Below are 70,578 nucleotides of genomic sequence, written 5' to 3'. Positions count from 1 at the left end.
CTATAGGGCACCATGACTGTACCAACATCACACAAGGCAAACAAGTCACGAGGGCAACTGCTTTCCTAACACACCCACTGGAGAGAATAGTATCAATTCCTCCCCTGACACAACCTTCTCCCTGGGAAAGCAGCTAAGGAGCTCTGGCCCAGCTCTGTGACTACAGGCAGCCAAGCTCAACAGGTAGCAAGTCTGCATCTTTTTCCTCAGAGACCAATTCCTCCATCGCCACCTTTATGGGGCCCTGTTAACCAAATGCTCCGAAACCATCACTCCATACCAGGAAGGAAACATTTCAACAGAGAGAAAAGCATAAAATCAGGTCTCTGCAAAGCCAAGGTGCTGCTCCCGAGGCATCTAATGGCAGCCCCTAGGAGGAGGAAATGGTCAGTAAGAAACATGCTGGACCAGATAGCAACACAGGGCTCCTTCTGCCACTCACATGGAGAAAGAAAAAAAAAAGTGTACTAGATCACCAGAAGGAATCCAGTCACTCCTTCAAGAGGAGCGCTTTTATATTAATGGTAGCAGATAATGAACTGTTCCTACTTTAAAAGATTTGAGATAATCATTTGTGAAGAGTTCCTATGCATTTAAGATGCTTATTTAGCAGTTTTTAAGAACTGAGGTTTTCATAATCAGTTAAGTTTCATTCTGGATGCTAACAAATCTCCATTGTTTTGATACCTTCTGCTCTTTCAGTGCAAAAAAGACACACAAAATCATAAAAGAAAAAATATGTCCCACGTGAAGACCTGAGTTACATGCCATAGTCCATCCCAGTTGGTGTCACACAGTACAGAACAGCTGCTAAGTCACGACAAGAAGGATCCTCCAGCAAATAAAACTACTGCCATAGAAGAAAGAGTCTCATATTTTTAAAGAGCCTTCCCATCCCTACCAACACAGAATAAAAGCTCTTGCTTTATCAGTTTTCAGTAGTGTCAGTGATTGCTACCATAACCACATATATTCTTTGCATCACCTTCAGGTGATAAGTACCCTTAAAGAACTGGGCAAGCCTAGTCACTAAACTTAAATTTGATGCCAGCATTTCATCTTACTCAATCTAAATAAATAGGATTGCACACAACTTTTTGTGCAGTGTGTCGTCATGCTTGTCATTCCTCCAAATCCTTGGAGGTCAGCCAGGCACACCCACAGGAGGCCCGAAGCTTGCACCTTCAAGGTCTTCAACAGCACACACCAAGGAAGGGTTATTCCAGCCAACAGGGACAGAAGACCAAGCTCTCACTGCAGGTTATTCCAACTGACAAGGACAGAAGAGCAAGTTCTCAGAGCACCTAAGGATTTTGATCTTTAAGTCCATATATGAGGATGGCCAGGATTGTGTTAAATTCTTTTCAGCAAAATTACTGGGGTGTTGCCTTTTTTTCGTAATAAAGTCATCTCTCATGGAAACTGTGACAAATCTTGGAGACGTTTTCATAGACCCTAGCGAGATCTATGCAAGCACTGAAAAAACAAAAACAAAATCCAGACCCACAATCAAAGCCTTGTTAGTTTGACATTCCACTGCCCTGATGATATTTTGTGTGCAAGTGGAAAGTAAGGCCACAGCATTTCAAGTTCTTTACCAATTAATCATAACAAGGAAAACATTCAGATTCAAAGAACTGCAAGCCTGTTTTCAAAAATTACCTCTTCGAAATAGCAGCTTTAAGAGTAACCTGTGAAACCCCTCAGAAAAGGCATTCTTGAGCTAAGTTTCACCTTGGAATGTCTGCTGAACGGACATTTATCTGCCATTTAAAATTTCCCTGCAATAGCCTCAAAGATCACAAGCTATAACTATTAGGAATCAGAACAATCACACATGCCTAGATTTCTTAAGCCCTCACAACTCTCCAGGAGAGGCAGGGAGACACAATCAACAACACACACAAAGAACCTCTTATACCCTGATAGATGTAAGTGAGCATTCTGAGTGGAAAAAAAAATTTAAATTAAAAAAAATGCAGGTTGTAGTATCAGGTCTTAAAGTTTTCTGGTCATGCAACTTTCCAGCAGCAAACCAGATGATCTACATCAATTTGGAGGCAGAAGAGCCATCCCCTGGATGCTCTGGCAAGTACCTGGCAAGTGCTGGAGCAGCTGATGGACAGCCCTTGGTCAACAGAACTAGACCTTCTGCCAGGCCCTGCCTCAGGTTTCCTTACATGCAGGTACACTGTGAGGGACGAGGTCTAGCGTAGCATAGACACACGATACAGGTATAGGCCACCTTGCCTTTTTTATTGCTATTAACAGCTGTAACAGTGTGCAGGCAACCCCTGAAGAGTTACACCTACCTAACAAGCCTGTCTGAAAGGGCTTTGCCCCTTCTCTAACTTACACTGTGGATGAAGTTACTGCAGCTTCAGTCTCAGCTATAATTAATCCCAAATTGCACCAATGCAAGAGGGAAACTGGCCATACTATCTTTAAAATAACCTTTACTAGTTGCTGATGCTGTCACCTTTAGCCTTGGCTTGTTCCCGAATACAACATGGCTCAGGATTTCATACAGAAACTCTGATCAGCTCACAGTATTTCATGCCTAGAGGGCTTGGAAAGGAGGGGAAGGTGCAGGGGCTTCCCCACACTTTTTCCTCTCCTTTAATTTTTAATAATTTCCTATAGCTTGGAAAAGCCACACTGCCTACATCAGAGTAACTGGTTTGAACCAGTCTTTCTTCTGCACTTGAGCAGTAACCTGTAGCCCAGAACTTACTACCTTCGTAGTTCTGGAGGCCACTTCTATGGGCATTTGAGTCCTGCGATAGAATTGACTGTCCTGACAGTTTCAGCATGCTCTAATGAAAAAAAGTGGGCAAAATCCAGTCTGTGCATACACCTCTAGCAGACTGCATTCAAGTATAATCACTAACACTACCCATAGACATAAGGAAATTAGCACAGTTTGTCTTCCAACTTAGGAGGGCTGAAACTAGAAGCCATGTTATTAATATGGGGGGAGGGAATGGCAATGACTTAAAGGCACACTTGCTTCCTTTTTAGGTCTCAAATTAATTAACAACCCTATACTGAGCTACAACATTTACTGTTCACTGACTCACATTTTCTACATTACAAAACGATGATGCACATGCATAAACTTTATCAAGTACCTGCCCTCTATAAAAGATTATGTTATGAAGAGCCTTTGTAAAGAATTAGCAAAAATAGTCTCAAAAGAAATAATCCACCGCAATAACAGTCACTTTCTCCATAACTTTAAGACAAGCACTTCATGCTGTTACAGCTATGCGTGTTTAATGAACAGATTACGTCTTCAACTCTCCTGACAAAGCAACTGAATAAGTGAAGGGAAAATGGTCAGAGTCTGAAGCTGTTCATTGAGACTAACTCTGGAGTTAGTTTGGATATGCTAGTTTAAAATAGGCAGTTAGAAATAAGGAGGAAAAATCTGGCTCTTTCAATAGAGGAACAATATTAACCTAGTTGATGCTTCATCATCTCTCTCATTCCCCAGTTAAATTCTTCTTTCAGTAGGTCAGCCTTTCTCCCTGGAAAGAGAAGTATGGCACACTAGGGTACAAACTGCACTTAACACACTTAAGTTAAAAAGATGCAAAGCTGCAAGCAGGTGAGCAAGGAGAATATGGAAGGCTAAGAGGACCCTTACCTTCCACGTGCTTGAGTAGTGCCCTGCTGCTGTTGCCATGAGCAGATATGAGGATCATTTTGCCACTTTTCAGTTCAGGCACTATCTTTTCATTCCAGTAGGGAAGAAGTCTATCAAGCACATCTTTTAAGCTTTCGGCCTTTGGGAGGTTATCCTGAGAGACATCACTGCATTTATACCTGCGATCATTGCAAATCTCTTCATAGTATGGATGAGATTCAGTTATGGGAGGCGGGGTAACATCATAGCTTCTCCTCCATATTTTCACTTGCTCTTCTCCATGATTCAGAGCCATTTCTGCTCTGTTGAGACCAATCAACGCACCGTAGTGACGTTCATTCAGTCGCCAGGAACTCTGAATGGGGACCCACTCTTGGCCCATCTCTTCCAGGATCAGCCATGCAGTCTGGATGGAACGGCTCAGGACAGAGGTAAAGACAAGGTCAAACTCAAAACCCAATGCTTTAAGGTGTTTGCCACAGTTCTTGGCTTCTTTTATCCCATCACTACTCAACTTCTGGTCCACCCAGCTGCAGAAGCGATTCTCCTTGTTCCAGGCTCCTTCTCCATGTCTTAGGAGAACAAGCTTGTACTTTGCCATTTTGGTTGCTGCTTGGCTCAGATGACAATGGGTCTGGCATCTAGTAATGATGCATCTGAAGAGAGACATGAGACAGCTATATCTATGACATCCCATATAAAATGGGTTGCAAGTAGTAATAAGGCAGCAGAGAACACTCAGCTATCAGGATTAATACAATCACAGAAACAAGTATTTACATGCTAAGATTTTACCTTTGAGGTCTCCCAGCTTTTCACCCTCAAGGGAGAAGGAAATCTCATCTACTACAGACTTCCCTCAAGTCTTCACAAAGGGTTCATAAGTCAACATCGGTGGCTCCCCACAAAGCAGACCCCACCAGTGACTCAATCTCATTAGAGGCAAGATGCTGAGCCCAGATTTGTAACATCTGCCAGACCTACATAGGCTCTGCAGGAGCCAGCACAGACTGCAGCAGTGATCCTGGGTCACAGCAATGGGGGAGAAGGACCACAAATTGGTGCTATACAGAACTCCATTAGTTCTCAAATGGAGTTTCACCACAGCTACACTCTGCATAACTTGTTTCCTCACATTCCCCCACCCTAACCTGCTAATTACACCAATCTCTGCTTCATTTTCCCCGCAGGCTTTTTCCTCCTCCACTAGATACCTCTCCCCACACTCATGGCATATTCTACTGCTATATCACAACTACTAGTTGTGTGTTGCGTCCTAGATTAAGTCCTCTTTTTATTCAGTGCAGAAGTGATCTTATGGAATACTCCATTCTCTTCTTGACTTTCAAATACATTTTCCCCCGCTCTGTGTCTCCTCCAAATTACAGTGCCAGATTCTGACACAGAATGATTAATGTTTTTGTTTTTTTGCTGTAGACACAAACAGCATATTTTCTGTCCTTAGGAAATAATGGACAGCTACACATTCCAAAGATCAAATACTACTATTTCCTCTGCTCCTGTTGTCTAAGCAACAGGAGACTCCATTTTTTCTTTAGTAGAAGTTGGACTGCGTCCTCCCTCCGCTCCATGTTCTCTTAGGGTGGCCAAAAATACTCTAGTTATTTGCGGGAGGCCTGAAAACTCCATCTAGCAGAGCATCACTACTCTCAAAAGAGCCACCTGATCACTCCAAACAGATATATCAGAGGAGACAGGGATGGAGTGAGCAGGGAAGAAGCTGCAACACTGCCCAGTACCAATGGTGTTGCTGTATGCACAGAGGAGAATTAGCAAGCAACACCACTCAGCCTTAGGTTAGCATAAAAGCTTTTTTTCTTGATCCATGACAGACTATCAGTTGACCCTTCTTCCCTCGCATGGCCCTAAAAATCACAGGCACCAGAAGGCTTAGGAATCTGAGGTCCAATTTCTGCATCTCCGCTTTAAAAATGAATTTCCCAAAGAAATCTCAAATCAGTTGGAGCTGCTTGGAATCACACAAGTGTCTCAAATCAAGAGTCCAAAAATCATGGCCCATTATGACCTTAAATTACATTTGGTAGCATGAATGAGGCTCATGAACCTCGGCTTCCGGAAGCAGCAAGGACAATGTCAGTATTCATTTTTACCAAACAAGCTTTTAACAGCTCTGTGTGGAAGCTCAGATAGCTTACAATGTCAGTAGTTTGATTCAACAGCAACTTAATTTTACTTTAGTCCCACAGAAGAGAGGCTACATCACACACAAACGCAATTCAACTTTGTAGTGCTAGGGTGCTCCCCAGCTCTAACTTCTGATTACTGGTACTGCTTTGATTACCTTGCTGATGTCCTGTAAAATCCATACCTCCCTGAAAGCTGTATTTTCCAACACAGAGCAGACAATCAGTAAATAGAGGGATGGCAGCAAATCTCTGGTGTCATTAAATAAATAAAAAGGAGGACAGAAATTTTTGGACAAGAAATTCCTCTCTATGCTCTTTTATTTATTTTTTTATTTATTATTCATGACGATCAGCTACATGTTATAGAAAGACTCCAGCTCTGTTAGGACAGAAGTTTGTGTTCCTACCAGTCCCATCAGATGGATAACTAAACTGCATCCTTTAAGGCCTCATTCTTACAACAAAGGAATATCAAATGGCATTCAGCCTGACGCCAAACTACTCTCTCCCCCTCCCTCCCTTGTGTTCCATGGAGACCATTAAAAATCGCATGGTGTATTCACAGCATGAACTACTAGACAAGATTCTTAACACCATAAAAAGCTCTGTCTCTTCAGATATTTTGTTCTTCAGACTACTCAACTGTATTACCCACAAAACAGATTAAGTGATTTACTTACCAAATTAAGGTATCTTCCCCAACGCCCAAAAATAAAAATACAGAACATGTACCTGCTCACATCTGTTCTGAGTTGGGTACACTCAGTCTGAAACAATAAGTAGCTAAAGGAATATATCAGAAGAGACTTATACAAACAACTAAATTCACCTGAGATCCATAAACTCCACTTCAGAGACACAAGTCACCATTTTTAAACATATCCATAGAAAGGACAAACAATGAGAGCATTCTTTAAATATCAGTCCGTCTATAAAAGCTAAATTCCTCCAAGTCTCAGAGAAACACACAAATATAATTCTACTCACCTAAGGCAACAAACAGCCTAAACAAATCCCAGCACAGACTCAAGAGTTGGTCTATACAGAGGCTCTTGGCTAGTTACCTGCAGAAAGGGAATAAACACTGAGTGCTCTCACAGAAAGAAACCACAGGTGCAAATGGTTATGTCTACTATCATTTGCTCTCACGGCTGGGAGAGTAAGTGAGCCTAAGCACCCCCCTGTACAGGCTGGGAAAGCGAGCAGTTTCTTCCACGCAAAAAGATGCAAAAATATAGCTCCTGCATTTCCAGTACAGGAAAGCTTCTTGCCTCCCAGATGCCCCAGGCCTTCATTTGCTTCCCACATCTTTAGACTGCAATTTCCTTCATCCTTATGCAGAGAGGTCTCCCTGAAGCCTTTAGGACTTTACAGAGAGTACAGATCTGGACAGCTCAGCATAAGCCAGCAACACTAGAAAGCCCTGGCTCCATGCAGCACAGCAAAGGCAGCTGCTCACAGCAGCAACCTCTTGCACTGATAAAGCGCTGCTGGACTGAAAAGTTTAAGGCCTGACTCCAAAAGACGGTGATTCCCCACTCCACCTGCCCAGCCCCTGCCTGGTGCATCCACGTCTCTCGGCCTTCCTGGGGTAGGCAGGGAGCCATGGGGCAGCCGGGGGGGGGATGCCCTGCCCTACACACACACAGAGCCTCCCCAGGGGGGCCCTGTCCCTTTAAGAGAGCCTCTCCCCCGCCCCTAAAGGGAACCTCTGTCCCCGGCATCTCCTCCCGCCCGCTCGGGGAGCCCCCTGCGGCCTCCCCTTCCCCCAGCACGACCGTTAACCGCCCGCCATCCCCCCCGCGGGGTGAGCCCCCCGCCTCAGGGCAGCGGCGGGTTAGAGCAAAGCCGCCTTACCCGGCGAGGGCGGCGCGCTGCACCCGGCCCGGGCGGCGCGGGAGCGACGGCCGCGGACCCCGGAGCGGACGAGCCCCCCGCGCCGCTGCCCTCGCCCGGGACACGCTGCGCAGAGCCGGCCCGGGAGCCCCCGGCGCCCCCGCGACGCTGTGGCAGCAGAGCGGGCGCCTCCCATTGGCTGAGCGGGCAGACGAGCACGGCTCCGAGCCAATGAGGCCGCGAGCGGGGGGCGGTGCCGCGTGGGGGCGGCCGTTGGCCGATGCGCGCGGCGGGAGCGGGGAGCGGGCGGGGGAGGGGAGCCGGGGATGGTGGGGGGGGGTCGCCCCGTTATGGGCGGCGAGGCCGGGCTGCGGTGAGCGGCTCCTCGCCGCTCCGCGCTGTCCGGGGGCTGACGGCGCTTGTGGGGCGATGAGAGGGCGCGCGGCCGTGGCTGGGGGCTCCCCGACGGGTGGGATGGCGCTTGCCTCAAGCCCCTGGCCATGGCGCAGCGGGAAAAGGCAACGGTCGTGAGGGGAGAGTGGGGGGCGCTGCCACCCCCTTCCCCTAGAGCTGGCGCCCACGGCCCGCTGGGCTCCCGGCTCAGCCCTCTGCGCCCAGCTCTTCAAGCAGTGCCCGGTTACAAATTCAGCCTTGGAAGCGCGACTTGTTTTTTCCCCTTGAAAGCGTGGAAGTGGAGATGCCGCTTGGCCCCGTGCTGAGGTTCCCAAGCTCACACTCCTTGCGCGTGCGGCACTGCCGCTCTGCCAAACCAAGGCCACAGCAATGGGCTCCTCCTGCCGCAGGGCTCACCAGGTCACCCCGATATGTCCGAGACACCCCAGGCACGGCCGAGCCTCTGCCAGGAACCTCCCGTCCCTCCATGTGCAGCAGCTGGGCCCTGCGCCATCAAACCTGCCTGTGCTGTGGGTCCCCTCTGCGCCATGAGCATCTCCAGGGCCTGTTCCCAGCTCCCGCCGCTGTGCGAGCCAGGCACTGCCGAAACAAGGGCCCTTCCTGCGCCCTCCTCTCCTGCCCAGGGCCCTCTCAGAGAATCACAGAGTCACAGAATGTTCAAGGTTGGAAGGGACCTCTAGAGATCATCTAGTCCAACCTTCCCGCTCAAGCAGGGACACCTAGAGCACGTGGCACAGGGTGGCATCCAGGCAGGTTTTGAAGATCTCCAGAGAAGGAGACTCCACAACCTCCCTGGACAGCCTGTTCTACTGCTCTGTCACCCTCACAGTGAAGAAGTTCCTCCTCACAGGGAGATGGAACTGCCTGTGTTTCAACTTACACCCATTACCCCTCGTCCTGTCAGTGGACAGGACAAGACAAGAAGTTGCTCTTCACCTGGAGATGGAACTTCCTGTGCTCCAGCTTATGGCGATTACCCCTCGTCCTACCCCTGGCGACCAGTGAAAACAGCTTGTCCCCTTCCTCCCTGCATTCTCCCTTCATGAACTTATACACATTAATCAGATCCCCTCTCAGCCTTCTCTTCCCCAGGCTAAACAGGCCCAGCTCACTCAGTCTCTCCTCATATGAGAGATGTTCCATTCCCTTAATCATCTTAGTTGCTCTTCTCTGGACCCTCTCGAGAAGCTCCACGTCCCTCTCATACTGGGGAGCCCAGAACTGCACACAATACTCCAGGTGAGGCCTCACCAGAGCAGTGTAGAGGGGCAGAATCACCTCCCTTGACCTGCTGGCAACACTCCTCCTGATGCAGGCCAGGATCCCATTGGCCTTCTTTCCAGGAGAAGGAAGGTGGGAAGTGGCCTCACATCCAAGGGTGCCTCACGCCTTCCCAGGAGGAAACGAAATAGGGCACAGGCACGTGGGGTTTTCCCCAGGCAGAGCTGAAATACTTTTTTGGTTTTAGAGCCTTCTGGTTTTGGTGAGGCTGACTCCACCAGAGGTCCACAAGCTCATTACTCTCGATGAAATCACTGGATTTGTCTGGGAGCTTACAAATAATCGTAGCTATTCCCGTGCCCACAAGCTGTAATTCTGATTCAAAATAATAAAAAGTGGACTGCACAACTCTGGCAAGAAGTGAACAAAAGTGGTGTGTATGGGAAGGTGATGTCTTTTATTGCCTCTGTTGCAATAGATTTGATTTCATTTAAAAATAGGACACCACATTTTCCATGAATAACCAGATACATATTTTCATCTCTAAATATTTGCCCTTGAACAGCCATAATTTAAAGTGACAAATGCCACAAGTTGAAGGCATACCACATTCTCTTAGCACCTTCTTTACAAAAGGCAGAGGAGATCTCACATTTTTTAATACACCATAACTGTAGGACACAAAAATAGATGCCAAGGGATTCAGATTATGATAAGAAAAAATAGACAAGGAGCTGTAAGGAAATTCGAGGCAAATAGAGATGTTGAAAGATTTTCTTTTAAGTTCTATCAGTCCTTGACCTTAAATGTACTACTCAGAAAAAAAAATCTACTGATTTGCAAAATATTTCTACTGGATGTGAGTTGCACTGGCATAAATATCATATCCATAACCACAAATAACACCCACTAACCTTAACCTTTCATCTCCATCAGCTTGGTCTAAGCCAAAGCCTACGTTAGAGAGCAGCCCATCTGCATAATCCGAGTAGTTCACCAAGTTCACCGTATCTGTACAGTTTTATTTCCCCACCCATCAGCTACAACTGGTAAACAGAAATGCTCCGAAGTCACATTGCGTGAGCATACACCTGCAATCGCCATTTCCCTGGCTAGGTCAAGCTTGTCTCCTCTTGTATGAACTTAACAGTGATACAGCTTTTGATTTGTGGAGGCATTGCAGGGAGACTGATGAATTGCTTTTGGGAGGAAGAAGACCAAACATACTAGAGATGGAAAGAGAAATAGATATTCAAGAGTCAGAACACTGTGTGTGGGCTGCACTTAGTCACTACGAATACAAATAAAAGAAAGATTAATTTCATGCCCTTATGCAGTCATAACCACAAATCACTAGACAGCAACCTGTGCCACAAGCCAGGGCTTCCATGGCCATTACATACAGATTTCTTGTCACCGTTAGTGTTGTAAGAAAATGATTTCATTACCATTGGCAAAAACAACCAAATGAGTGTGATTCAAGTTTCACGCTGCACAAGGACCAAGGAGTCCAGACCACATGGCTGTTTGTTACTCTTCTTCCAGATGGCTATACTCATTTAGCGGTGCTCATCTTCCAGAACAGCTGGGCTGTGTTTTTCAGGGCCTCCAACCTGGAGCCTTTCCAGGCTGTAGCAGATGCTTTGAGCTGGAGCGTGTATGGCAGAAGCCGTTCAGGAAGCGTTTCCTTGACACATAAGCTTCCACTGGAGCCCTGGCCCAACTGCATCAAAACAAAGCAAGGTCTGCAGCAAGGCAGAACCAGAGGATGACAGATCTAGAAGGATGAAAAGCAGATGAAGGATTGATGAAAACTGTGGCAAATAGGCCACTCTCCAGTGATTATGCTCTGTGCCCATGGTATCTGTTCTCCAAATAGCCACATCACAGCTGTATCAGGTATTTGCCATACTGCACTGCAGATCTACCCATAGTAATTTCCAGAACACTCTGAGCTCATTAGCTAACATTTCATATATGAACTGTCTTCATAATTTCAGCTTAAAAAGAGGCTGCTGTAATCAAATTCTTATGTTCTTCAACAACTCTGAAAGCTTCAAATTCTCCCTCCCCTTACTACTGTAAAACGTTTACATTCACTTGCTGCCAGCGGCAGACCAGTGCTCTCCGCTGCCCAGAAGGAATCCTCAGCCCTGCTTTGATTCCAGCACTTTCGGGACTTTTTCAATACTTGGCAATTTTCTCTCCACTGACATTTTAGGTTCGGTCTTTTCCCTTTTATCTAGGTCATGGCCATTTCACACTTCCATGATGAATCACTTCGCCACAGCTTTTCTGGTGGCCCACTTCCATTCAAGGCTAATTTGCACTGAGAGAGATGTGTGACTATACAGCATTGCATGCAGAGAGCCAAATAGACCCATATTTCTTGAACAGCCTCTCCTATATCCATAACTGTTACATCATAGAATTACTCTGACTAAATTCATCTCCCTGGCCATCACTCCCAGAACACTGGTTGCCTCTTCTTGCAAGAGGCAAAGGCAACAAACACAAGCCTTGTATCTCGCAGGCAATCAGCCACACTGTGGAAGGGGCATGGGACGCCCACAGCGTGCGGTAACTTTCCTGCTAGCAGAACAGTGCTGCCAGCATGGGACACCACACTTCCATCCTCCACACTTGCACTCTCCTTGCCTATTTTTTATATACCTCTGCTCACTCAGTTATATTGGTTTAAATGACTCCTTTATTCATTTATTTTCCAGTCATCTTCACTTTTGTTCCATCCCAGAAAGGCTGGAGTCCCCAAAACACCTGTATTGCATTTTCATTCAGGCTTACATGCTAAACCCACTTGTTTAGCCTAGTGCCACGGCAACTCACACAAATTCATGGAACAGGAAGCTCTTCTACACCAACTGTAGCTGAGTCCTGTTGGCCCGAAGTCCTTCACACGGCTCTAACTTCTGCTTCTCACCAGATCTCAGCCTCCACTTCTGCCTTTTCGTGGCAGCCATCCTGTGTGTCTCACATTAATCAGACAAGTGAATCTCAGCATTTTCTTGGCTCAAGCCTGTCTATGTGTCAGCAACTTCTCATCATGCACCTACCCCCATTTGCCAACATATCCCATAACCATGTCTTAAAACAAACCTATTATTACCTAAATTCAGGGAAACACCTGCCAGAGCAGCAAGGCATACCTAGCACACCAGTTAGTCACCAAATCCAAGGTTAGGCTCCTCAGCCCAGGATCTCACCTTTTGTTTACATAGTGCCTGAGCTCTGTTGCTGTGGCAAATGGGGCTTTAAGGTGTAAACACAGTAGGACTTTCATGCTGTTTGTGTGTGGAGTACCCAGTACATAACTCCAGGCATCTGAGCGAGTTCTGCTTATGTCAAAACAAATGTTTTACTTTTTTTTTTTTTTTTTAACTGTAATTATGTGACTTGGGCAGAAAAATTTGTTCAGACAAAAGAAAAGTGAGTAACTGCTTAGACTAACCTTGCAGTTGTCACCAGAATAATAGGTCTAGTCTTTAAAGTAGTGAAGTAAGGGTATTTTTTCTTTAATCTTGAGTAAGTGACAGCCTGAGAAGGAAGCAAAATACACAGAAACATTCATTTAATCATACGCAAAACAGATGGAAGGAAGCTTTTATGTGGGGCATCACATTTCAAAACCAAGTCTGGGAACTGAATTTCTTATCTGCTCCCTGTTGTTTAGGTACTGGTAACATTATTCTGAAGTGCTAATTGGTTTTGCTTTGAGGAATGAAGATAGTCCCAAGATACATCCCGAAACATTTTTTTTTCTGAAGTAAAACACGTGACGTCTGTGTATTCATTTGAAATCTTAGCTTAAAAAATATTTCTGCATATCTCAAGCAGAAAGCATATAAAGTGGGATAAACATACAAACTGGGACAAAACCTGCATTCTCTATGCCCTCAAAAATATTACAAAAGGAAGACAGCCCTAAGACATCTTAAAAGAGAGTTCTTATTGCAACAGGTGCCTAGATACTACAGTGAAGTGTACTGAACACAGTGCTGCGAAGGAAAGAATTTAAATTTAATGACATAAATTTAAACACTTTTCAACAAAGTTGGTTTTCTCCAAAACACATCCTATACGCTTAGCTAAACTGGATGTGTTTTCTCAAAGAAAGGTGGGATTATTCAAACAGGAATTCAGACAGCCAAGGGACTACAGCCAATCTCACCTGGCTCCATGTTAGCCCGGCACTTGGATTTTGCATCCCAAAGCATGGATGTGCTGGCATCCACCCCACAAAAACAGGGCCCTCAGAAAGCTCTAAAAGAAGCTGCACTGGATGCCAACAGCTATCTCACATCTAGAGCAAGAAAGTCATTTGAAACACCTGCAAGGTTTGCTTTTAAATATTTAGTTTAGGGTATTTCACAGTTTTCTACTCGTAACCCTGTACAAGCCAATTTACTGCAGCAATGTCAAAAGCAAGGAAAATCATATGATGAATCTGCTTTTCAGTTTTGTTTCCATGATGAGCAAAGTGCCTCAGATATCAGACATCAGTCAGAAACTGTCTGGGGAGTGAGCATTTAAAAGCTACTCCTCTGAAAACAGAAAGCAGTAGGGCCAGGTCTAGTCAGGATGTGATTGCTTAGTTAAAATTTGGTAGGAGTTTAAACCATCAGCCTGGATAGTGCTGATGTTAGAGCATATGAACAGCGTTAGAATCTGAGCAAATATAACCAAGAGCAAAACAAACAAATAAACAAAACAAAAAGAAAAAAAGAAAGAACTTTAGGGTTATTGGACAGAATGGTGAGAACAAGTAACATACAAAAGATGCATCTGTTTCCTTACAGTGGTATCCATTGGTATGTAGAATATCACAAATTAATGCTTCACCCTGAAAAAAACTGCTCAGAAGTTTCTTTACCTCAGTGTTACTAAGAAAAGGGAACACTGGATTAACCAAGAAATTAGTGTGTGCAGTGCTGGCTATTAGATATGCTTGTTGTCTCCCACTTTAAAAATCACAAAAAATTTGTCCTGCACCACTTCTAGCTTCTTCCCATGCTACATTGCTTCTTTGCACCATGCCAGTTTACAAAACAAGCCTCACTGATGTTTAGTCTGGTCTTGAAAACAGCAAAAAAAAAGAGTTTCCTGTATAAAAATTCTGTCCTGTGTGTCACGACCGGATAATAACAGTGGGCCTGAGTCACAGCGTTCAGCCTTCCTGCAACGGTGCACAGTGCTGCGGGGCTACTCCTGGCTTACCAAAGCAACAAATCCTAACCTTCCTTTGATACAATTCTTTCCTGGGCAACTTTGGAAGTAAAAGCCCTACTTAAGTAGCTGTATGTCACAAGTGATTTCAGTTTCCTCCCCCAAAACTTCTTAAATGAGAAACGAGCATGAGTGAGCTCACAGTCAAGAGTAATAAATGATGCATGGATGGGGAGGCAGCATATCCAACTTCCCAGAACTGATTTTCATTTAACTGTTTTGCTCACATGAAAATCTGTTCATTTAAATCTCCCTGAGCCTCATTTCCATTGCTTTTATGATTAAGAATTAACCTGTTCCTGTGGTCTATTAGACCTAGTTGCCCACAGGAAAAAAAAATGGCATTTTGCCTTTAATTCAGGATCTCCTGTATATTAGGAAAAATGACACTCAAACCTTTCTACCTCCCAGAGACACTATACACTATCCAATAATTGGCATGCTGAATTGGTCAAGTACTTATTGAAGTACTGCTGTCATTATTTTTCTCTTTGGCTGTATCTGCCTTCTCCCAGGTAAGTTACTGAGCTGAAATCAACTCAATAGATCTGCATGAGAGCAAAATCTGGACATATTGGCCCTGCCTTTCTTAAGACGGCATGTGCAGAAACTGCATAAATCTGATAAACTACATCTTGGAAAGGAAATATGTTTCTTGTTGGTTGCAGTGCTTTGAGGAAGACACCTCAGAGTGCAGTCAGCGCTACCCGAACAAGGTTTCTCTGATCAATATCTAAGTTCATGAAGGGGGAACGTAGGGCGGAAGGGGCCAAGCTCTTCTCAGCGGTGGCCCCTGACAGAACAAGGAGTAATCGTTGTAAGTTGAAACACAGGCAGTTCCATCTCCATGTGAGGAGGAGCTTCTTTCCTGTGAGGGTGACAGAGCCCTGGAACAGGCTGCCCAGGGAGGTTGTGGAATCTCCTTCTCTGGAGATCTTCCAAACCCGCCTGGATGCCGCCCTGTGCCACGTACTGTAGGTGCCCCTGCTGGAGCAGGGGGCTAGGACTAGATGATCTCTGGAGGTTCTTTCCAACCTCAACCATTCTCTGATTCTGTCACTCTGTGATTCTGTTGGTGCTCATAGACCGTGGATGTAGAGAAGCCTCTTCCGCAGGCCTGCTGGCTGTCCCCCTCATTCACCGGGGGCGGTTGGGAACACGCTGCGGCCGAACCAGCAGCCCCGGCCTCTGCAGCCTCCCGCACGGGGCCACTGGGTGCCCTGGGCCGCGGGGCTGCCGCAGGGCGCCCTGCCCGGCCCCCCGGCAGCCATCTTGGGGCCACGGAATAACCGCGCATATCCCAGGAATGGTGCAGGGCAGCACCCCGGACACCCCAGGAGCACCGGGCCCACCAGCCGCCCTCTGAATGTCCCCATGACCCCTGGGTCCTGCTGTGGGGCAGAACAACAGCACCACGATCTGTCCTCATATCCATGTGCCTTCACTCGCCGAAGCTGAAGCCCCGATGGGGCTGCCCCACCGTGTGTGAGGACAGCTTGGAAAGCAATTTCCACTCAGCTCTACTTCTCCACAGTTTCCACAGTGGTATATTCATGATGTTCCATATCAAAATCTTGCTAGTTTTAGCGTGTGCTTCTTTTTCTTTCTGTGTGTGTTTTAAGCACGAGGAAAATATTTTCAATGCTTTCATGTTTCGCAAGTGGAAAGCATCTACCATCCTTTGCCTTTATGGCATTAAGGCATTCTCCCCTGCTCCCCCCCTTTTTTTTTTTTCACCAAAACTAGACACAGCTGATAGCTTAAACTTGAACCAGAGCAATATTTTTTTTCTGGGGCCAGCACAAGAGCCTCCACTTAGTATGAAAAAGAGCGGTTTTTTTTTCCCCTGAAGTGATGAGCTTTGGAAAGCAGACAGTCTGCATGCACAAGAGAAAAACCCTGTTCCTTTGATAACCATGCCTACCAACAGGCTCCAAACAGGAATGTATGTCTGGCATGAGCAATCTTTCCATTTGTAGACCAGCTGTGCTTGGAGCCTGGCCATAGTTACCTTCCTAATTAAGTTGCATATCCCCTCATTGCAAAGTCCACTTTTCTACAGAAACAACTGAAAAAGGTATGTTTTTAGCTCATGCTTTGGTACTCTGGTACTCTTTTCACAGGGCAGGATTTTATTCCAGAGAAAATTAAGCAAAGGTATTTGTTAGTCGCACATTAACCCACTGCTCCTGCCTGTTATCGAAGGTTTTCTTCTTACAGGTTTCTAAGAAGACACAAAAAGATCCTGACATGGTTCTTCTTCCGCAAGAACCAGCCCTGGCTTGTGCAAGGAAGTTGCAGTTTAATTAAACCAGTTCAAATGTAATGCTGTTAAATAGCTGTTTAGTACTAGCTCTGTGGGAGGATACATGCTATTTTGCTCTGGCGTGCTTTACTGTTTAACTGAAGCAGGTAAGGAACAGATGTAAACTAAATCAAAATAGAACATACTTCAAATGATATGATTCCAAAAAAAAAAAAAAAAAAAAGGCATTTGCATTGACAAAATGAAACCTTTTCTAAACAGCATGAAATTTTTGCGTACTCCAGCCTAGGGTGAAGATGCAGCCGAAGTTGGCACCTGTCGGCCCTGCTCTGCCTGTACCGGCTGCCAGCACCTGCCCCGCAGCCGGCCGAGGGGCTGCTCCCTGCTGCTCCACACGGCTCTCCTCTCTCCCTTCCCTGTCTCCCGTGCCCTCCATACACACCTGTTGGCAAGTTACAGCCTGTCCCCCATACCCACCTGTTGGCAAGTTACACCCCTTCCCTCCACACCTCCACACCTCTTCCACTTGCCCTGTTGGCAAGTTACACCTCTTTGTTTTATCACCAAACCAGCCCATCCGATGTAGCTCTCGCTGTCCCAACCTGCCGTGGTTCTGCTAAGCTGAAAGCCTCCTCCTCAGCACGGGGCCAGGCTCTCGCTGGAGGGACTTGCCAGCAATTCCCTGCTGTGCAGCAGCAGTAGTTAGTTGAGCCTCCAAGCCAGGCTGGCTGCAGCTCCCTTGGGAGGTGTCACCAGTGAAACAGTCTCCACTGGGGGAATTTCACTTAATTTAATTTGTTGCCAATTAGCATAAACTTTTAATTACTGGATCAGGCTTTGAGAAACAACCTGTAGGGAAACACCCTTCCTGCCCTTTCCTAGGCTCAGTTTTCAGCATGGACTCCTCTCCATCTGCCTCCTTGGTCTCGTGTCCTCTCGTTTTCACTCCATGTCACCGGCCCAGGCGCTTTGTGGCCTCCTGCTGCCCTGGGCACCCTGCCAGCCATGGCCAGTGCAGGAGCCAGAAATAATCCCCCGGAGCGTCTTGCTTGCCCAGTGCTGTGGCAATGGGAGGCCGTGACTATCGTCCCTCCCCAGAGGGTCACACACAGGGGCTCAGCAGGGGTATAAGAGATGCCAGAAAGTGTTTTAACCAGCCCAGCTCTCTTAGCCAGGAATGATACCCAGGACCAGCTCAGCCAGCTTCAGCCCAACGGTTTAAACTTGCGGAGCAAGAAGGGCTCAGGAAAAGGTTATTTTTTACTTTTCTTGCTTTTTTTGTGTCTTGTCACCCTTGGTTCTTTCCCCCAGATGCCAGCAGTGTGCTTGAGCCACAGCCATGGTGCTGCTGTCGTGGGGCTTCATGTCTCCTTCCACGACAGCGCCACCGGCACGGCCGTGCCACGATCCACAGTGACTCTCCAGGGATGAGCACTGGAAAACGCACACACTGCTGGACTCACAACATCAGCCACTCTGAGGACACCAGGGCTGGCATCCCAAATAGGTCAGACAGTGCTGGGCATCAGACCAGCTGAACCAAGACAAACTTCGCGCTGCTGGCAAACGTCTCAAGGGTCTGCGGCAGTCCCAGGATCCAACGGCAAATGTGCCAGGGAAGCCGCCTCCGGCTGCAAATGTAAATGTAAACTCGGCAGCCCAGTGCTGCGCTGGGCTTGCTGCTCTGCGGGCTGCAGGCAGCCCACGGCGCCCACCCACCGCTGCGGCAAACAAGGTGCTGCTGCACGTTGGAGGCCTGACATAAGTACAGCCATTCCGAATCTTAGTCTTTAAGCTTCCTCTGGGAAGTAGACACAGGGTAAGTAAGTGCCTGGTTAACAGAAGGTAGAAAAGGGACTCGATTTCCCCCATACACACAGAGTTCATAAAATCGCCAGTTATGGAATATCTTCAGATAGGGTGGTGAGCTCAGGCAGGAAAGACAAAGGGGCAATCAAAAGCAGAGAAAAGGATTTTATTTATTTATTTATTTATTTATTTCCTATGCATTCAATCCAAAAACATCTCATTGGGCAGTAATTGCCAGTTTTCTCTTCAAATCTTAGATCGTACCTTTGAGTCCCTGATAGAACAACCTAATACCTATTTTTTTCTTTACAAAGCCTAAGTCAGTTCTTTTTTTACTGATCCCTTTCTCTAAAGAGAGGCAAAGGAAGGGAGGTTTTTACCTTCTCGTTGTTATAAAATCTACAGGATACAGTGTGCAATACAGTAAGAGATGACTGAGGAAATTCAAAAGCACAGCTCTCCCACACAAGCTTCCTTCTGCCCCCGTGTGTGCAAACATTGAAGTACAGCCTCCCATGCTCCTGTCTGCATCCCGTGCTATTTCTCTGCATAATGTATTCATGACACTAATTGTATGTGACATCCACCGTGATCATGTAGCTAAAGGACATGTTCTCTATTTTCACATGCCTTCCTCTGCATTCTGAAACCCTCATTGACAAAGGCATTGATCGATAAAAAACAAGACCAAGTGTATACCTGTGGTGTGCTAATACCATGGCAAGAGGTAAAAGCAAACAGAAAAAACAGGCAATTCTAGAACTTAGCTGAAGAAGGATGACCCCATTTAGATCCTGAAAGCCCTGGGGACCTAATTTTGCTTCTCAGCTTTGTCACACGTGCCCTACCTGAGCTTCAGTACATCGCACTCCCCTGGTGCCTCATTTCACAATGTGTAAAGAGCAAACAGCACTTTCATCTCCCTAGGGGAAAAGCAACACTTCCTTCTCTGTGAGCCCATGCTAGGCTTTCCCTAGCTGTCCGCTTTATCACAGTCAAAAGCTCAAGGTAGGGGCTGCAAGCCCTGGGCACCATCACTGTGGTGAGGACACCTGGCACCACGTTACATCCAAAAGGCTCAGCCCTTCTACTCCACTCTTCCCACTCGTTCCTGATGAGGCTGCACCTGGGGTACTGGGTGCAGTTCTGGGCTCCCCATTATAGGAGGGACGTGGAGCTTCTAGAGAGGGTCCAGTGTACAGTGATGAAGATGAGTAAGGGACTGCAGCATCTGTCTTATGAGGAAAGATTAAGTGAGTTGGGCCTGTTCAGCCTGGAGAAGAGAACGTTGAGAGGGGATCTGATCAATAAGTGCCTGTAGGGACGAGGGGGCCAAACTCTTCTCAGTAGTGGAGAGCAACAGAGCAAGGGGTAATGGGTATATATGAAAACATAGGACGTTCCATCTCCATGTGAGTAGGAACTTCTTCCTTGTGAAGGTGACAGAGCCCTGGCACAGGCTGCCCAGGGAGGTGATGGAGTCTCCTTCTCTGGAGATCTTCCAAACCCGCCCAGATGCCGCCCTGTGCCCCGTGCTCTGGGTGTCCCTGCTTGAGCAGGGGGGTCGGACTGGATGATCTCTAGAGGTCCCTTCCAACCTCAGCCATTCTGTGATTCCCCTGCTCAGCTCAGCCCCGGCTGCAGCCCACAGGGACAGAGCAGCGAGCGAGAGACCTCTGTGCAACCCGGCCGCTGTCTTGCTTGCCCCACACTGCTGCTTGCTGACTCATTTTGTGGCACTTGTGGCTTTACTGAGGCAAAGTCGCAAGGCCAAAGTGCTCCTGACTCAAATGCACTCCCCACACAGTGAGCAACGGGATGAACTTTGGAAAGGTGTTGCAAGAGCTTATCCAAAGCGAGATACACCAACCCCAACTGGTGGCACGCGGACGAGGTGTTACGGGATCCAAACCCTGCACAAACACACACAGGAAAGGGTCGGCAAGGCTGCACCCTCACTCACTCAGATAAAGCACCTCTCTGGGGAGCAGGCAGCCACGGGTGGCACTGTGCGCGCCCCAGGGCGGCTGCCATCAGCTCCACGGGTAAGGCGAGGCCTCCAGGGAAAAGCATCCGCACTGCAGAGGCCCGACACAAAGCTCACATCCCCCTGATCCCGCTCGGGAAAACCGTCCTGACGTCCGGGCCTGCTGCTGGATGGGGTAGTTTTTCTCTACTTGTGCAGGAAATAGGTACTAAGGATGTACTGATTTGAGATTCTCAGATGTATTTATTATTCCCTGGTCTGCACCAGGGAATGTAAAGGCTGGGATGTAAAAGCGATGGCTGCTGTTGGTGCTGTTCAGCACCACTCGGACTGCGCCGATGTGTGCCAGGAGAACTAAGTTTCCAACTTGAGATTACAAGGCACCTGCCGCTTATTTCCACACTCCTGTTTTCTTCTTGTTTTTGTTTTATTTATTTTATTCTGAAATGCCCTGTTGCTCTTGCCTACAGGCAGAGGGACGGCGCAATCCCACTGACACTCGCCAAAAAAACACGTTTGTTGTTGTTGTTTTCCCCTGCAACTTTAGCCGTTGAGAAGAGCTTTCCTGCCTCCCGGCCCGCGCTCACAGCGCTCACAGCGCCCGCAGCGCTGCCGCTGCCGCCGCCGCGGCGCTCCCGGCCGCCGCAGACACCGCCGCTCCGCCAATGGCGGCGGCCCAGGGCGCCCGCACGCCCCTGCGCCGCTGGCTCCTTCCACCGCACCGCTCGCATGGCAACCGCGCGCGCCTCCCTTTGGTCGTGCCCTTCCCCGGCGGCCGCGGTGATTGGGTGGCGCGCCCGGGGGGGGGTGGGGGGGAGGCGGGCAGGCCGCGCGCGGTGATTGGCCCCGCGCGCGGCGCCGGCGCTACCACTCCGCAGGGCGGTGGAGGCCATGGCGGGTGGCGTGGGGCTGGGTGCCGCGGCGCGGATGCCGCTGCTGGGGCTGGGCACATGGAAGGTAGCGGCGGGCTGCGCGGGGCGCGGCGCGGAGGCCGGTAGGGGCAGCGCTCCCCGGCACCGCGCGCGGTGGGATGGCCGTGAGGTTTGTTACTTTATCATGATCCCGTGTACCTATTCACTCCTAGTCGCCCCCGGGGAAGGTGGCGGCCGCGGTGATGGCCGCCATCGACGCCGGCTACCGGCACTTGGACTGCGCCTACGTGTACCAGAACGAGCGCGAGGTGGGCGAGGGGATGCGGCGGAAGATGGCGGAGGGCGCCGTGGCGCGGCCGGACCTCTTCGTGGTCAGCAAGGTGGGCGCGCCGGGCGCGGCGCCGCGCATGCGCACGGGTGGCCGCGCGGCGGCGGGAGCGGGGCGCGTCCCGCGGAGCCGGTTCCGAAGGCGCTGCTGGCTTTGCTGAGCGCTCCCTTTGCACGTGCTGTGTGGTCTGTATCGTGCGTTTATAGACTTACGGGCAAACTACATTGCAGGAAACTTAGGAATAGTTAGGTCTGGCAGAAGACTGCCCTGTATATGCTGTCCATTTTTACCCAAAATCTGACTTTGCAGTCAGTAATGAGTAAACATATGGAAGCGAATCGCTGCCTACCATCACTGCATTCAAATGTGTGTATTGCCATATCACATACTGCTCTTACTATCGAGGTCTAGCTCTGCTGGTAGAACAGGCGCTGTTAGAAGACCCATAAGATGATCTGGTTCCAAGTTGGCAGCCAAAGAAGCTGGAAAGCTGCTCTCCTCTTCAGGAGACCACTCGAGAGCTTTAACGTAGCAGGAGGTCACCGTGCGCCTTGGCTCTCTGTCTCTAGCTCTGGTGCACGTTCCATGAGAAGCCTCTGGTGAAGGCAGCCTGCCAGAAGACGCTTGCTGCCCTGAAACTGGATTACCTGGATCTCTACCTCATGCACTGGCCCATGGGCTTGAAGGTATGGTGTGAATTTGCCCCAGTCAAGAAAGATCATGCATTTCTTGTGTGTACCAGCATTGCATCTGCACTTCCACGCAAGCGGCAAGTTTTGTCTCCACAAAATACAAAATGTGTATTGTGGTGAACCATCACATAGTTGACTCTGATGGAAGTAAATGTCTTCATTGGTTAGTTGCTGGAAAAAAAAGTGCAATAACTCCTTTCTTGTTCATGTGGAGTAACTGAAGAATATAGACAAAGTTAAATATATTTTCTGCACTAGACTTTTTTTGTTTGCATTTGTTTTTTGTTTTGTTTTGTCATAGGCGTAAGCTGTCATGACATTAAGCTAGCTTCCAAACAGATTGGTTCAAGCAGTTTTCTCTCATGTTACCAGACAGGAGATCAGCTGTTTCCTATGGATGGTAAAGGCATGGCTATACCCAGCGACACTGATATTCTGGATACATGGGAGGTAAGCTGAGCCATCGTGGGAGAACAGTGTTTTCTGTCTTGCAGTCTTTTCCATGTTCTCATTACCTTCAGCAGTTGCAGAATAGTCTCACGGATGCAGAATTACTGGAAAGAAAGACTTAATGGCTCAAAAGTTGGCTCTTGTTTTCCACATGGTATTACTTCCATAGCCGTAAAGAATGGGACTTTAGTCCTGTGTGAGCCTTGAGAAAGGCTTAGCTTGTGCATGCCAGTGTTCCTATTTTTCTCAGAAAATCAAGAGCAGCCTTTCAATGTCCAAAAAATCATTATGGTCATTCTCATGAACTGAAGTAAGCCATATTGGGAAGAATCTCTTCTTCAGGTCATGTCTAGTACTTCTGATGATGAGTTTGTCCTTTTTTTCAATGATGATTTTTGCCCTTTCTGTGTTAGGCCATGGAAGAGCTGGTGGATGCTGGTCTGGTCAAAGCCATTGGAATCTCCAATTTCAACCGTGAGCAGATTGAGAGACTCTTGAACAAGCCAGGACTGAAACACAAGCCTGTAAATAACCAGGTAGGCTGCTGTGTTCCAGCAGGTGAATGCACTTCCAGGATTATCAGTGAATGCTCTTCAAGGATTATCAAGATCTGATTACAGTCAAATGAGGATTTAGAAAAAGAGAGTATGGAGTGGACACAGTAGGTTCTCTAAATCCCACCATAGGAGACACAAACCCCAGAATGTCTTTTTTTGTTGTTGTTGTTTTTTGTTTTGTTTTTAACTTGCTGAACCACTGTTGTCATATGCTGGAGCAGCTGTATAGGTTGTCTTTTTTTTCTTTTTTTTTTTTTTAATTATAATGAATACAAGGATGAGCTCTGATCCTGTGGTTGTATGCAACCATTTTTTTTTTTTTTAATCCTTTCAGCAAAATTACACTAAGCCCTCATGTGCTTTAAACTTGGCATCCTACAGCGTTCTAGCTTTGTGTTATTGCACAAGGTATGATAAAGGCAGTGTGTAAATGGAGTAGAGCAGCACAGGAATTTTTCAGCCGCTACCGGTGTTTGCTTTTGTGTTGGCAGATTGAATGCCATCCATACCTTACCCAGGAGAAGCTGATCAACTATTGCCAATCCAAAGGGATTGCTGTGACAGCATACTGTCCCCTTGGGCGCCCTGACAGGTAATGTCCAATCTACAAGTGAGTTAGCACATTTTAAACTTGAAGCCTTCAGACAAACTGAATGAGCAATGCTGTGGATGCCTCTCTGTAATTCTGACTCTTTCTAGGTAGAATCTTTCTGCAGAGGCCCGCACTGTCTCTTTTTTCCTCAGTAGAACTGAAGGCTCCTCTGACGTACTTCTCGATGACCCCAAGATTAAAGAGATTGCAGCCAAGCACAGCAAAACCCCAGCCCAGGTAGGCAAGAGCAGTATGATGGATCTCGGTTCCTGGGACAAAGCTGTGCTTAAGGGAGGGGTGCATGCGAACCTCTGCCTTGCGAAATGCGCTTCTCTTCTTCGATGTTCAGTAGCAGTGCAGGTTAGATGGGAGAGGAGAAAGGAGACCCTGTGGGTACTACCAGCTCCCTCTTTACTCTTTTGGCAGTGCTATCTAAGCCTCAAATACAGCAGAGACATCTGCTTTCTGATTCAGTGGTCTCTTCTTGCAGGTTCTCCTTCGATTTCAGATCCAGAGAAATGTGGCTGTAATTCCCAAATCTGTCACACCAGAGCGTATTGTGGAGAACTCCAAGGTGGGTGGTTACAGGCAACCAGGGTGCTGCCCTTCAGGGATGGCAGTCCTTGCCCCTGCAGAGCAAGTAGCGATCCTTACTTACCTTCCCAAATCCTTTTCACAGAGGAAAACCTGGCTTTTTCTCTCTGCAAGTTTACTTAACGTCTAGTGAGGGCTAAACTAGCAGCTGCAGTTCACAGAACAGAAATTAGCAGAGCTCCTAGAAACAGTAAAGGTAACCTTAGCAGTCACCTTAGGTGATGCTTCTCTATGAGTTCAGCTATCCCTGACTGACATTGGATGTCAGGATTTCAGACATTACCTGTCTGGATTAACAGGTTAAAGGAAGTTCTTCAAGTGTTCCTTTAGAGTAGGACAGATACAGGAAGCCTCTGCAGATGTAGGTGTGCTGCAATACTAACTGCCACCCCAGCTTCAGGGAACAGCAAACACATTGCCTGAAACTTGGGCAGGAGGAAAGGCAAGTGATCTCCCTCTGCCAGTGGAGTCTTGGCCGCATGCAAAAGAGAAAGTGAAAATAATTCCGTAGGCATCTCCATCAGTTAGGACCAGCACCCCTCCAGGGTGGACTTGCTCATGAATCTTGTGAATCTCAAATCTTTGAGGTTCTCCAAGAGATGACCTCTAGCTATCTCTCCTGTTAGGTGTTTGACTTTGAACTGACTGAAGAGGAGATGGCAGCCATTTTCGGCTTGAACAGAAACTGGAGAATCTGTGAAATGGTCATGTAAGTGACAGCTTGTTTTTCAGCTCTTTAATTCTGAGTATTCTCTACTAGAAATGTGCTTAAACTCAAAGGTATGATTTTGAAGCTACTTTGACTATTTTGAAGCTTTGACAAATAGTTTTGACATCATAAAGTCAAATTACAGATGGTTCACCTTAAAAACTTTTTTTTTTTGTATTTTCACTGTATTGACAAAACGATGAGCATTAAGTCATACAATATATTCACTTCTTCGGGAAACTTTCGGTTACTGGAATTCCAACAGAAAAATTTTAATTGATTATTTCGGCTATGTCATATTAGCCACGAGGGTATGGCAGGCTTGGATTTACTGTCACTTTCTCTTATACTGAATTTCTTTTAAAAACTGAAAGCATATTTTTCACAGGTGGTTGTGGGAAGTAACGACTGTCTGAAGTGCAATATAAGGAACAAATGCTTGCAGATATGCAGCTTGGAGGGCTGTATCCAAATATGGATACAGAATCCATATTTGTTGCAGAAAGGCCATGGAAACTGTATTTCACGCAGTAGACAGTGACTTGGTCATACCACCATTGAAGAGCTAGTGCCTGAGTTAACACAAAAGGTCTTGGGAATTTGCTGGTAACGTGTGCCATTTTCACACAAAAAAAAACCAGTTGAGGATATACATAACTGGAAGCATCCAGTACAGTTCTGCATAGAATTTTTCAGCCATGTGAATAATCTCTCCTCTGTGATATCCTTCAGGTGCAAAACTCACAAGGAATACCCATTCAATGCGGAATACTGAGGACAGCTTTATCCTGATCTTCCCCAGACCTCTGGGATCTAACGAGCTTCTACTGTGGCCTAGAGCTGTTCACTTCACAGCTTGCCTGCTATATCAATCCTGCTGCTGCTAGCAAAGACACAGCACATGTACCTAGTGCCTGTCTGTCTGTCGTCTTTGGTGGACGAACGTAATAAAATTCTTCTAAAGAACAAAATGTGGGTTGTTCAAGTTCTCTGCTCATTCAATTAATGTCTTTGCCTGGCTAGAATCACTAACTGAAAAACACAGCGATGTTCTTAATTGTCAGTTGGTGTTGACCATGTCTTGCATCACCATTACTTAAGATGGCAGGGTCAGGATATGTAAGAGCAGGAGAAAGATCCATCTGGAAGAATAATTTGAACTACATAATCACTGTCTGAAGATGAGATAACTGCAAACTTCACTGCTTGTGGGCACAACCTGAAACTTGTTTTTAAAGAAGAGTGAGAAGGGCATTAAGACCTGCAGTTCATACGAACTCATACTTAATAGGTTGAGCCCTTTTTTTAACCAAACTTTCTTCTGTGTATCAAAACTGAACAGAGAAGGGTGTTTGCATTCTCTCCAAACCAAAATATTGTCAGATTATCAACAGTATAGAAGTTATGCTCTTCTAGGGGTGTGGGTATTGACAAACCAGAGTGCAAAAGTGCAATAAGATTGGGCTGACATTACACTGCCAACAACGGGATAGAATAAGCTTCAATACAGGCAACAGGAGCCCAATACTGAAAACTGATGGAAATCTATACTATATTACTGTAGACTGATCTGATTACTGGCCTGGGCTGTTGTTTATAAAAGCCAACAGTAAAAGACCTGGGGGAAAACAAACTGCTATGAAGATACCTGATACTGTGTAGAAGCAGAGGGTACAACGCAGAACTGTGAAGCACTGGTGCGAAGCTGGGGCCTAGAGCCAGACCCCAAAGGTTTGGAGCAAGGGGTGGTCTCTCCATGCGAGGCTGCACGGACTCCCTGCAGTGGTAAGTGGGACAAGTTTCAGTTAACTATAATTCTGAACATATAAAGCTTCCCCAGGTAAAGCTTATCCTTCATGTGGTCCACTTAATGACTTCAGCTTTTCAATGGTTTCAGCTACTCTTTTGTTCCTCTGGGCTGAAGGTAAGCTTCATAAGGCAGTGGTAGGGTAGCTTTTGGGGCCTGAGGTGTGAGTATTTTAGTGAATGAGACTGTAGTAACAGCACAATAAGTTGTTCAGAAGAAAACTGTCTTAGAGGAGCCTCAACCCAATCCTTTGGGATGGTCAGATCCAAAGGTATCTGTGGTTTAATTTCTGGCTGCACTACCTGTTACCCTAATGTGCTTGGCTGAGTATAAAGCAATCCGCTGGCAACTAATCCAACAAGGGTAAAAGCTTGTTCATAGAATCATTATATTTGGAAAAGACCTTCAGAATCACTTAAGCCTTTCAACACCATGCCTGCTAAATCATGTCCCGAAGCATCCCGTCTACACAGTTGTTGAACAGTGCCAAGGATGGTGGCTCCACCACTTCCTGGGCAGCCTGTTACAAGGCTTCACAACCCTTGCAATGTAGAATTTCTTCCTAATGTCTAACCTGAACCTCCCCTGGCACAACTTGAGGCCATCTCCTCTTGTCCTATTTTTGGTAGTTATTTTGGAGAAGAGATCGACCACCCTACTACAACCTCCTTTCAGATAGTAGTACAGAGTGATAAGGTCTCCCCTGAGCTTCCTCTTCTCCAGACCAAATAATCCCAGTTTCCTCAGCTGTTCCCCATAAGATCTGTGCTCTAGCCCCTTCATCAGCTTCCTTGCCCTTCTTTGGACATGTTCCAGCACCTCCATGTCTTTCCTGTAATAAGGGGCCCAAATTCAAGGTACCAAGTACATGGGGTATGATCGCTTTCCTGACCCTGCTGGCTACACTATTCCTGATACAAGCCAGGATGCTCTTGGCCCCTTGGGCCTACCTGCTTGCTTACATTCAGCTGGCTGTTGACCAACACTCCCAGATTCTTTTCTCATCTACCACTTTCATTAAAAAGTTATCTGCAATGTTCTGTAGGAATCTCCTGGACTGTTTGTTCCTAGCTCTATAGTCTTCCCCATAGTTAACAGGCACAGAGGCCTGTGTTTGTGAGGCTTCCTGCAGCTGCCTGTGGAAGCCTCACACACTTCCTCTTCCCAGTCAGGAGGCCTGTAGCAAACACCCACCACACGGCTGCCCATGCTGGCCTGCCCTTTAATCTTCACCCACAGGCTCTCGACTTGCACTTTGTCCTCCCCTAGGCTGAACTCCATATATTCCAGTTGCTTTCTCACGTAAAGAGCAGCTCCACCACCTCACCTTCCTGGCCTGTCCTTCCTGAAAAGCACAAGGCCATCCACGGCCATGTTACAGTCATGAGAGCAGCCCCACCATGTCTCAGTGATGGCAATGAGTTCATGGCCCTGCAACTGCACACACATCTCCAGTTCCCCTTACCTATTCCTCATGCTGTGTGCATTTACATAGAGGCATTTGAGTTGGACTCTAACTGTACCCCTTTTTCTAGCTGGGGTAGCTGCAACTGTCACTTGACTATGTAGCTTTCAGTAGCTCTCTTGTTTTGCTTTTTTCCCTCTCCAGGCTTAGGGCATCCTTTGTGGGCTCTAGTGCTAATCTTGTATGAATGGCATGGTATGCCATCCCCTATCTTATCACCAGCACCCCTGATGATACCCCCCCATCCCCAATGAATCTAGTTTAAAGCCTTATCAATGACCGCTGCTGGCTCATGATCAAGGACCCTCTTACCCCTCTGAGAAAGATGAATCCCATCTGATGCCAACATGCCTGGTGACATGTAAGGCTTCCTGTCACTGAAGAACTCAACGTTTTAGTTGAGTGGAGCCATGTGTTAACAGACTGTGTCCTCCTGTTTCTTTCCATATTGCTGTCAAGACTAGGGAGAAGATGACCTGCACACCCAAGTTCCTGATCATCGGACCAAATTCCCTAAAGTCCCTTTTGATTGCTATCGGGCTACATGTTGCCACATCCTCTACGCCTACATGAAGGACCAGCAAGGGGTAGTAGTCCATGGGCCAAACCAGGCTGGGAAGTTTCTTGGTGACATCTTTAACCCGGGCTCAGGAAGGCCACAAACTTCCCTTTTGGGAGGGTCCCTTCTGTGTATTGGACCTTCTGTTCCCTTTATTGTGGATTCCCCCATGACTCTAACCTGCCTTTTATTCCTCCTGCAGGTGGTCACAATACAGGGGCTTGGCCTTTCTGACTCTAGCAATATTTTTGGAGGAGAGGGACTCTCACCTTCACTATTCATTAATCATCTTTTATCCTCCGGCGCCTTGTACCTGGTGCTTAGGGGGACCTGGTAGGATGAGACAGGAGACGGATTTCTCCTGCCACCTGGAGACCAGATCTTTTCCCATTCATTTTTGTCCTGGTATCTCCTGCCTTTTGTCAGCTGGCAGATGCATTCTGTATTCCTTGTCGTTGGGGACTTCCCAGTGCTTGCTCATGTTTTTCAGAGGCCAGAGCCTCACATTCCCAGTCTATCTCCCCCTCTGACTTCTAGATGCTCCTCAGCTTTTCCACCCCCTCTCCTAGCTCTGCTACCATGCAGAGGAAATCTTCCACCTGCTCACATCTCACACAGTGGTTATCCTTGCAGCTCTCCATAGGAGAGCTTTGGCTCTCCCTGACACCTGGATGGCTGCATGCTTTCCTGGAGGGCCAGCCCGAGTCCCCGCCTCCTTTTTGGCAAGTGCTGACACGTCCCTCCAACGAGTGTTTGCCACAGACCGCTTACCCCGCGGACTCGCTGGCGCACCCCGCCTCAGCCAACTGCCAACTGCCGCGCTAACTGCCGCGCCACGCCCCAACCGCCGCGCCACGCCCCAACCGCCGCGCCCCGCCCCAGCCGCCCCGCCCCAACCGCCGCGCCACGCCCCAACCGCCGCGCCACGCCCCAACCGCCGCGCCCCGCCCCAACCGCCGCGCCCCAACCGCCGCGCCACGCCCCAACCGCCGCGCCCCGCCCCGTTTGGCCACTGTCGGGCGCGCGCCTCCCGCCGCCTGCTCTCCCTGCTCTCATGGATGCTCATTCCGTAACTGGGAATACCGTACTGGAGCTGTCGCTATATCCCATCACTGTGCTGTTGATTATGCCTGGCTTCTTGCTGGCCTGGCAGCCTGTGCTGACCTCTGGCTATAGAAACACATAGTAACAGGGACTTGGGGCAAGCAGTGTTAGGCCCAAGTGCAAAGCCACGTGGAAGCAAGAGGGCGTGAGGTGGAATTGCTTCGTGTTTGTGCTGAGCAGCGCACTGCCCAGTGACCAACATGGAGAGCGGTGAGAGCGAGAGTTGCGCTTTCCCCAGGCTGGGCTTGGGCTGGGAATTGCAGTTAACTGTAATGCTATGTGAATGCAAGTGTGAAACTTGTCCAAATACAGCCTATCCATTCCCTGGTCCACAGAGTGGATTTTGCTTTGCAGGATCATGTTGTCTCGCGCTCTCTTTACCCCATGACAAATACAAAAGAATTTAGGCTAAGAGTCTTTGAAATCAACAAACAAAAAAAGCTCTTTTGCTTTAAAGCAGCCAGTGAACAAAATCTGACCCACAACCTCCTACGGTTATGAGGCAGGTATGACACTGGACCTCAGCAGCCATCCTACATCTTGAGGCTTCCTGTCGTTGATGGCTCACAGAAAAAAAAAAAAAAAAAGCAAATACTCTATTCCCTGCTTCATCACACTGCTGTGTTATATATGGTATTCTTAGATATCTACAAGTCAAATATATAATCTTTTCAGAGATTAATGTCATGTAGAAGAACAGAACGTGCAACCCCAGGGCTTGGGAAAATACACTGCAGCGGGATTGGAGGGGAGGCATTTTTCATGTTTCTGCAGAAAAATGCTAAATATTACCTATCATGAGTAGCAAAAATAACAAAAGGTTTGCTGTTCTTTTGATGGATAGTCTTAAATTAAATTCCTTAAATTATATTAAATTTGTCTTAAAATTAAATTCCTCACAAATGCTTTCCTGTTGCCTGAGCACACAGCACAGTAAAATGCAAAACTCCTGCCTGAAATCTTACGAAAACATGTGGAAACATCTCTCAGACAAGAAATCATCAGGGAAAACCATACATACTTGGAGAGGAGAACATGAGCAGGCTGCAGAGCCCGCGACCACTCAAATACCTGAGAAGGAGAGGAGAAGGCGGCCAAAATACTTTTCTCAGCTGGTTCTCCAGCATGTCTCATTTTTGGTCTTCACACACTCTGAGCAGCTCCTTGCCACAGGATCTTGAAAACTGTAAGCCCTCTTCCCTCAAGGAACAGGCTCGGAAGAGAACAGACACAAGCTCCTCTCGGTGATAGAAAATCATCTCCTCCCGGCCGCGCAGCAGGGCTCAGCGAGCTTGCACACCTCTCGTGATGCTGCGTTGCCTTTGACGCACTCACTGCAGTCCAAAGTCTGATAGATTCCGGCTCTGCCCCTTTGGCCATGGTGGGCAATGCCCAGCGGGAACCCCGTCGCATCCCTCGGTGCCACAGCCAGCACCAGGAAACTGCCCAGCAGCTCTGCACCACTGCACCGCCTGCCTTCCGGCACAGATGATTGATTGCAGGGTGCTATTATTTATTTTTTAAATACCTCCTGCCGTAACGCCCTCCATGGGGCCTGGCCCAGCAGGGCGGTCCTGACCCGTCCTGGCTGCTATTAAAAGGCTGCCGGAGGCGCCCGCAGCACTCCAGGGACGATGGCAACCTGCGTACAGCTGAGCGGGGGGACGCGGATGCCCCTCCTGGGGCTGGGCACCTGGAAGGTAACGGCGGCCTCCCGGGGACCCTTGCTCCTGGGGGGATGGCTGCAGCTTTGGGAGGGCAGAGCAGCCCCATGGGTGGTGCTGGTTCTGTCCTGCAGCCCTCCCTGTGGCTCCCCTGCCTCTCTTTCCCCCTCTCTTCCCGTGCCTCCCCATGCTAAAAGCTCACATGGGGATGGGGTTAAAGCACTGAAAATTCAGCTCATCTGTGTTGTGAGTGCGGACTTGGTGCTATGTAACCTAAAACTCCGAGATGAGGTTACTCTGAATGGCCCAGTAATCAGATACTGCCTTAACGGCCAATTCATGCATGTCAGGGAGGTTCTGCCGAAAAGAATTTGCTTCGTTGATGCGGGCTGCAAAATCAGTGATCCGTGCAGCACCTGAAAGCGGGCGCTACGGGGCCTGTTGGAACACGGTGCTTTTGTAGTTCTTCTGCAAGAGGCCCTTGTGTGTGTCCCTTCAGGCCACATTGCTAGGAGCTCTCTGAAAGCGGCAGCCGAGGTGGCATTTGCCTTGGAGGTGGGGTGCACAGAGGGGAGGAGTGGAGAGACACGTTGCTGTGTCCTGCACAGCGACCGAGGCCACACAAAGATCCTCCTGGCAGGGCAGCTGCTTCTCCTGCTGGGAAGCAGAGCACTGGCTGGGAGGCAGTGCACAGCTCCTGTACCAAACTCCTTTCTTCCTGGTCCAGCTCTGGAGAACTGTCCAGGTGTTTGGGGCCTTTGGGTTGAGCCCTGCATGGAAACAAGACTGCGTTTCATGTGAATACAGTATGAGAACAGCCTGTGGAAAAATTCTAAAAAAAAAAAAAAAGGAAAAAGATGATATCCTAAGACAAAACATATAGGCTTTTTCCTTACTAAAAGAAATACAAACAATGGGGATTTCTTTTTTTTTCCAGTCCTCAAGTGGGAAAATATCAGCTGCAGTGATGGCTGCTATTGATGCTGGGTATCGCCACTTTGACTGTGCCTATGCGTACGAAAATGAGCATGAGGTTGGGGAAGGGATCCAACAGAAAATCAAGGACGGTGTTGTGAAGCGAGAGGATATCTTCATCGTCAGCAAGGTAGGGATTTGGTACCGTAGGATCCGCAGGAGATGGACTTCCACCTGCTTGGCATAGAGCCCACCTGTAGGAGGAAATTAAAGAATGAAGGAGAAACTGCGCTATAGCATGGAGCAAAATAGAACAAAGTTCAGGTCAATATTGATAAAAGCTTCTGGCTTTACATCATCATATATAGAGATACGTAGGTTATGCTCCACATTTGAATTTACATGTGACAAAACATGCTCAAACAAGCTCAAATGTCCCAGAAAAGGTATGCTTACTTCTTATGGAGGAAATCCAATATTTAGCTCATCACTGAAAGTCATTGTTCAGAATATTTCAGAATATTTCAGAATATTTCAGAATATTTCAGAATATTTCAGAATATTTCAGAATATTTCAGAATATTTCAGAATATTTAAGGTTGGAAGGGACCTCTACAGATCATCTAGTCCAACCTTCCTGCTCAAGCAGGCACACCTACAGCATGTGGCACAGGGTGGCATCCAGGCGGGTTTTGAAGACCTCCAGAGTAGGAGACTCCACAACCTCCCTGGGCAGCCTGTTCCACTGCTCTGTCACCCTAACAGTAAAGAAGTTGCTCCTCACCTGGAGACGGAACTTCTTGTGCTTCAGTTTGTGGCCATTACCCCTCGTCCTATCGCTGGCCACCAGTGAGAACAGCCTGTCCCCTTCCTCCCTGCATTCTCCCTTCCTGAACTTATACATATTAATCATATCCCCTCTGAGCCGTCTCTTCTCCAGAGAAAACAGGCCCAGCTCGCTCAGCCTCTCTTCATACGAGAGATGTTCCATTCCCTTAATCTTCCTGGTTGCCCTTCTCTGGACCCTCTCCAGAAGCTCCACGTCCCTCCTATACTGGGGTGCCCAGAACTGAACACAGTACTCCAGGAGCGGCCTCACCAGAGCTGAGTAGAGGGGCAGAATCACCTCCCTTGACCTGCTGACAACGCTCCTCCTGAGCGTTGTTGTTACCTTGTTGTTACCTTGTTACCTTGTTACCATTGTTACCTTGAAAAGAACCCTTTAACCAATATCTGAATTGCAAAGTTGTTTCTTAAGGGCTTTAACTAATGGAAAAATGTTAGTGTTTGAGTTTATTGCAAACTGACTCCATGTGCTGTTGCTACATGTAATGATTTTGATATCATGGGCCATTTCTGCTCACGGAACAGCCCCACTTGAAGAGCAATAGGAAAACCTAATTCCACATTGGCAACCAAAGAAGCTGGAAAGCTTCTCTGCTGTTCAGGAGAGCACCTGAGAGTTTTAACTTAGCAGGAGGTCATCATGGGCCTTGGCTTTCTGTCTCTAGCTCTGGTGCACGTTCCATGAGAAGCCTCTGGTGAAGGGAGCCTGCCAGAAGACTCTTGCTGCCCTGAAACTGGATTACCTGGATCTCTACCTCATGCACTGGCCCATGGGGTTGAAGGTACAGTAACAGACAGCCCTGGGCTTTCCCTCTGGGAGAACTCTTCAAGCTGCTTCGTGTTTATAGCTCCTCTGAGAAAGTGCTACGAGGTGTCCGCACATGCCCTAGTGTTGCTCATTCAGAAGCAGGTTTTGATTCCTGCCTCCAAATCTGCTGCCTGTGCAGTGTTCTCTACCCTTTCGATCCAGGGAGAGGCAGACCTAGCGGTCAGGGCAGGTCTCCCAGCTGCAAGCATAAGCTACACTGCTGTCCTTTTCTTTGCAAACCCTAGATGTGCTCTGTACTTCGCTCCCTGACAGAAAATCTTTCTTCTGCATATTACAGAATCACAGAACATGAAAAAAATGTTTCTGATTTCCACTTCTCTCTTTAATCACTGAGTACTCAGTACAGTACAGACTGAGTTGACCTTTGCTGTCAGAGCCTTACTGTTGTTCTGCAGACTCCGCAATTCAACAGGTGAGGCTTTTTGCTATCAAACTTTCTCAGATTACATGTACTTCCAATAAGCTGCTGTCTCAGTTTAACTATTTCTGCTCTTAGCTTTTTCTTTCTGCTGCAGCCTGATTAAAATTTCCCTCCTACCTTTTGCTTAGGAGATCTTCACCTGATGCACTTTCAAGCTTGTAGTTAACTTCACGTGTACGAAGCCATCAAGTGAAACTGTAATTGCATATTACCATGGCACCTATCCAGCATCTGCATGTTGAGCAAACTTGACACAGGGATCTAGCTGTGATCCTATATACACAAATTTTTCCGAGTTTCCTAGTGCCAGAAAGGTATAAATGAATCTTCTTCACAAAGACCTTTGTTTATATGGAACCTCTTCCTCTGATATTGTTCGGTACAGACCAAACTTAACATGTTCCTGAGTCCTAAGCAGGTCCTTTACTATATTTAACAAAAAAACAAGTCACAAAAAAGGTCTTCCTTAATGGATGTAATAGAATAAGCACAAGAATTAAACTTGTTTGCTCTTCTTTGTTTTCTTTGTTCAGCCAGTAGAGTGAGTCACTACTCTGCTGGGTCTGAGAGATAAACCTGTCTCTAATAGGAATGCTTACTAGCAAAAATTTCATAACCCTGCATGAAGGAAAAAAGAAATGACTGCAGAACATAGTCAAGAAAGTGAATTAATTGCCTTTTCTGGATAATATTTAGCCTCAAAGTCTACAGCCGTCAAGTCTGTAGCATCCAACAGTGTTTCAGCTGTTTTCTGTCACTGACAGGCAGGAGAGGAGCTGTTTCCCACAGATGACCAAGGCATGTCTATACCCAGCAACACTGATCTTCTACATACATGGGAGGTAAGCTCTGCCACTGTGAGAGAATGATCTTTTCTGTCCTCAGTCTTTTCCACATTTTCATTGCATTCAACAGCCACAGAATTGTCTCATGGGTGCAAAGTCAGTTGAAAAAAGCTTACAGTAGTATAAGGTAGCTTTCCAGAGCAACTTACAACTTAACACTGAGCTGCATTGCTGCTTTCAGATGGGCCATAGGCCAGACTGAAGCTAGAAAAAAGTTCTTTGCTTGACCTTAAGAACCAGATCATTGTCTTCACTGCAGCTGGGACACAGTTCTTGGGAAGTGTCCAAACATACTTTGCAGGAATAAAGACATTTTAAGATGTGATCCTGCCTACTCCTTGGGGCACTCCATCCTCCAGTGCTGGAACAATAGCAGGTTATCAAATAGCCGTATTTTCCACATGGAATTTCTGGGTAAGTTTCCGCGGTCTCAAGGAAGTCTTGAAGCTTTGGTCTGCAGTGGGATGGGAGTTGAGGCACACACAAGTACCAGTGCCCCCTTTTCCCTCTGAGACTCAAGAACTCTGTGCATCTTGAGAGTGTTATTTTGATCTTTCTCATGAAGGAAATCAGCCCTGTCAGGAAGAATGTCTTCTTCAGACCCTCTTTGATGATGATGACTTTTTGTGTTAGGCCATGGAGGAGCTGGTGGATGCTGGTCTGGTCAAAGCCATTGGAGTCTCCAACTTCAACCATGAGCAGATTGAGAGAATCTTGAACAAGCCAGGGCTGAAATACAAGCCTGTAAATAACCAGGTAGGCTGCTACGTTACAGCAGGTGAATGCTCTTCAAGGATTATCAAGGTCTGGCTGGTTAAATGAGGATGTTGTAAATTTCCTGTATCCTGATAGGGGATGAAGTTGTGGAACATAAGGATTGTAACCAAAACTTCTTAAAACACGACTGTTCATCTGTTCATCATTTAGTAATAAACAGCCCGATTCTATTATTAATGGCAGATAATTACTCACATGCATTTGTTCTTTCATGCATACATATACTTCCACGTATGATTCATGTATAGCTACCTGGTTGAATAAATTGGTAAGTAAATTTAAACTCTTTAGGCAGAAGAAATGCATGTCATGGAGCAGCAATTGCTTCTTGGTATCTGTTCAGAAAATCCCTCAGTCGGGTCCTGGTGTCATGGTGTGGAGGGGGGTTTATGCATAGTTCTGTAGTCTCAATGTTTAGAATACAGTTTTAAAGTGTTGTCAATGTTTATTTGTCCAAGAGGTTTTCTACAGATATGACAATCTTTTGTAGCTCTGAGTTCAGTAGTTCTTAAGGATTCACTAAGACTTCTAGCCTCTAGAGTTTATTATTGCTAAGGAAAATTTAACACACTTTCTCGGCACGTGGAGTTGCCAAAAACAGCAGGCTGAAGAGAAACCTATCTATATCCAAACTTAGAAATATCTATAGAACCCTTTCACACAGCCTTGGAAGGAAGGGGCTTTTATGATAAGGACAGAGGAAAAAGGGAAAATAGATGCAACATATTGTCTTCATCTCATCCAACAGTAAATATTATACATGAAAGTACATAAAAGGCTGATATCTACTGACTATTTGCTGAATGGCCCAGAAGTCTTAGAAGAACTTCAGAATGTTTTCTCAAGGGACAAAGAACTCAGAAATGGGCTCTATGAAATTCTTCTATACCCTCAGAGTAAAGATTGAGGTGCAGAAAGACTTGTTTCAAAAATTAGTGCAATAAACAACTAAGACTGCATAATACCTTAGAGATTGACAAATTAGGATGAAGTAATTGGATTAGGAGATAATCCATGGAGCAAATTCCAACAGTTTTGTCATTGTTGGTCTCTGTGCTTTTGTGTTGATAGGTTGAATGTAACCCATACCTTACCCAGGAGAAGCTGATCAAGTACTGCCAGTCCAAAGGGATTATTGTGACAGCCTACAGTCCTCTTGGCTCTCCAGACAGGCCTTGGTAAGACTGCTTTGGGATCAGCAAGGCAGCTGGCACAACTAATGCTCAAAGTATTGATATTGCAATAGCATTATTTCACCCATTCAGCTCGATGGGTCTTGCTTACGAGGTTTCTGACCCTGGCCTCCTGTTCTCCGTGCAGGGCTAAGCCAGAGGATCCTTCCCTTCTGGATGACCCCAAGATTAAGGTGATTGCAGCCAAGTACAACAAAACCCCAGCACAGGTAAGTCGAGGTAGAGCAGGGGATAGGGTACTGACTCCTGGAACACAGCTGTCTGGAAGCTACGGGATGTGGATACAAGGGTGAATCTTTATTCCCTGTGAGCTGTGGCCCTTCTATGGTGCAAAGCAGGCATGTCCTTAGTGGCCTGCAGTGCATCCTTAAAGGGACTCTTTTACTCAGAAAGTAACAGATTCTCAATCCATCTTCACATGTTGTTTTCCCATCTCAAATGGGAAGAGAATGTAGAGAATGAAACTCTGGCAGAGACTTCTTCAAGTCTGGCTATGAAGGGAAGGAATTGACTGTCCAAAAAGTGCATTAGTGAGGAGAAGGTAGACCTTTCTGTGGGCTCTACTACTCCTCTTTGCTCTTCTGGAAGTGCTACCTAGGCCTTGGGTACAGAAATGATTTGAAATGCTCCTCTGCAGAAATGGCTTAGTTCTACTTTACAGCAAGCTGCTATTGGAATACAGTCTATTTCTCACAGAATAGAAGACAGCCTCTGCACTGACCCATCAATATGTTCTTGCAGGTTCTCCTTCGGTTTCAGATCCAGAGACATGTGGTTGTGATTCCCAAGTCTGTCACACCGCAACGCATTGTGGAGAACTCCAAGGTGGGAGATCACAGGCAACCCGGATGCTGCCCTTTAGGGATGGCAGTCCTTGCCCCTTCCCTTCACATACAGGACTGGGCTTTTTCTCTCTGCAAGTTGTCCTAAGGTTTAGTGAGGGCTAAACTAGCAGCTTCAGTTCACAGAGCAGAAGTGTACCTGACTCTCAGAAGCAGAGCACTGGTAACCTTAATAGTCACCTTATGTGATGCTTCCTGTTCTGGTCTTGTGCATGAATCAGCAGGCAGGACTCACATGGAGGCCACATATATAAACATGGGGGGGAAAAAAAGGTCTTATATAGGGTAAAGCAACACTAAGAAAATAGTTCTGGTGTCTAAATGCCAAGTTGCTTCTCTGAATTCAGTCATCCTTGATTGACATTGAAGGTCAGAAGTAACATCCTTAATAGGTTACAGGAATTCATCTAGATGTTCCTTTGGAGTAGGACAGATAGATGCCACCTCCACAGATGTAGGTGTGCTACAACATTAACTGCTCACCCAACTTCTTACACCAGCAGACACATTATCTGCAACAGGGGTGGGTGAGGGGGTTGTCAGTGAGTTTTCCTCCTGCTGCCAGTCGAGTCATGGAAATGCCTGCAGACTTCTGCCTTTCTCTCTTGCATGAGGCCATCACTTCTAATCAGCATCCCTCCAGAGTGGACTTGCCTTTGAATCTTGTAAATCTCACAGTCTTTGGCTTGCTCCAAGAGATGACCTCTAACTGTTTCTCCTGCTAGGTGTTTGACTTTGAATTGACCAAAGAGGAGATGGCAACTCTTCTCAGCTTCAACAGAAACTGGAGAGCCTATACAATGCGCACGTAAGTGCTGGTATTTCTTTTTTTCCCAAACCCTTAAGTTTAAACACAGAGCTTCTACACATGCATCCTATGTAGAACGCCTAAGTGATAGAAAGGAACCTCTTTCTAGTACACTAGCCTTAGTGTACAAATGGCACATGTGACCCAAGAAAACAAACCTGAAACACATTCATTCTATAATTGCACTATCTATAGCCTCCAAAGGAAGCTCCTGTAGGCACCCATTACAGGTCTATATAGCATTTATTTCAAGCATGAGTGATATTTTTTCCTTATTTCCTTCAGGTGCAAAACTCACAAGGAGTACCCTTTCAACGCAGAATATTGAGAATGGTCATATCCTGCCCTTCTGTACATCCTCAAGTCTGTTTCTGAGCTCTCTGTTTATCTAACTTTCTTACTTTAACTGCCCCCTTCCTCGCAGTGAAGACAGAGGACCTTTTTTTTTATATATATTTTTTAAGAATGAAATGATGAAATCATTCTAAATAGAAAAATGTAGATTGTAATAATTCTGCACCAAGATATGGTTGGAAGTAAGTAGTAAGGAGTAAACATGAAGATTACGAACTACGATTTCATACTTGCCCCCCAAAAGTGTTTACTTTTGTTTCTTTCTTAATTAAAATAATGCTGTATGCTTTCTGGGTCAAAGCAGTCTTTAGACAAATTTATTGCTATGTGTTAAAACACAGAGAAAAGAGCTTCTGTTTGTTTCTCACTGAATACACTTTAGATTTGTACTTTGGATTCCTGCTAGTTGTGAAGTTCTGTCCTTATGGGGGAGAAGTGTTAACACATCAAAGCAGCTGGCATCCACAGTTCCTTTAGAAATGTCTCAAAAATCAAAAACAAACAAAATCTAACTTTTAAATGCAGAAACACCTTCAATCGTCTTCAGTCATTTCCTGTCTGATCTTTTGCTTTGAAAAAGTGCAAATGTCCAGTTCCTGGCCTGGAAATTACGTGTTGGAGTAAGATAGGTTGCTGCACCTGAAATACCATTTGGCTTTAGGAAGTAATGTTCACAAGAGTCTCACAAAAAGGATGGTTCGTAGCAATATTCTGCTCTTCACAGACCCAGTTATACTATTGCAACCAAAACAAAAGTGGTGCATAACTGTGTAGGTGGGGCAAACATGCTCCAGAGCATGGATTAGAAGTATTTTTAGAGCTTTCACAATGAACTACTAGATGTTACCCATGAAATTAGAAATCAGAATTTACCTGCCATTCTTCTATTTTAAGTTGTTTTGTTCTGTCATGGCCACATTTGTCCTTTACGCCCAGGAAACCTGCATCTTTTAGGGGCACTTGATGTAGGAAACTCACCTTGTATAACTTGAGGCATCCACAACGTAGGTGCAGACATTTAGAGAAAGTCTCTAAGCTCCAGTGGCAGCCAAGGCAGATCCAGGCAGCACAGGCAGAGGATGTCAGAGGTAAGACAGCCTTAGGCTCAGGCTAAACTTGCTCTTTAAGCTTGCTGGACTTCATGGATTCTCCTGCAAACAGAAACAACACAGAGATGACTTGGCTATGGCCACCCATACTTAGGGGATACAAATTGCCTGCCTGCGCAGCAAAACCAATCAGGACTTTTCCCTATCAATAGGCCCCAAATCCACTCCTCCGCAGGGATGCATTCCTTCGGCTCTGGGGTCTGTATGGCTCAAGGGAAGTGCTGCGGACTATTGACATTTACTGGTTGTCACACCGATGGGTCGTGAGGACTAGTGGCTGCCTCATGTATCACTAGGCTGACACCCCCAGAGCTATAGATCCCTCTCCACAGATAACGATGTCTCGCCATGTCTAGACAGCTCAAGGCCTGTGAATTTTCATATGCACTTACAGGGATCCATGCACTACGTGCCACAAGTTCTCTGCCACAGACAAGAGCCCTCCGTACCTCTGACTCAACACAGGTACCAAGGGAATTCACTCTCACGCTCTTCCTGCTCTTGCAAGCCATCAAAGGGCATTGGCAGTGAGCGTTCGCTGTCAGGATTGAGTCCCATCAATGCCTGTCCAATTCTACACCTATCGATAGGCTTTGGTATCAATATATTCATACATTGACATTGAAGCCTATGGACAGGCCCCAAATCCGCTCCTGCTCCCCAGAGATGCACCTCTTTGGCTCTGTGACCCATGTTGCTTAAGGGAAGCAATGCAGACTATCAACACTGACCACCTTTCAGACCAACAGGCTATGAGGCTCTCTGTTGATACCCTTTGATGGCTCGCAAGAGTAGAAAGGGAGTGAGAGCAAAAGTCCCCGATGCCTGTGGCAAACCAGAGGTACAAAGGGCTCCTGTCTGTGCCTGAGAACTCAGCGTGTGGATCCTTTCAAGTAGGTATGGAAATGCAGAGGCCTCGCCACATCCAGAGATGGAGAGGTATCACCACAAGTGGAGGCCAATTGCCAGCTCTCAGTGCAGCACCCTCAAGCTGAGATAATTTTTACAGATGGTGCTTGCAGCATGATATAAACAGCTATTGCTTCTATTTTTTTTTACCTTACAAATCATGCGAAAGGCATAACTAAACATTATTTTCTCTCTATATAATAAATTGCTGAGAAATAAATCTGTGTGAGATGCTTTTGTCTGATGCTCTGTGAAGGTGATAAGTGACCTGAACAGGGTTGGGAGCATGGGCGGTCTTAGGCGTGTGGCTTCCAAACAGGGCAAATTGATATTCACAAGCTATGTGTGCAACAGACCAAGGGATTCAGTTCTTAATCTCCTGTATTTCCTGTCCCACAAAGAGCACTCGTAACAGAAGAACTGCGGAGAGATTTTCACCTCCACTAGAAGACCAGAGCAGAAAGCCTGAAAATTCTTAATTTGAGTCTGAATCCTGCCATTAATGGTGGTGCATGTATCAGTGCAGAGAAGAACCTTATGAATAAATAGTCTTCATGGATTAGGATGGAATGATCGTGGGAGAGTAACAGGTACTGTCTGGGAGACAGTGATTATTTTTCATCAGTACTGGGACTTTGAAGTAGTAACAAATTTCTTGGCAGTGAAGGAAAGGTTTTATTTGTATATTTCTGTGTGTGTGTGTGTGTGTGTGTAAGAAAGAGGAGGCTGCTGATTTTCTCAAAAGTTCTGACTGGGTTTTGGATAATGGGTGGAGCAAATGCTACTTTCTACATTCCTCATTTGTGTTTTAAATTTGCATGAAGCTTTTTAGCAAGCTTTTCTTTTGAGAACAAGTCTAATCTGTGTTGGAATTACTGCCCGTGAATTCTAAGCTCAAGACAAAAGTAGGGTAAAGGTAGATTCAAAGTAGCAGTCAAAAGAAGTATAACGAAGAGAGAAAATGTGAATAGAGCAGGTGATTTTTTAAGTTGTTTAAAGAAGAGTACTTGTAGGTTTGTTTGTGTTCATTGACCTATAAGTTGTTGGTATTAATCATTTTCTAGAAGAAAAGAAATCTGTATTTGAGACGTTCAGACTAGTAAACAGGAGGAAAGCAACTTCAGAAAATCCTGGAAGCAGCTATAGAAATATTCGACTTTGTTTATGAAAACAGGAACTACATTACTGCAAATGGAAGACAATGGAAGAGAAATGTCTCCAAAAACATGGGGATGAGAAGTAAGCGCTGCTACACTTGTGATTCTGACTTTAAAATAAATATTGTCCAGAGATCATTATGCTCCAGCTTGAAAACTTCTGCGTGTTATGTTGTGATAATCATTTGGATGAGTTGGTGAGTCCTACCTAAACTGAATGTCTTTTTAATAGAAAAATCATTAAATCTTATTTTCAAAACATCAAATTGAAGAAAAAATAAATTAAGAAAGGCACTTTTACATGACTAGTTGGGCAAAAGTGAAGGAGAACTTGGAGCTGAAACTGGAGTATCTGACGAGGAAGAAAGCAACTGAAGTAAAGGAGTATGGCAATGGTGAAGGAAATTCTCAGATCCAGAAATCTTTTGCTGGTTTTTCTCATTCCACTTCTGCTGCTTCCTTTGCCACTCTTATATCCCAGCAGTGTAAGTACTTTTTCATTTTGTTTCTTAACAAAGTCTCTGAGTGCAGTAGAGTGTCGTGATGAATGAATCTGGAGTAGGTAAAAAGAAAGGTGAGGATCTAAGTAAACATTGCTCTTAGAAGTATCAGGGACTCAGATCTGAAGAATTATGAAATAAAAGTCACAGAGTATTCATAACTGTCATCTCGAGTCATGGCACAAGCAAAGTTGAAGAACCATGAGTGAAGCAAAGTGAAGCACTATTTTAAGGCAGAGATTTTTTATTATTATTATTTTTGCAAGAGTGTGCTTGTGTGAGGGGAAACAGAACAAACATGACAAAGCTTTCTTTCAGTATAGGTATTTAAAACGAATACTTTAAGAGTTCTTCTTTTTTATTTGTAAGTGTGTATGGTGGGATTTTCAATTTAGGATGAACTTAAAGGACAGCAGTTCAGAAGAGCACAGCAGGGAGCTAGGTCTCAAGAGGACTATGGTCACATAGGACCATACACAGACTGCACCAGGTTAAATCAAGCGTAGACACCTTAAGCACAGCATTGCAGCTCTGGCAGTAGCTAGTGTATGATGGCTCAGAGACATAGCGAGCAATACAAAGGGGGAAACAGTCTGTACTTAACGTGCAGAGCAGGAAATAGAAATGAATTTGTTTGTATCTCCAACACTGTTTAGGAGTTGCTGCATATTCTCAACAATTCTTTATGCCTGTTTCTGCAGTTGCAAGGCATAGGGTAATGGTGTTTTTCTATCTTACAGAGATGGTGATAATTAACTTGTCAGCATCTGCAAGATATTAAAAATGCTGTAGTTGCGGATTCCATAGAGCTAGCAATATATCTGGCCCAATGGTGCACTGATTTCCATTCCCTTCTATGACCTGCTATAGGTTACTTCTTCCTTCCAGTACCAAGAAGATTTATGAATAGTACTGCTTTATCAAATAGAAGTGGAAGGGATTAGAAACTGTGCAGCACTTTACAAAAACAAAACTGTAGGATTTTGTTTGGAAAGAGAAACAAGATTCACAGAAAGGAAATGTGCCAACACTAGAGAATTGTACGTTGCACTTTAGAGTGAGTTTTCCTGCTTTGAACTTCAGAGCGCATCTCCTGGCTATGCTGTTAAAGTGGTTTTCCATTTCTTCTGCATGGAGGGGGCTCAATTGACTCTTACTACGTGGTCTGAGGCTGCTTTTGCAATCTTGCCTGACTTGCATTCCGTCAGCTTTTGCAGGTAGTCACACTTGTCTCTAGAGAACAGCAAGTCTTACCTCTTTATAGAAGCTTGTTTTAAAAGTCTTTCATCTCCCCAGCCCACTGGAAGAATGACGTAAGAATAGATTCTCTCTGATGTGTTCATATGGCACTGTAACTATTACATGATCTATATCCTCTATGATCCTTACTAAAATGTATTATTCATGTTAGTTCAGTACTGGATTCAGAGGCACAGGAAGCAATAAGGAATACCTTCAATAACCTTCAAATGGGAACTATGATATCATCATACTTATTTTGAAACAACTTCAGTGACAGTTTTGCTGCAAGAACTGTTGCTATATGGAAGAGGTTCCTCTGTATTATAACTCTATAGTTCATGTTGCTCTTCTGTAAAGTGATGTAAAAAGCTATCAGACTGTATTTTATATCCACTTTTTGTAAGTCTGAATGATCACAGATGGTCAAAAATAACCATGAAATTGACCCAGAAGTATTAATAATGCCCTTAAGGACATATTTAAACCTTAAAAACTCACTTGACAGGACACTCTTCGCCTGAATGCAACCCTGTGCAATGTGCTCTAGGTTAACTCCTTATGTAGTGGTGTTGGACTAGATGATCTCCAAAGGCCCCTTCTAACCTTAATCATTCTGTAATTCTGTGTGATTCTGTGATTGTGTGTAAGTCACCTGCAATATCAGAAAGTGTGCCATGGAAACTGACTGCACCATGGATGATCTCTTGAGGTGCCTGATCCTGTGGCTACCCAGAGCCCATCTGAAGTCATATGCTCTGTTCCTGAGCTCCTCAAGAACCAGCCAGAGAGGCTAAAATGTGACAGACATGCATCATCAGGTGATGCTGACACCTCAAGTTGCAATGTCAGTGGGATGGACCCTAAGGCATAGCATGTGCTCTAAAGAGCCACTCCTAGCATGCTTTAATTCACCTGAGGTTTAATTCACCTTAGGTTTAATTCACACAAGCTGAAGGGAAGGAATCACAGTGTGATCCCTTCCATTCAGAGATGATAATCCAAAGTCTGCTTTATTCTTTGACTGATTAAAGACATGACTGCATGCAAGATATGCAAAACACATCTCTAACTGGGCAAGAATTCAACCCAGATTTTATTCTTCTTTCGAACCACTCTGAGATCCTCATATACTTTAGTGACATCAGAAGTCATATAGGAATATTTTATCTGTGGCTTAGTTTCAGTTCCTCTTTTCCTCTCCTTTAAGTGATTAAATGAAGGTAGGTTATAGGTCCTCCAACCATCTTATCCTAGCTCATTGCACTGTGTTTTCCTACTTCCTGCTTTAAGCCCGTAGGTTGGGTTAACAGTCATTTTCAACTGTACAAAAAAGGAGAAGCTTGAAAATAATTAGTATTATGCAATTAATATCAATCCAATACTTAGTAGACCTAGTAACCATTAGTTAAATATATAACTTTTGTTCAATATTTTGTTCAATAACTTTTGTATGATTTCTTCTGGAAACAAACTGGTTTAAGGAACTCAGAATAAATATCAGAAAATAATAGGTTTTTAGCAGAGTTCATCCAACTTTGTTTCCCCAATACTTGCTATCAATTTTTATGCCATTTAAAAATGTATTTTCTGTTATTTTTCTTTGTAAACTGACCACAGGTCAACTTTTAGGTTACACAAAGATTCAGTGCCCATTCCAACCAGGTTTTGATATAGATATGATGTTTCCTTTTTTCTATCCCATTACCACTATTAGTCTACTTTATCACTAAACATGAAGGGCAACAGAGAGTAACAGTCTATGCTCAAAGGCATTACAGAAAATTATGGAACAGAAGAAGAAATAGAAGAAGGATAATTTAAAATTATTTTTAAATAATATTTTAAAACAATTATTTAAAAAAAAAACAAAACAAAAACAAAAAACAATGTAGTTTGTTAACAGGAACTAATAATAATAAAAAAGTGTTACACAGTCACAAAGATGACCCTAATTCTGCTTTCTATGGAATATTAAGCATGAAATCTAATGTAGCAAAAGTTTACTAAGCAGCGAGTTGGCTAATGCTTTTCAGCCAGTAAGCCTTGTGATCCTCACCTAAAGCAATATTGTTTTCCTGTTGCAGATTATTTTAAAAATTATGTCTTTTAAAATTAAAGATTGATGCTGCTATTTAACACCAATTCTTGGAGTTTCAAACTATAGAGAAAGGGCATTTCATAAAATGCTTGCTCTGTAATATATTAATATGAAAAAGAAACCCCCAAACTCTGGTTTCATCCATCCTCACGTACTAACAGTTTTAATAATGAAGCTCTAACTCTAACACATTATTTTACTGTATTTTGTTAAAGGACCTGATTATAGAGTACTAGTGAATCATGTGAAGAGAAACAAATAGGTACATATTTGTACATGATCTGAAATTTCAAATGTGCTTTTCTAATCATGAAGGAACAATCCAAACCTTAGTTTGTCTACTTGTCCAGTAGCACTTCAGACACTCCTTATAATCCTTAAAGTCATTGGAGCTTATTTGATTCAATAATCATTATTTTTTATTTTGATTCAATAATCATTATTTATATAATTATTTTTCCTGATATTCTCATTTCAATTATTTTTGTGAGGTTATTTACTGGAATCAGAAGTATTTAATGTTACATATTTCTCAAACATGGAACAGACCTGGATCTGACAGCTAATACCAGGCTTCTGAATAAGTCTGGCTATAGTTTTCAAATAAGTAGAAGAAATGACTCATAGAAATCTGTCTTAATGTTTTCTTGGACTGTGTTTGGGCTATTATTACTATGAACTCTAATAAAAAACAGAAATGGAGTAATACTGCCCTGCATTACATAATATAACCTATAATGGGTTTAGATAAAAGCTGCTAGTTCATTCCAATGAATTTAGATCACTGCAGAGTGGTCAAGAATTTGCTGCCTTATTTACAAAGCTCATTGCAAACCAATGGATAGTCACATAGGCTCATTGATTTGTACAACCATCTATTGAATTTGCTCATGTGACATATTGAAAGCTGCTTGATTTGGGAGTCATCCAAACAAGAAACAAAAAATAACTAAATTATTTTTGACCACAGTTCAAATAGTCATCTATGAACAGCGGATTTTCTAAACACTAGCCATTGCAAGTTAAGAATCAACAGATTTGCTCTGTTCTGAAACATGCACTGAATGATGAGGAATGGATAGATTTTTAGCTGTTGTAAATCAGTACAGATCTACTAGACTCCATAAACCCATCAGTTTACCCCAACGGATAGAGGAAATCTTAGAATTCTAAGCATAACAAACTGAGCATCTACTGGATGTCATAAATGAAGACATATCTACCTGAAAAAAAAGAATCTTTTGTGGACTAGCTGTTTTGTTTGTTTGCTTGTTTGTTTTTCCTGTAACATGTGAGGTAGATGCCATTTTTCTCCTTCACAAACTACGGGTTCTTGCCATGACACTGTCAAGAATTTCCATCCCAGAAACTTGGACAGAGTAAATTTATTGGATTAACTTGATGGTTTTTAGCCTGTGCCCCCTAAGTCCTTTGGGTCTCTGAGCTTCTCCCAACGTCTTTAGAAATTAATTAAGAAAATAAAGCCTATTTTACATTTTAGACTTGTGTACTATCTAAAAAGAACAGCCTTTCAAGGTATTTCTTGAAGCAGCCACTGTATAACTTTATGGTTACAAAATGCATAATGGTTATAACATGCACTGTATAACTGCTATGATGAATAACAAAATTTCCATCTGATCCTGAAAACTCCATGTTTCTGGGCTTGTCCAGTGTTGAAGAAAAGGCCATGTAGCAATAACAGGTCCACATGCTCATCCAAGGAGTCACAGTTGAATGTGATGGCCTTCAGGATGGCAGCCTACATTTGGATAAAAGCACCTCAGCAGGTTCTTGCCTGGTCCTAGCGAAGCATTTTTGGTCCTCAGCAGGATAAGCTCTCTGAACATATTTACAAAATCTTCCACAACAATTTAAGGTAATAACTTGTGACCACAATGATTTCTCCCTACAGGAAGCTTCGTGTGCCTATGTGCTGATCGTGACAGCTGTGTACTGGGTATCTGAAGCAGTACCTCTTGGTGCCGCAGCCTTAGTTCCTGCTTTCCTATACCCACTTTTTGGAGTCATGAAGTCCAGTGAGGTCAGACCAGAGTCAACTTTTTTATCGTATTTTTTTTAATCTCAGTCAATTATTTGAATAAAACTAGTGGACTATCAGGACTAAGGAGTTTGAGAGAAGAGGTTTACTTCTTAAAATTTGTACCTTGGGCAAACCTTTCTTCTACCAAAGACGGACAGACATAGGAATGGCCAAGAAAGGTATCTATCCTATCAGCTAGTATATCACCAACAGTTCTCAACCCCTATTGTATGAAGATATTCCATCTTTCAATTCCTCCAAAACCATGTTTACAGCAATTATAGTTTCCTTCCAACTTTATTTATTATGGATGATGTCTAAAGCAAAAGGTTATGTTTCCTGAAGACAGTATTAGCATGAACTATATAACACTAACTAATTTTATTAACTAGGTGAAAGTCTAAACCTTTTTCTTAAGGCATCTTAACCTTAGCACTGCCTTACAACTATGAGTTCTAAGGTGAAAGATGGGCTTGTACAGATAAACTCTAGATTTACTTATTACAGTCTTTTGAATGTCTATTTCTATCGTAATAAATGAAGAAGATCATTTGATTCTGTCCACAAATTTTTTTCTGCCTTCTTCTTGTCTTTTTTTTGCGGGGAGAGGATTGTCCAAGTTATTTTGTAGGGACTGGAAATGCAGATAAGAACACAGAATAATATATAACAAACACAAAGTTGTTCTAACACAATTTAGCTCAGGGCATGTCCATAAATGAATGTAGTCAATAATGAATCAAGAGTTTTACAACCTGTTTCACTCCTCTTAATGGTGTAATAGCTATGTAATATAACTAGGTTTATTTTCATAACAACACATTTAACACATTTTTTCCCCTTAACATAAAGTAGTTATTCATTAAAAAACACCACAGAAGATGCAAAATTTAGGGGGAGCCTGAGAGAAATATAAAATAGTATCAAATTAAATGAGTGAAACTGCTGCAGAGAATGTATTATTTGCTTAAGGAACAGAAAATAGAAACTTAGATTTTTTAAAAAGTGAGTCTGATGCTGCTGTAGTATTTCCATTCTGCTTCTCTAGTGTGCGATAGAAGCGCAGAATTCCTGCCTTGCAGTTTAAGCCTGACATGACTCACAGAGGCTTAAGCACATGAGTCTGTATGCTCCGTGTGTGTGTGTACGTGAGAGTTTATAAGAACATTAGTATTCACTTGTTTCTCCAAATTGACTGTGAAGGGGATAAAGAGAAACAACAGATTCTTTGTGCTGCTGGCTCAAAGATTCCTTTCATTCAGTTCAAGACCTTTTTTTATGATAACACAGCAGGGAAATAAAATTAATGAAACAGAGACTAATGGAAGAAAGCCAGAAAACTGATATTTAACAGTTCTGGCACACAAACATGACAGACAAGCCTATTTAGGTCACCATGGGGATTTCTTAAATAAATATAAATCATGTACTTACTACAGTAAGTGTTAAGCATTCACAAAACACCATTGGTGTCGTTCTTGCACTTTTGTGGAGACATTGAAGAATGACTGAGGACAATGGAAGAAATGTTGCTCCTGCTAAATTTAATTGTGTCTATTTGCCGGACCCTACATTTGGTTAGAAGAACAGTTTTAATTTGAAGAACCAATGTTTTTAGAAAAATATGCCAGAAGCAGCTATGAAAGAATTCATTAGAACCAAATACAAAACTCATCTAGACCCTGAATTTTCATTTATTTCTTTTAATTTTCTCATTAAGTTTGCATTCACATGAAAGTGTACTTGTGCATTCATGTGTCTATGTCTGTATGTGTGTATGTTTTCATTTGTTTCCTTTGTTATTTTTGTAGCACGTTCACAGAACATCTACTGATGTCATTGCAAGTCTCATGTTTGACAACGCTGCCTTGAAGTCCCATTCATGGTCTCTTGATTTTTTTCCCCACATCAGTTATTGAATTTTTATCATCCCTTTTAAATTTTTTTTTAAATTAAGTTTTACATCTTTGTTTATTAAAATGCAAATATTTTTCCACTGTGAAAACAACTAGCACACAGTTTGTGGGTCCCAAAAGCTTTTTTTTTTTTTTTTTTTTTTTAATACTGTAAGTTCTAGAATAACCATGATTTTTCCAACTGTTGAGAAAGACATAAGACATTATGGCAATATACCCAATTACATTTCCAGAATGAAAAAGGATGCGATTGGATGCCCTCAGTGCAGTTTCTTTGTGACTGTTACAGTTTGGACCTACCTGGATATGATTAACTCCATGCAACAAACATGCCACTCAAAGCAATAAGAGCTCTCGCCTTCTTTCCAAAGCTGAGAAACCCTCTAACAGTGGGTAAAAAAAGTATGGTTATTTTTAAGCACCAAATTAAATAGATTAAAGAGAGAATTTTGACTGATGAATTTTTCAGCTTCTCCAGCTCCCTTTTATTCTTTCTGTAGAGAGAAAAAAAACACATCCTTCTACTCATACAGTAAAATTATGTTCTTTACCTTCCCTGAAGGGTAATTACTGCTGTTCTAATTGCATGGTTCCTGCTTGCCCTGAGTGCAGGTGGCTGCTGAATACTTCAAGAACACAACTTTGCTCCTTATGGGTGTGATTTGTGTGGCAGCTTCCGTAGAAAAATGGAATCTCCACAAGAGAATCGCCCTACGCATGGTCATGGTGGCTGGAGCTAAGCCAGGCATGTGAGTGTCTTTGACTTCAGTATAATTTGCTATTGTCAGCAGCAGGTTAAAACAACAAATAATACCTCAAATTTCCCCCTCCACAAGGAAAAGTTGGCTCTGTTTTGGGTAACTGTTTCAACCCAATCAGCATTCAGAATTTGAAGGCTTACACGTTTTCTCTCTTTTTCACCTTTAATCCATCAGCATTTTGTCCCACTGCTTTCAGTTTTCTGTTGATTAACCTATTAGTCTTTGCTCTCTTTTTCCCTGTTACTCAGCAAAACCCAAAAGTATTCTTAAAGTAACTTTGAATGTCCTGAAAATCACTAGTTCTCACCTCACACAATGACTTCCAAGTGGGAACAATGGGTTTCCAGTGCTGAATTATCTTGTGCTGGTTTATCTTGCTGAATTCAGCTGAATTATCTTGTACAGGCAGCATTTTATCTGTATGCAGAAAGGTATTTTGGCATTCACAGAGAGAAAAAAAAGATCCAATATTATTACTTGACTAAAGGAAATGTTGGACAAGGAGGACCCCTAAAATTTATGTGAGTCCCTCAGGAAGGTTTCATTGCATTGTGTTCTAGGTTGCTTCTTTGCTTTATGTGTTGTACCACGGTGCTCTCCATGTGGCTTTCCAACACATCCACCACAGCCATGGTGATGCCAATCGTGGAGGCAGTGCTCCAGGAGCTAGTGAAGGCTGAAGAGGAGCATGAGGTCATCAGTACTGCAGGCAGCACCATTACTGAAGAAAACAAGCCAATAGGTATTTTCCAATATATCCCATTCCTTTCTCTCTTCCTTCATTAATCAGTTACTAGAATAGTTGATGTATATTATTGAAGTTCTACTGAGGTCAGAGATATCTGGCTGTACTGTAAAAGATATTGGCTTGTGTTGTTTCTTTTTGCATGGTGATTTCTTTCACAGTTTCAAGATGTGATTGGAGGATGGAGTTAGGTGGATTATTTAGATTGAATTAGAAAATGTACTGGGTTCATGGGTCCTAATTTCTTATGCTGTAGAATTTCTATGGGGTCTGAAGGAAGGGATGTGATCAGGTGACTAAAAAGCACTGGGAAATCTCTGTGAATAAATAGAAAGAAATGTAGCAGAGAATAGGCTACTCTGGATCCTAGAGCTGCCTGGGCCATCACGTGCTTACACTTTCCTGCCCTTCTGGGCTGTCCAGTTGAAAAGGTGGCAAAAAACAATCTCACTGGGACAGGTAAGATGTCTAGGGTTTACTTTGTTCATTTAAAACAGAGTTTTACTGAGTGTACACCAGTCAGTCCGGTGATTATAGAAAACTGGGACGGATGACTACTGGCACATCAACAGGCTGTGCTGCCATTGAGATAAATCTGTACAGGCTGGAGAGCTGGGCAGAAAGGAACTTTGTGAAGTTCAAGGCAAGTGCTGGGTCCCTCCCCAACCTGGGAGGGAATTACCCCATGCACCAGCATAGGTTGAGATTTGACGTACTGCAAAGCAGCTCCACCTGGGAGTCCTGGTGGTCAACAAACTGACCATTAGCCAGCAATGCATCCTTCAGGCCAAGACACCCAATGGTATCCTAGAGTGCATTAGGAAGAGTGTTGCCACCAGGTCGAGAGACGTGAACCTCTCACTCAGTCCTGTTGAGGTCTGGAGTAGCCAGAAGAATGTGAATAGGACAATATAGCACAGTAAAATACTGAATATCCTCTGTATTTGGTAGGAATTCTTCCTAAATTTTGTTTTCAATAACTTCTCCATGCTCAATGGTGTGTCTCTAGACTGAAGCCCAGGATCTCAACTCAGTTCTCACCTCAAGAACTGCTTCTCTTCGTTCATTGCAGGTCTCAGTGAAAAGCACGGCCAAGCTTCCCTGGAGCTTATCTTCATCAATGAGGAGTAAGAATGAGTCCTGTACATCACGACTGGAGATTTGAGCCCAACACAGGTTGCAATGAGATGGACACAGGACTAGAGCCAGGAAGGGCAAACAGAAGCATCCAAATTAATGTTTTAGATGTGATTGACAACAAAGGCTTGTATGAGAAATGGGATTAATGTAATGGTTTGGCTCTCACTCAAGCTCACCGGTATTAATTTATTTTTAACACTATGGTCATTTTAGAGGGAAGGGAAATGTTTCTCAGGTTTTGAGTGACTTTTTTTTAAATTGATGTCTGCGTTTACGCTGTGTGAAAGAATGCTGTCAGCAGATTTTTATTTCTGTCCCCTGAAAAAACAGTGATGCAGAGGATCCAAACACGGTGTGGAGTGCTCATAGGTCATGCCTTGGGGAAGACACTTACAGAGAATTCCATAGGAAAGCCTCAACTGCCAAGAGCATTCAAGAGAGAGGTGTCAAAGCAGAAGGGTAGAAAATGTAAAATAATTATTTTAATAAACCCAAAGTTCTCTAAAAGCTTGAAACACTAGCATTTTTAATCATGTCTCTATTTTGGGTAAAATTTTGGTCAAAACCAGAGTGATCTAAGAAATGACTAATTAATTTCAAAAAATAACAGGCATTTTGGGATGCATGGGAGAATGTACCAAACTATTGTGCAGGGCCTATGCTATCACGCAGTTTCTAGGGAATACATTACTACATGAAGCAAGAATAAATTACAGTCCTTCATTCAGTTCTATTTTATTCATAAATGTGCAAAAGAGAAGCAAGTTCTGATCACATATTTTAAAATCTGATTTAAAGTAAGCCTTATCATCCTATCTGCACATCTTGATGGTTTCAGGAAGCTCTGAATAGTTTAGTTATTATCTGAAGACTAATACATTATCCCGTAGTACCTCTGCTGTTTTCTGTCTTTATCCCAGACATGTTTTCTTGTGCATTATAGAACCAAATTCTTAGGCATTTTGCCATTAATCTCTTTAAGCCCTACTGAAAGGTATGTAAGGGACATTTCATAGCAGATATATTATTAAGACGGTATTGTTTGAAAGACGGCTTGAAATTTGACGGAAAAAAAAAATAGCTAATTCCATTTTCTGGAATTAAATACGATTTCTATGTCAAAGTGAAAGTTCAATTAATTGTTTGCTTGGTCCAAAAGCCTCCCAGGACAGATTTTAGTGACAGCTGTAATGCAGGATGGGAAGGTGCTCAGAAAAACACTGAAGAGGCTCTTGTAGGAAGAATGAGAGTAGGACACGAGAGACAGCGCTGCATAGCCCAGTTGTTCAGTATACCGTGAATGGGGTCCATCCTTAGAAAGGAGTATACCATCAGGAATGTGTATTTTTTGCTTTCAAGGAGGTAGAGCCCACATGCTACACAGCTAGAGCTAGAACTATGGAATATAAGCATTCTTCTTACGTATCTACTCAAAATATGACATATGAGGCACTAAAAAAAAAATGGTAGTTTTTGCCATTTCAACAGATACTAGTTCTTCCATGGATGTTGCATTTCCCACTCAAGTCGTGTGAGCCTTTTGAGGGAGAAAAAAGGAGGGAGGCTTTATTAAAGTACATTTTCCTTTCTTTGTTTTTAGTGCTACTACCACTGACTTCAGTTCCTTGATGCATACTAAGGTATTGTCATAGTTAATATCTGTATCTCCCAAGCTACACTCTCTTGTAAAGCAACCGCCATCAAATCGTCACACTCAGCAACACATATTGTGGTTCCTTTATTTCAAACAGGAAGGAGTGATTGCTTACAGAGATGTATATATTACAGATTGTCCTACTTCGTGTTTATCTTATCAGTCTGGTTTCATAGATCAAGATGGGGAATACTGCTCTGTAAAGTTTATTTTATATTTTAACAGAATACCTGAGATCCAGCCAGCAGACCAACAAACTGCACACAAACTCTGTGTTTCTTGCAAGTTCAGATATGATATTTTGCTGTCAAGTATTACCAGCTTCTGCAGCTGTGGCTCATCAGACAGACATATCTAAAAAATCATGGCTTCTAGCAAAGAGTCTGTTGATTTTAGCATATGGTAGGGGGAGAGTATCAATATCTACCATAGTCTGAATTTGAATATAATTTTAAAATAAAATGACCTATACCTTTAAATCTAAGCATTTTGATTCTGTTTGTTTTGCTTCTAAAATAAAGTTTGCAACTGAAATTATAGTGGATCTCTAGAGAAGCCACTATCCATGATATTTACAAATCACAATCAGTTGTAATCTAAGTGTCTGTTGGAATAAAGACTAAACTAAAGGCATTTGCTTCCCCATAGAATATGAATAGTGTGCACATGATAGCCAACTCTGTTGAAACGGTGAAGTCCAAAAACAACAGGCAGCATCTACCTCAGGTAAGGAGATGTTAACCACAACAGGTGAGGAAAAGGAGAGAGATGAACATCATCTGCTTATCATGACTTCATATTTTTTTTTCCTTATAACAAGAAATCACTGTCCATCACCTTAGAACAGTCAGGGCTTGATCCTATGCCAGTTCTTGTTCCCATTTAGACTCCACCAACACAAGTATTTTCAGAAGATCTTCTCTCAGTAAGATATCTCCCAATGGCTAGTATTCATTTACATTCCACTATATATTCTTAAATTTAGCTTTCTATTTGATTGTTCTACCCACTTGCTTCTGCAAAGCTTCTCCAGGAAATAGGTCAACACAAAAGTACCATTTGCTGGGGCACAACACCCTACTGAAACTAAATCAGGCTTATATCCTTCAATTCTTCAAAGGATAGATTTGGCAGTCTTAGTATCCACCTCCTTTTTGTCTTGTTCAACATCCCTTAAAATCCTCCAATACATCAGTCCATCATAATATTTCTTCCACTTTTTTGAGTATATCCAAGGAGAGATGGTTATTTGGATTTCAATTAGATGATCAAAAGTAGATGATTAGAAAAGCCTTGGCTAAAATCAACACATATATTTGCATTGATATTTGAAAAGAATCTAACTTCATAAATCCAAAAAAGTCTAATTCTCTCCTCCTGGTATATAATTTCCTGTTATACCCAACCCATTTCCCATACACATTCAATGATTATTTTGCAGATCAGAAGCTCACTTCACTTTTAATGTCTGGAGATTTGAGCAGGAATACTATCATGGGGATGATGAACCTACCACATAAATCCAAATGAAAACTAAGCAAATGAAAAAATAAATCTGTCTGGCTAACTTGCTGTCTGATCCTAAATTGCAGCCTTGGGTTGTAGGTGATTTTGGCTTAAGATATTTTATCTTTATTTCCAGTATTACAGGTTGATTTACCAACATAGACCCTTCATGGTCCCTGCTAGGAGACTATTGTAAAGAAATATTCTTTACAAGTAATATTTTCTGACAGATTTTTCTCCCAGACAGTTATCATGCATTTTCACCATTCCCAACACTCCTTTCCCAACTAAAGACTCTTAGAGTAAAAAAAGTCCACTAAGCACTTGTTTGGCGGCTGCTCGTAAGTCTCAAGGATTATAGATTCCTATTCTGCAGCTCACAAAGGCCCTCATATCCAGCTGAGATTCCAGTGGAGCAGGGCCAAATTATGAACAGAAGTCTGATTACAATTTGTCCTACATTCCTGCCTCAGACCAAACAATTACAGGCCCACGTGCAGGTTTCTAGTTCTGATCCCAGATAATCCCCATAAAGAAAAAAAAAAAAAAAAACTTGCTCCCTCTTACATTAATCTCTTATTTCTCTGGAAACAGTGTCTTGGTATTAGACTGGGCTGCGCTGCTGTAATAATCTACTGTTTTCTTTGGTGAATGTATCTCTTTACAGGCTCAGATATTGGTCCTGCCTCCTAAACCCACAGAACTAGACTTGAGCACTAAATATCAATATCAATCCAGACACGATCACATGGTCTGCAAATGCCTCTCACTGAGTATCTCCTATGCTGCAACCATTGGAGGGCTGACGACCATCATAGGAACATCCACTAGCCTCATATTCTTAGAGCACTTCAACAAGTAAGTAATATTGTGCATGTGTGAGGACGGTAACTGCATCATTACCTCTTCTGTGGCTTTCTAAGTGGGTTATTAACCTAAGAAATCCACTTAAGATAACATATTTGAAGGGAAATTTTCTTCTTTCTCTTACCTAAAGTTGTTAGTAAGGGCTAATGACCAATGACTGAAACTGGGAGTTTTAGTTCATGAATACCCATGTCCTTCCCACCATTCCTCAAGATATGGTAACATTTTAGTTTCTTCAGCAACTACTTTGGATATTTCTATCAGATTGCCATGGAGACAGCAGGCACTCAAAAACATCAAACACTAACTAAAATCATGCAAACACAACAAATAAGAGAAAAAGAAATGCATGTTAAAAAAAAAAAGTCACAAAATCTATCTCAGGAGGCTCCAGGCATTCTTAGAAAGCCAGTTCTGACGGTGAACTTAGGACACAATGAGTGGCACTTGGATTGCTTTGACTGGTAGTGCAAAAATAAATGAATATAGAAACACTGCCTTGCACCTTTGCTTCAGAGAAGAGGGAAGCAACTATGTGAACAGCTAAGTGTTCGCTTTATCATATCCGCCCAACACTCTCAAAGACAGGAGTTTTGCCCCCTTCAGAAGAAGCAAAGAGGTAGGACTGTTGGTATGTCTCCTCATGCACAGATGTACAACTAAGCTCAGATCTTAAGGAATTTTAAGGAATTTTAAGGAATTTTAAGGAATTTTAAGGAATTTTAAGGAATTTTAAGTTGTTTAAACAACCCAAACCATCTGCTCTAAAAGGCTTGAGGTGCTATATTGCTCATTGCCATGTCACATATGGTTAGATTCTTTGGAAAGGGGCTTCACTATGCATGTGCAATGCTACTGTCACAAATGCATCCTGACACAACCTTCCTACTGTACCATGACAGATTTATATATGTATATAAGTGTGTGTGCATGTGTGTGTGTATATGTGGTCATACATGTTGGAGATACCTGTTTTTTTACTCTTTCAATTTCTTACGCAACTTTTTCCTTTACAGTCACTATCCAAATGCCAAAGTGGTGAATTTTGGCACCTGGTTTTTATTCAGTTTCCCCATCTCACTCATCATGTTGGTACTGACTTGGTTTTGGATGCATTGGCTCTTCTTGGGATGCAAGTGAGTTCAGGTTACTAGAAATGTATGGATTACAAAAGCAGAACAAAGATTCTCCTGGTATCAAATTACAAAAATGAAATCAATACAGAACCACTACAGAAGATCATCTTGTTACTTATCAGAGTTGTATAGGCAACAGAATATGATATTGCTGCTTGTGAGTGGAGTATTGATTAATATTGCTGATTGATAGAAATGCTTACTACACATTTCACTGATTTTTGATTCATATAACAGTGGTCCTATGCAGATCAAAAACACTGCTGAGGTCAACAGAAAAAAATAGTGCAAGACAAGAAGTTATTTCTCAGATTTCTCCCCAACTCTATGAAGTTAATAATAATCATAATAAATAGTTAAAATAAATATAAATAAAGTAAATATGAATAAAGTAAATATACTCCATATATATTTGCCATTAAAGTAAAAAGGATTCATAGCCAAAGAGACAAATACCCAAATATTCAATCACTTGCTATCAACAAGTGATGAAACAAGGAAAAAACTCTGTCTCCATTTATACCACATCTTCTTTTTGTAAAGGCACTCAGCAAAGTCAATGAAAATCGACTAAATGTGAGCATTTAGAGTGGATTACTTAATGTGCATTAAACTATGGTGGAGACACGCTAGACACGCTTATTCAAAGTAGTCTTACTTTGATTTAGTTTACTCTAAATTAAGCTTATCTGACATCATTCATTTGTACCACCTAGGATAATGTGTAAGATGATAATGATTTCTGCTTGCTGCTGACCTTGACAAGATTTCAAGATTTCAAGGTTATTTAGAAGTCAGTATATATGTCCTGCTCTCATTCAGTCCTCTGGGTCTTGTAGCTCCAAATTAAAGGAGAAAGTAAATCAGACTTTTTTCCTAATCTTAAGAGAAAACAGGTTCTAACATGATCCTCTTTTTTTTTAATTATAATAATTGAAATACCATATTGCATCCAAGATCTCATGCTGATTAATGCTTTTCCAAAGATTACCAGAGACTGAAGCATTGTTGACTTATTGAGAAGTGCTACTTGATTCTGAGACTTTTTAATCTGAGTCCTGTTCAATGCAGTTCATTAAAGAATATATTTTTGAGGACTTTTAGTCTAATGATCTGCTTTCACATCTTAAGCATGGCAACCCATATAAAATGTTGAAACAGCAATCTAATTCCTATATGTAATGTTTACTGAATTCAAGTAATGTGATAAGTACACATTCTTTTCCTAGTAAATAGAGTTTCATCACTCTACTGTTGATTGGTTCATTGGAGCAATATGTCTGGCTTCCTTTTGCCTAGAAAACCCTGTGGCAGACTCCGGATTAGATCAAAGGAAAAGGAGAACAAGCCTACCAAGTAATTTATTCCAGAAAAGCAGAGCAAAGACTAGAGTCACTGGTGATTAGAAACATGCATAGATATTCACTTCCAGAAGTGCTGGAATCCACTGCTCGTGGATTTTCCTGAAGTCTAATAGGAAGGTTTGTAAGGATAGTCAACCTCTTGGACATGGAGAGCAATGCTAAATGTGACAACAACAACAGTGTTGCATAGAAGCCCAATTACAATGGAAATGAAAAGCCCCCTAAAGACATTTTTAGATCAGACAGTGTCTATCTGCACCTTAAACTACTCAGATCCCTTTGAAAATCTTGCTTGAACCAGACAGAAGGAAGGATATCTCCTTCAGCAAGATATTAAAACAGCAAGAAACACAGACCACTCCAAATGTATTTTTGTCATTGAAGTCCAGCTGCTGCATCCTACTTCAGCCTATCTTAGTTGCAGAAGTTTCCCAACATACATTGCACTTCTCTGCATTACAGAATATTCTGGGGTGTGTACATATATATATATTCATATATATGTGTATGTATGTATATCCTGACATAACAGAGGCAGAAGGATGGAGAGCTGTGACTCAAAAAACAGCTAAATGTGGTTTGAATACCCAGACTTTGTTAAATTTTGAAGGCAACCTGCATAAACTGAGGTCTTCACACGATCCATTTAAATGTAGTACAACTTCAAATGTATTCACCACTGAAAGGGATTTGTGCTTCTGTTTTCTTGATTGAAGTACAGACATGTTTCTCCAGGACAAAACACTACACTGATTGCCTTGGCATCTGTGGCAGAGACAGAGCAGTCCTGCACTGACTGTGTTTAATTTAGAAAACACTAGAAATACAAAGAGAGGCCTTCTCATTCTCCTGGCCAACTGATGAAAGCTACGGGGATTTCCAGAACACCTTCACTCACTGCTTAGCATGGATCCCAAATATTAAGATAAACGTGGGCTCAAAAGCCATGCTGGGCCTTGTACGTGTTGAACTGGAAAATGCTCTCAGTGGAAACCATGCAGCTCCAGCACAAGAAAATCTATTATAGAGATGACCTGTGTCACAGTCTTTTCATGGAATGGTGCAGACTGGTATTCCATGATTAGTCATAGCCGCCCAGGGACACACAGCCTTCATGCTGCCTTCATGCTGCAAGGTTTCTCACAAGTCCTGGAAAGCAGATTGCCCAAGGTCACACGCAATAACTTCCCGTCCCATGACCGTCAGTTCTTGCCCCAATCACATCTTCTCCCAATAGCATTTGGTAACTAAAATTTTCATTTTGCTGTTTAGATGTTAATTTTGTTTTTACATCTTCTTTTCACGTGAATGTTTTCTCTAATCTTACTCTGCTATCTACTTCAGTTTTAAAGAGACGTGTTCTGTGAGCAAGAAGAAGAAGACCAAACGGGAAGAAATGTCAGAGAGAAGAATTCAGGAGGAATATGAGAAACTGGGAAATATTAGGTAAAACACCTTCCTACTTCAAGAATTTGCCTCTCAGGGTTTCATTTTGTCCTCTGCATTGCTTTTGGGTTCATGCAGGTTATATTTAACCTGTCGTCGTTGTGTTAATTTATCTCATACTTATTTTGATGGACAGAAATTAACTATTAGCAAAGACTAATCTCCCATCCTAAGAATTCCTTTCCTCCCAGTGAGCGATTATCCTTATTGGTGATAGCAAGCAATCTATTGGTGACAGCAAGCAAGCAAGCAAACAGTAACAAGAACTTTACCTTGTTACAATATTTTGTCTGACAGTGATGCAAATACATGAAAAGAAAATATAAATATTTTTCTTTAGAAATTTGCCATGATTCATTGAAATGTAAATACAGACACTAATATATTTAGCAATATTCTTTATTGGGTCTAGTTGCTTAGCAGCTAGAATCTTTTCTATTTTACTTAGAAGTTGTTCCCTTTTTATTGAGAACAGTTTCCAATTCCTTCTGTAATTAGCTCTTCGGTTTTCAAATTGACATTGGGCTTGATTCCTGTTTTTTTTTTTTTTATTTTNTTTTTTTTTTTTTTTTTGTTTTGTTTTTTTATCCCTAGCTATCCTGAGATGGTGACTGGGTTTTTCTTCATTCTAATGACCTTGCTGTGGTTCACACGTGAGCCTGGCTTTGTACCAGGATGGTCCTCTATTTTTGAGAAGTAAGTGAAGTTCCTTAAGCAGAAGACTATAGGCTTGCGTGTGCTAACTTTCTGCAATAACTTGTGTCTGCCAAATGTCATTAGGCCCTTTTGATCAGGTGGTAAAAAAAAAAATTCCATTCAAAATTAAGGGATTTTGTTTTTAAAACTACATCTGTTTTAAAACTACATCTAAAACTACATCACACAGCAGTAAACTGTACTATTCTTTCTTATGAAGATAAGGCGAAGGTAAAATAAACAAACTTCTAAGATAATAAAAGGACCATACACTGAAGTTGAAAACTTGTAATATCAAACTTGTATTAAAAGTAGTAATGTACTGTATTACAGTACAGATTACCATACTGTAACCAACTGTAATAATGATTTATAATTATATATTGAATAGTGCAAATATTATATTATAAATTACATTTCATAATGTAATATTGGCTAAATGATTTGAAGTGAATTTTTTTTCAGTTTCTATTGTACCAAATTATTTTAAATTTTCATTCTAGTCAAGATAAAGAAATAATTTCTACTATTGGGATTTTGTGATGGTCTTTGGAGTTCAGCACACCTTGTACACCTCAAAACACTGCATTTTGAATATAAGTATTTAAAGTTAATATTCAGAATCGATTTACAATTCAGGATTATTGGGCTTTTACCTAGAATGTGTTTACTGTTATTTGCTTCTAGTAAATATAATATTTTCTATTTCTCTGAGTTAATAGTTTCATAAACCAAAACAGATCTTATTTTCTTATTTGTTTGTTAGTTTGGTTGTTTTTTTCTTTCACTGCAATGTTAATTGCTGAATGGAGGCAGTTTTATAATGGAGGAAAAAAGATGTGTCCTTGATATGGAGGGATAACTTTGTTAAGGATTGTTACTAAGACTTCAGATGTGGAACTACATCTTCACTCTTCACCTATCATGACTGGCTTGGAGCCATGTCTCTTGTTGGGGAATGTCTCAGTGCATTTTTATGACAACTTCATGTTTCTTTCCTAGACAAGGCTACCGAACTGATGCCACTGTCTCCGTATTTCTTGGTTTTTTCCTTTTCCTGATTCCAGCAAAGAAGCCATGTTTTGGAAAAAGGGGAAAAGGTGAGAAAGATGTGGCAAGAATAAGATATGACACATTTTTAACACCTGTAAGGATTTTTTCTTCTCTCTGTTAAGTGGCACAAGAACAGACTTTTTATTTTTGTGGAAGATCAGGGTTCACTTTATCCTCTGATACACTAAATACATTCTATATTAAATCCCATTTCCTCCTATATTACCTCGTCCTACATCAAATCCCCTTTTTGTGCCCTATATCATGTATTCTCATCCAGCAGGTAAGAAACAGACCTTGCTTTTATCTCTTCCATAACCACCATCTCTTCTGTGTTTGTCCTGAGATACCAAAATCTAGGAAAGAGATTCATGAAAAGCTAAAACAAAATTCCATATTGAAAACTGTAACAGATAGATCTGGAAAATTCCCAAAGATAAACTTTAGTAAATATTTTGGTCATTATTTGTATAGAAGAAGTCATTGATAATCTCATCAAATAGGTACAAAAGACAGTAGATACAGGAGACTAAAAAGTTCGTTTTTTTCCCAATGCAGCTCTCACTGTGTTGTTGGTAATAATAATTACTGTCATTTCACATTCACATTTTCATAGCACACTGAGGTATCAATCAGTTTGCTATGTTAGGCTTATAGCAGTTACTTACGAAAATACAGCTTCCTTCCATTAGGCTTTTTTAGAGATTACAGCTGTATCTGGTGGTGATGGGTTTACAGTTGGACTCAATGATCTTGAAGGACTTTTTCCAACCATAATGATTCTATGATTGTATGTTTATTTCTTATACAGAGATATACGTAGCAGTTAGGAGGAAAAAAAAATAAATTCTACTTCAACAAAAAACTAAGGTACCTAAAAATAATTCTCTCATATAAAACCTGGCAACATAAATTAGCTTTATCAAGAATTATGGGTAATTACTGAAGAGAGAAAACACTTCTATTTGAGAAAACATCCGTCTTTCCTCTTCTTTCTAGTCTGCAGATAGTTAGAACAAAAATATATATAAAGGAAGAATTTCTTTCAAATACGTATACTCTAAAACATAAGGCTTTATTCGAATCATCAGAGCTGTCAAGGGAAATTCAAAGCATTTGAAATCAGTATGTTGCATTTCCTCGGGCTCAGAGAAGTAGGCTACTGTTCTCTTTCTCATCTATTTCACAGATATTTCTCCAGATAAATTCCATGGATTTTTGCATTATTTTTGGTGTGAAGTATGCAAAGATCTCTGTAAAAATGCCAGTGTGATATATGTTACACAATTGTTTTATTTTCATATAGGAGAAGGTGAAAGGTCATCAGACATTAATACATTTGATCCAATCATTACCTGGAAGGACTTCCAGAAGACCATGCCCTGGGAGATTGTAGTGTTGGTTGGAGGCGGTTATGCCTTAGCAGCTGGATGCAAGGTATAGAATTAGATTTTGTGCCATATTATACTCTTTTTAAAAAATGGACTTTTTATTACTCTAGATCACATGCCAAAGTAAAAGAAAAGATCAGTTTTGGGCCTATTCAATTCTGATCTATTGCCTCTAGGCTGTGCCTGTCAACAACTTATGCTATTTATCGCCAAACTTGTGTCTTCTGTATTATGGACAACATTATATTGGGCATTGAACTGAAATCTAGCTCACTCATAAAAAGAAGTGAATGTATTTAATAATGCTTGCATTTCTGTCCTTTCTCCAGACATCTGGCCTCTCCACATGGATTGGACGCCAAATGCTGTCCTTGAGCAGTCTTCCCTACTGGGCTGTAACGCTGCTAGCCTGCATTTTGGTGTCCCTGGTAACAGAATTTGTTAGTAATCCAGCAACCATAACCATCTTTCTGCCTATTTTGTGCAGCATGGTGAGTAAAAACAATGCCTTTTTTAGTCCCTTGTTTTCTGACAGGCTCACGGGGATACTTCAGGGGGCTAAGTATGGGCTAAGAGCATCAGTTCCCAGCATCAGTTCCCAAGCTATTGCTCTGTTGTCTCGGGTTTAGCAGAATTACCCAACTCTTCCAGCCAAAAGCCCAAAAAGCATATGTTAGCACCAAGAAATGCATTCAACACCTCTCAGGAGAAGTGAAAAGTAAAGCTCCTGCCCTAAGGAGAGTGTAATCTAAATATGAGGGAAGGTGAAGATGAGAAAAGCAGCAAAATATGTGGTGAAGCCAATACAGAGCTTGAGGGTTGGAATACTCTTCAAAATGTCATTTTAAATGTGTTCTTCATGAGTTAGTGGACACCTACTAACTACTTGTAAGAAAAGAGCGTATAAGTGAAATTTATGTCAGGTTGAAATTTGCTAAAAAAGGTAGCCTGGTAAGCACTCTGGCATCCAACACAGAAAGCAAACAGAGGCTTGTAGGGGACGCATAAAGTCAACAATTGATGACAAAGGCAGAGGAAAGAGCTAGAAGTTACATTCTAAACTGGAACAGCAGTTACAGAAACCTGTCCTAATTGCTTGTATGTAATGAAAAGCTTTATTTACCAAGAATAAATCATATTTCCCTATTAAAATAGTTGTATTGAGCTGTCCCAAGTATGCTACATTGAACAGCTCTGGGATAATATGAAAATATGGTCAGTTTGAAATAAGCAATTGCATTAGAATGGCTTGTGGATCAAATCCATCCCTGCTCAGCATATAAAGTCTCTCCTAAAGGGAAATTTAAAGCAGTAATCTACCTTCAGTGCCCTTATCTGCCCTCTTAAAGTAGTCTCTCTTTTTGACTGTAATAGAAGCTCACAGATGTTTCCCTCTCTGGAATGAAGTTAGCACTCCCTTTCATTCTAGTATAGACCAAGTCTATAGCAATGAAAATTCAAATGCAAAATTTAACCACTACTGAACGATATAGTAGAAGAACAGTTCTTTGGACTATTCTAAGGAATATTCTAACATTGTTTTTTCCTCACAATCTGAGTTTGGACCACAAACACCTAGTTTCCCTAACCATAGTTTGAAAGGACTGTAGACAGTTTTCAGTAGCTTAAGCATCTGAAGGAAGTTCCTCATGTCAATCTGTTGTAATCTCTCTTGGTTGAAGATTGAAAGAGCACTGAGTGACTAGAGAAACACAAGAAACAACACAATGACATGGAGAACAAGTGGGAGAGAGGGTAAGAAAGGTCTAACAACAGCAAACTCCACCTTCCTGAAGTGTGAAATGGCTCAACAAAAATCTGTGGAAAGTTACAAGCTTTAAAACCTACCACTACCCAAAAAAAAAAAAAAAAAAAAAAAAAAAAAAAAAAAAAAAAAAAAAAAAGATTGAATCTACTGTTAGGTTTAGAAGACAGGAAATGGAGTTTTGCAGAATCTTATTATCATCACATAAAGCAGAGACGGTCTTTTCATCCTAATTACAAGCAGTGATGGTGAAACCTCTCTTCCCCCTTTCTCCTTCCAGTCAGAAACCCTGCTTATCAACCCTTTATATACCCTGATTCCTGTCACCATGTGTATTTCCTTTGCGGTGATGCTGCCAGTGGGTAATCCTCCCAATGCCATTGTCTTCAGTTATGGGCACTGCCAGATTAAAGATATGGTGAGTCTTGAAATCAGGTATATCCTCTCACGCTTCATGTTTTTTTAATTTATATGTTGGTTTAGAAAGCAGAGTGCTTGAGGAAGCTGGGAGATTACAAGAAATGAGATCTGTCACAGAGTTCCGTACTTAATCATGTAGTCACTCTCCTATGTGTGGTTTAAATCTCCATTCTGACTGTGTGATTGAGATGTCCAAGTGCCAAACTGAGAAGGCTCCTGATGAGCTGCATATGTCTCTGATTATCACTCCTGAAGTCTCCCACAATACACATTCTGATGCATAACGTTCTTTGGGATTTTTATGGCTCTAGAAATCAGTATACATTACCACTGCACATAGAAATCAATATACTAACATCTTATACATAAAGTATATTCTACAAAAGGCAAAATGGGCTTGTGCCTGCCCTTTTTTCACCATGCATCCTTCTGCCTTCTTCATTCCACATTGACTATGCTTGATCAAGTCATCATTTGTCATGCTCTGTTATGTTTCTTTTTTTGTAGGTGAAAGCTGGCCTGGGTGTAAATCTGATTGGTCTAGTTGTTGTCATGGTGGCAATCAATACATGGGGAATTAGACTTTTCCAGCTGAATACATTTCCAGAATGGGCAGCAGTCAGTAACATCACTAGCCAAACATAATTTGCAATGAAAAAAAAAAAACCAAACAAACCAAAAATGTGCAAGACCAAAGTGAGTTGGGACAAAATATTTAATCTAAATTGCATATCTGGAAGAGAAAACTTGTATATATAAGAAACCTGGAGTCACGGTGAAACCATGAAGAAAATCCATGGGAGGATCATCTGCATAACCTTTCAGTTCTGAAAAGTGACATGAGTTTAAAACAGAGATCACCTTTGATGTGTTGTTGCTTTCCCCGTTCTGCCATAATTCTGAACAAAATCTCTCCTCCAGATTTTTAGTCTATAATTTTTTGTTTGTTTTCCCAAGCTCTGCAACAGCTACATAAGCTTATAAAACGGGGGATTCCAGTGACAGAAGACAAGTATACACACTTCAGTGTGCTCAGTAAAAGGATATTCATTCCTGCCATTTGACTCCTGCAGTAAATGAAGGCTGACTTATTTCCAACCCCTCAGTTTTCCAAGCCTATTTAGAAATGCAGATTCTTCTTAACCCGAGGTGAGTCATCACTGTACTGGAAAGCCAAGTTTCCAAGCTTTCCACATGGCCTGCAAAAAAAAAATATAGCTACCATGCTGGCTATAACAGTTGAAAGGGACAGTGGACACCACCAAACAGATCGGAAGGACCACTCTTCCAGGAAGTTTTTTCCACAGCACAAGTACAACAGTTTATATAGCTTTATATAGCAGAATATAGCAGTATTTGCATCCACAGCTTTGGAAAGGAGAGAAAGCTTTGCTTAGTATCTCCTTTCCATATTATTGCACTAATATAGGAGGGCTTTTTACAGCAGCTGAAACCGTGACCAGCAAAACCTTACATGGCCAACAGGCTTATGGCTCTCCTCTCCCTTGGACTGCTAACTAGATACAGACCTGTCACTCCCCTGACAGAGAACGTATGATCCCCTCCACGGCAGTACACACTGCTGCTCCATGAGAAAGAAGGGAGCGGGTTGGGATGGAGTGACACTGGCGTATCTCCTCGCCATGCATACTCAGCTTAATGTCATACCCACCTGCTCTCTAGCAGCTGAGAGAACGGGAGCTTCAAACACAGCAGGCCATGAAATAAGACGGATAAAAAAAAAAACAAAATGCCAATCCCTTTAGCATCTCAACCATTTGCAAAGTGAATACCCTGCTTTTCTGACTGGATTCCTGTGATACACAGATAATTCTGTTTTATATTATCTCTTGGTTTTAATCTCTTTTTTTTTAATGTTGTATATTAGGATAATCAGACTCCATGTTATCATATGCTTGATATATATATTTTAATGAATTCTTACACTTCCAACTTATAATCAACAATCTCTAAATGTTAGTGTGAATACATGTTAGTAAAATAAATTATTCACTACTGCATATTCTTGTGTTCTGTATGAATATAAACCTGATACTTCTCAACTCATAACCACCAAGTCCTAAGGAGGCAGTGCTAACACAGCAGGAGGGGTTGGATTTCTGCTTTCTAAGGACAGAGATCCCACAGACTTGCTTTGTAAATAAACAGACACAGGAAGAGGTCATTGGTTCATACAGGGGAGCAGAACAGAGGAAAATCACACAAAAAAAAATCTTCACCCTTGTACTGAAAGCTGGAAAGGGCATCTTCTGGCAAAGCAATTTCTATTTCAAATATTTCTATTTCAAATTTCTATTTCAAATACTCACTGTATTTTTTCCCTGAAAAAGTGTTTCTGTATATCAGTGATTCTATGTATCAACACGCCTCCCCTATTTCACAAAACAAGACCCCAGCCCACCCTTTTCAACCTTCTCAGATGCTAGATTCCTGTGTTTCTTCATGTTGAACCTATTCCTTTCCTGCTCCCCAATATGCAAAAGTGGTGTTAGGCACCCGGATCCTTCCCACAGCTCTGGTTCAGAGATCCCTAGTTGGCTGCCTGCTGCCCTGCAAAGAGCTGCAGCAAGTCCCACATTGTGCTGAAAGCTCGGCCACCTTGGCCTCCCTGTCAGCACGAGCTGCTCGCAGCACCGGGGCCACCGGAGCAGGACAGACGGCTGCAGTGGTTATCAACCAACATGGCTGTGAGTGGATGGAGTCTACAGAATGAAGAGTCCTGTCCCTACGGGCAACAAACAAGACACCTTCTTTGTTCATGATTTCCCAAAGGCACTTTTAACCATCCATTCCTCCCTGCCAAGAAACCATCTTTCTCCTTTGTGAGGGAGTGCTCCCTCAGCAAGTGTGCTGATGGTATGAAACTGGAAGGAGTAGCTGATAGCCCTGAGGGCTGTGCTGCCATCCGGGGCGACCTGGACTGATTGGACAACTGAGCGGTGAGAAATCTCATGAAGTTCAACAAGGGCAAGTGCAGGGTCCTGCACTTGGGAAGGAATAACCCCTGACACCAGTATGAATTAGGGGTGGACCAGCTGGAGAGCAGCCCCGCAGAGAGGGACCTGGGTGTCATGGTGGACGACAAGTTGACCATGAGGCAGCAGTGTGCCCTGGTGGCCAAGAAGGCCAACGGGATCCTGGGATGCATTAAGAAGAAGAGCGTCTCCAGCAGGTTGAGGGAGGTGATCGTCCCCCTATACACAGCCCTGGTGAGGCCACATCTGGAGACTGTGTCCAGTTCTGGGCTCCCCAGGACAAGAGGGATGTGGAGCTGCTGGAGAGAGTCCAGCGCAGGGCTACGAGGATAATCAGGGGCCTGGAACATCTGCCCTATGAGGAAAGGCTGAGGGAGCTGGGCCTGTTCAGCCTGGAGAAGAGAAGGCTGAGGGGGTACCTGATCAGTGTCTATAAATACCTCAAGGGAGGCAGTGAGGAGGAGGGGGCGGCCTCTTTGCAGTGGTGGCCAGCGATAGGACTAGAGGAAACGGCCAGAAACTGAAGCACCAAAAGTTCCACAGGAACTTAAGGAAACATTTCTTGACAGTGAGGGTGACAGAGACACTGGCAGAGGCTGCCCAGAGAGGTTGTGGAGTCTGCTTCTCTGGAGATCTTCAAAACCTGCTTGGGTACAATCCTGTGCCACATGCTGTAGGTGATCCTGCATGTGCTGGAAGGTTGGACTAGATATCTCTAAAGGCCCCTTCCAACCTTAAAGATCATGTGATTCTATGATTGTTTCTTTTCTTGGGCTTTAGTCACGAGTCTTTTTTACCGTGCACTCCTACTTCAGTCCTTTTCACTTCATGCTCATCCACCACCAT

General features: G+C 43.2%; 4 protein-coding genes across 6 annotated transcripts in view; 3 read left to right on the top strand and 1 right to left on the bottom strand.

Annotated features, from left to right (window-relative positions):
• BPGM (bisphosphoglycerate mutase) overlaps positions 1-6,881 on the bottom strand; it is a 12,784-nt gene extending 5,903 nt beyond the window's left edge. Inside the window, exons 1-2 of the mRNA XM_026037133.1 lie at positions 6,805-6,881; positions 3,650-4,305 (exon numbers count right to left, since the gene is read on the bottom strand). Coding sequence (XP_025892918.1) covers positions 3,650-4,250 — 601 coding nt within the window. The 5' untranslated portion in view covers positions 4,251-4,305; positions 6,805-6,881. The remainder of the gene's footprint in view (positions 1-3,649; positions 4,306-6,804) is intronic.
• A 14,601-nt stretch (positions 6,882-21,482) lies between these two features.
• On the top strand, positions 21,483-26,323 carry LOC112945503 (aldose reductase-like). 3 transcript variants are annotated; one of them, XM_026037125.1, is made up of 10 exons: positions 21,483-21,551; positions 21,679-21,846; positions 22,364-22,480; positions 22,859-22,936; positions 23,350-23,472; positions 23,985-24,085; positions 24,241-24,322; positions 24,576-24,659; positions 25,306-25,388; positions 26,121-26,323. In XM_026037125.1, exons 1-10 carry the CDS (start codon positions 21,486-21,488, stop codon positions 26,161-26,163), a joined length of 945 nt encoding a protein of 314 aa, XP_025892910.1. In that variant the 5' UTR covers positions 21,483-21,485; the 3' UTR covers positions 26,164-26,323. The 3 variants fall into 3 exon arrangements, with proteins under 3 accessions (XP_025892910.1, XP_025892908.1, XP_025892909.1); XM_026037123.1 differs by having other exon boundaries at positions 21,522-21,551; positions 24,238-24,322; XM_026037124.1 differs by lacking the exon at positions 26,121-26,323 and having other exon boundaries at positions 21,522-21,551; positions 24,197-24,322; positions 25,306-25,351.
• Positions 26,324-31,957: 5,634 nt separating this feature from the next.
• Positions 31,958-39,791, top strand: LOC112945496 (aldose reductase-like). The gene is made up of 10 exons (XM_026037110.1): positions 31,958-32,023; positions 32,925-33,092; positions 34,414-34,530; positions 35,763-35,840; positions 36,477-36,599; positions 37,692-37,798; positions 37,941-38,022; positions 38,555-38,638; positions 39,381-39,463; positions 39,749-39,791. The coding sequence occupies exons 1-10, from the start codon at positions 31,958-31,960 to the stop codon at positions 39,789-39,791; spliced, it is 951 nt and encodes a 316-aa protein (XP_025892895.1).
• Positions 39,792-43,378: 3,587 nt separating this feature from the next.
• Positions 43,379-67,381, top strand: SLC13A4 (solute carrier family 13 member 4). The gene is made up of 16 exons (XM_026037109.1): positions 43,379-43,477; positions 48,748-48,876; positions 51,405-51,541; positions 52,114-52,295; positions 53,371-53,425; positions 55,039-55,078; positions 55,741-55,818; positions 57,266-57,456; positions 58,482-58,601; positions 61,310-61,411; positions 62,006-62,107; positions 63,110-63,207; positions 64,467-64,597; positions 64,881-65,042; positions 66,597-66,734; positions 67,244-67,381. Exons 1-16 carry the CDS (start codon positions 43,379-43,381, stop codon positions 67,379-67,381), a joined length of 1,902 nt encoding a protein of 633 aa, XP_025892894.1.
• Positions 67,382-70,578: the final 3,197 nt, after the last annotated feature.

This window comes from Nothoprocta perdicaria, unplaced genomic scaffold, assembly GCF_003342845.1.
Source record: "Nothoprocta perdicaria isolate Ctin4 unplaced genomic scaffold, notPer1 scaffold_190, whole genome shotgun sequence".
In the NCBI taxonomy this organism is placed as follows: Eukaryota; Metazoa; Chordata; class Aves; order Tinamiformes; family Tinamidae; genus Nothoprocta; species Nothoprocta perdicaria.
This window is presented reverse-complemented; position numbering and strand designations above follow the sequence as displayed.

Bases quoted from the DNA above. Each gene is read 5' to 3' on its own strand.
- LOC112945496 (XM_026037110.1), top strand. From the start codon at position 31,958: ATGGCAACCTGCGTACAGCTGAGCGGGGGGACGCGGATGCCCCTCCTG. The intron at 33,093-34,413 runs GTAGGGATTTGG...TTCTGTCTCTAG, and splicing joins ATATCTTCATCGTCAGCAAG to CTCTGGTGCACGTTCCATGA. The intron at 34,531-35,762 runs GTACAGTAACAG...TGTCACTGACAG, and splicing joins ACTGGCCCATGGGGTTGAAG to GCAGGAGAGGAGCTGTTTCC.
- LOC112945503 (XM_026037125.1), top strand. From the start codon at position 21,486: ATGGCGGGTGGCGTGGGGCTGGGTGCCGCGGCGCGGATGCCGCTGCTG. The intron at 22,481-22,858 runs GTATGGTGTGAA...TCATGTTACCAG, and splicing joins ACTGGCCCATGGGCTTGAAG to ACAGGAGATCAGCTGTTTCC. The intron at 24,323-24,575 runs GTAGGCAAGAGC...CTCTTCTTGCAG, and splicing joins ACAGCAAAACCCCAGCCCAG to GTTCTCCTTCGATTTCAGAT.
- SLC13A4 (XM_026037109.1), top strand. From the start codon at position 43,379: ATGGCAATGGTGAAGGAAATTCTCAGATCCAGAAATCTTTTGCTGGTT. The intron at 48,877-51,404 runs GTCAGACCAGAG...CCCTGAGTGCAG, and splicing joins GAGTCATGAAGTCCAGTGAG to GTGGCTGCTGAATACTTCAA. The intron at 51,542-52,113 runs GTGAGTGTCTTT...ATTGTGTTCTAG, and splicing joins GCTGGAGCTAAGCCAGGCAT to GTTGCTTCTTTGCTTTATGT.